Below are 72,089 nucleotides of genomic sequence, written 5' to 3' on the forward strand. Positions count from 1 at the left end.
GCATCATCTAGGTAAGTGTAAAGGGCGAGGATGTTTCAGTGTGGTTTGCCTGGACACTACAAGAGAGATTGTCTGCAACTTAAGAAAGAAGAGCAGAAGACAGCAGCAAAGCCTGCTCCATTAAGGGTGTTTGTTCTAACTCAGGCTGATGTAGAAGCTAGCCCCTCAGTTGTTACATGTCAGCTCTTGGTCAACAACTCTTATTTCTCTGTATTGTTTGACTCTGGGGCCACTCATTCATATGTGGCGGCCATAATTTTTGATAAATTGGGTAAACTATTTGATAGTTATGATAATGGCTTTGGAACTCTAATGCATAACAGAGAATTAGTTATCTCCAAAAGGCAGATTAGGCCTATGCCGATCAGAATTGAGGATAGAGAGTTGAGTGCTGATTTAGTGGAATTAAGTTTAGCAAATTTCGATATCTTACTCGGAATGGATTTCTTGTCTAAGTACTCTGCTAGTATTGACTGTAAGTGGAAGATGGTGATCTTCCAACCCGAGGGCGAGAAACCATTTGTATTTGTGGGATCAGTTTAGGGATCCTGAATTCCAGTGATCTCGGTATTGAAAGCTAGAGATTTGTAACAAGATGGATGTCTAGGGTTTTTCGCAGTGGTATTGGATACCACACAACCTTAATTGATTCGACCAGAGGACATCAGAGTGGTTCAAGAATATTTTGATGTATTTCCCGATGAACTTCCAAGTTTACCACCGTAACGAGAAATAGATATCGTTATTTATTTAGCACCTAGAGCAGAACCAGTCTCTAAAGCACTTTATAGAATGGCTCCAGTAGAGCTTAAAGAATTGAAGATTCAGCTTCAGGGGATGCTTGACCTAGGGTTTTCACAACCTAGTGTGTCACCCTACGGAGCTCCTGTGTTATTTGTTAAGAAGAAAGACAGATCCTTGCACATGTGCATTGACTAATGGGAATTAAATAAATTGACTATCAAGAATAAGTATCCTTTACCTAGGATCGACGACTTGTTCGATCAACTTCAAGGGAAGATGGTCTTTTCTAAGATTGATCTCTGATTGGGCTATCATTGATCAGTTGAGAATCCGAGAGGAGGACATTCTAAAGACTGCTTTCCGCACTAGGTATGGGCACTATGAATTTTTGGTTATGTCTTTTGGACCAACCAACGCTCCGACAGCTTTTATGGATTTGATGAATAGGGTATTCAAGAATTTTCTCATATTTATTTTTTTTTAGTTTGTTTGCGAAGGCTTAGTGCTTTTTTGACTTTTATGTGTTAGTTTGTTATGTTTTTAGTTTTATTTTGGATGTTATGTGTTTGACTTTTTTTATGGTGAATGGTATGTTTTGTTTTATCCTTTTATTTGACTTTTATTTTGTGAATTCCTTGCCACCCTTTTTGATGAATTAAAAGGGGGAGAAATTATATGATAATTTTGTTTGGCACAACATCAATTTTTTTTGGGGATATCTAATACTTTTTAAACTTAAGTATAAATTGAGGGAGAGTTTACAAAATCATGCAAGGTAAAACTAAAAGGTAAATTTTTCTTACCCTTGCACACATTAAGTGGGAGCTAACCTAATATATATTGCTTCAATTTTTCCTTTTTCTTTTGAAAATAATCAAATATTTGATATCATCAAAAAGGGAGAGATTATTAACTCACACTTTTAAGTCTCCTTGTTTCGATGATTAACAAATATTAATTATTATTTGTTACTAATGTTTTGTTGATTTTGTAGCACAATTATAGGTAAAAAAAATTTTTCTAAGGCAAAATTAACTCCAAGAGCAAAATAGTAATTTTACCAAAATTCTCAAAAGTTACCCGAAGTGGATTCCAAGACTCAAGGAAATCAAGACAAGACTTCATGAAGGTTTATTTACATTTTTTAGTCTTGTATAGTGATTTTTAAGTCCACACTTAAAAAAGTTTTTAAGTACACATTTTGGCCCCCTAACTTGTGCGACAAGTTTTCTCACTTAATGATTCAAAAAAAAAAAATTGATTCACTTTTTAAATCACATTTCATTTAACTAAGAGAATAAAATTAGAATTTCTAAAATTGGATAATCGAGTAAAGAGTTATGCACGTTTTAGAGCCAAAAAAATAAGATTTGCCATTGCCCTGTTTTCGGCCTTCCGTTTTCTAAAAGGTAGGCAATTTTTCCCAAAAATGGTAGGCCATTTACAAAATGACAGGCCGTTTAGAAAACAGTAAGCCATTTAGAAAACGACAGGTCATTTTTCTTATGATTCTTTTTGAAAATTGTGCTAACAGCTATAAACGACTATATTTCACTCCAACACTATATAAACTCGATTTTTACTCAAAAATACAAGTTGGTTGAGTATTTATATCATATATCTAACACATTCAAGTGAGTTTAATGAGCTCCTAAGTCTAAAATCTAACAAATACTTTTCACACACTTTGAGCCAAAATTTTTGTTTAATTCCTTAAAGTGTGCTTACTAATCACTCTAGGTTTTCTATTGTGTCATCATACTTTTAGAGTGAATTTTCTTGTAATTCCAAATACATTTCCATATTGGGATTGTGGTGATATTAGAACTGTTATTGTAAACAACCCGGTTAGAGTGAGATTGTCACTACAATAATCCGAGAAAGAGTTTGATAGTCGTTGGCGGTTCAAAACTATTATAAGAGGTTTGGAAATATCTTGGTGAAAATTTTTCGGTTGTAAGGATTAGTCAAGCCCGTTAACTTGGCTCGATATTGGAACTCAAAGCTAGGTCCATAGCTTTGAAGACCAAGGACGTAGGTGGCTTAGTTCTACCAAACCTTACAAAAATCGAGAGTTTATAATTTTTTACCCTTAAACTCTTTACTTTATAAGTTTGATTATTTGCTATACATTATTGCCTGCCATATTACTTGCATTTATTTGATTAAATATAGTTTTGTGTTAAAAGTTTTAATTTACAAAAATTAGTTTAGTTTTCTAATTCACCTTCTCTTGGAAACATATCTTAAGCTAACACCATGTTCTCAAAATGCAAGTATTGGAAAGATCCACTTGGTCAACTTTAACGAACAAATCAAGGAACACGAATAATACATTTAAGCAGAACTTAACCATCTTAGGATTAAGATCTATTGACCTAAGATCAACTAAGTGATATTGAATTAGAAAGATATAACAGTAAATTTATGATATCTTATCTAATATCAATATCGGTCAAGTCCGATGTATACTCCATACATCCGATACTAACATACTTTGCCAATATCCTGAAAACGACATACCACTTATCTAAGGTGTAAGTAAAATTTATCTTTAATTATCATGTCAGTATAAATTCATTGTACTGACAAATCAGAGGACTTAGTACTTTGAAGCATATAATCACAATCAGAGGACTTAGTACTTTGAAGCATATAATCACAATCACTTTTTACTGTGATGACATCACTGTAATTGTAAATAACTATATGTTCTAGATTTAATTGTACTGACAAATCAGAGGACTTAGTACTTTGAAGCATATAATCACAATCACTTTTTACTGTGATGACATCACTGTAATTGTAAATAACTATATGTTCTAGATTTAATAGAATTTATACATTAAACATATAATTATGAAAGTAATCATGTGAACCATGCAACATAAAATGATTTCTGATCTTTTATTAATTAGTAAATCAAATTATATTAAAATCAATTTTATTTAGGACATAAAATTTCAACAGTCCAAAGGTTAGCCTGACCTCGTAGTCACTTTTTAGCAATGCACACCGCTTAGTAAAATGGTCATAACTCTATCAATTTTTATCCAAATGACACGATTCAAGTGCAATTAAAGCTATTTTCAAGATGGATCTAATTAAGTGTGTATCACACCTCCACCACAATATTCCAAAGTTTCGAGTCTCAAAATTAACTCGCGAGTTCGTGCAAGATTTTTCAGCGACTTTCATGAGAATTTTTATTTTTATTTTTATTGTAAGTTAGTTGGAACTTCGTCTCTATAAAAGGAGAGCTCCAATAATTCATTATCCACACTTTCCATTCTCTCTACAAGGATAGGGTTTCTCTCTCTTCACACATTATCTCTTAAAAAACTGTGAAGTGAAGTTAGATTGTCATTTATTTTTCTTGAGTTTTCTTGTAAGGCACTTATTATTTGTGATAATAAAAGCTTGAGGTAGACGTAGCTTCATTAGCATCGCGATATAGGAATGAACTACTATAAATGGTAGTGTTCTCTCTTAAGTTATTATTTTTTTTTTTCATTTGTTGCTATCCCTTATCAGACGATACAGAGTTGACTATTTTTTTAGCGTCAACAATAACAATTATAGATATATATTATTTTTATTTTTAAAAGAAAAAAGTTATTTATCTGAATATTCCATAATATAAATGTAATGTGGTTTAATTTTTAAAGGTGTCAAATACCCTTAAAAAGAAATAAAAATAAAAAGTGTCAAATGTGGAGTTTCATTCTCAATGTGATACAAATATTAATCTAAGAAGTTTCTCTATTTACTGTTTATTATTAGCAAAAAAAAAACATTAATAAAAATAATAATAAGGAATAGTAAAGGGAAGATGAATTGTATTTATCACATCACATCATATCATATCAATATATATTTATAAAGGAAAGCACAAGGAGTGTCTATGTGTCCTCTTATAATTTTTTCTTTCTATTTTTCTTATTTTTTTATCACATTTCCTATTTTGTTTGAAAACATAATCATATGTACAAACTAAAAGTCCCACATTGTTTAAAGATTGTTTAGGTTTAATATATGTAGGTTATAAATAATATTCTTACTACATTACTTTCCTTGGTCTAAAAAGTATTTTTTTTATGGGTGATTGATGAACTTAATCTTGCCCAATAAGTTACAATTTTTTTTTAAAGTGAATGCAAAATACATTTTTGTATTTTTCAATCTTTTTTAAGTTTAAAATGATTATAAAAAAATTAATTTAATTATTTTTTATATTAAAAATTATTTTCTTATAATTTTTTATTTTAATTTTATTTAAATAATTAAAACTATATTAATTTATTAATATATAATATTTATTAGAATAATAAGACACTTTAAATATATTTTTTTATATACTTCCGTGATATGAGACTATTGTAAATGTTAAACTTTTAAGTTATATATATTTTTCATCAAATATGTGAGTGATAGATATTATTTATTTACACATATCCTTACATTTTTCAATTTTTGCAAAATATTTAAAATAAAAAAATTAGTTTTTAACAAATAAATCAATATCTACAAATATATCAAATAAATTAAATTTATTAAAATTCTTTTAAAAGTAAAAATTGATCAAAATATTGTAGGATGTTACCTCATTTTCTTTAGTGCTTTCTTTTATATTTATATATAGATATAGATATTGATTTATTTGTTAAACACTAATTTTTTTTATTTTAAATATTTTGCAAAAATTGAAAAATGTAAGGATATGTGTAAATAAATAATATCTATCACTCACATATTTGATGAAAAATATATATAACTTAAAAGTTTAACATTTACAATAGTCTCAAAAATATTTTATTTTCATCAATTTTTACTTTTAATTAAATTTTAATAAATTTAATTTATTTGATATATTTGTAGATATTGAGAATTGAGATATATAACTTCTTAGTAAGTTTTTTTTATTATTATTTATAAAAATCTCACATGGATTAAGAACTACATGATTAGTATACCTCTTATAATTTGTTCTTTCTATTTTTCTTATTTTTTTATCACATTTCCTATTTTGTTTGAAAACCTAATCATATGTACAAACTAAAAGTCCCACATTGTTTAAAGATTGTTTAGGTTTAATATATGTATGTTATAAATAATATTCTTACTACATTACTTTCCTTGGTCTAAAAAGTATTTTTTTTATGGGTGATTGATGAACTTAATCTTGCCCAATAAGTTACATTTTTTTTAAAGTGAATGCAAAATACATTTTTGTATTTTTCAATCTTTTTTAAGTTTAAAATGATTATAAAAAAATTAATTTAATTATTTTTTATATTAAAAATTATTTTCTTATAATTTTTTATTTTAATTTTATTTAAATAATTAAAACTATATTAATTTATTAATATATAATATTTATTAGAATAATAAGACACTTTAAATATATATTTTTTTATATACTTCCGTGATATGAGACTATTGTAAATGTTAAACTTTTAAGTTATATATATTTTTCATCAAATATGTGAGTGATAGATATTATTTATTTACACATATCCTTACATTTTTCAATTTTTGCAAAATATTTAAAATAAAAAAATTAGTTTTTAACAAATAAATCAATATCTACAAATATATCAAATAAATTAAATTTATTAAAATTCTTTTAAAAGTAAAAATTGATCAAAATATTGTAGGATGTTACCTCATTTTCTTTAGTGCTTTCTTTTATATTTATATATAGATATAGATATTGATTTATTTGTTAAACACTAATTTTTTTTATTTTAAATATTTTGCAAAAATTGAAAAATGTAAGGATATGTGTAAATAAATAAGCACAAGGAGTGTCTATGTGTCCTCTTATAATTTTTTCTTTCTATTTTTCTTATTTTTTTATCACATTTCCTATTTTGTTTGAAAACATAATCATATGTACAAACTAAAAGTCCCACATTGTTTAAAGATTGTTTAGGTTTAATATATGTAGGTTATAAATAATATTCTTACTACATTACTTTCCTTGGTCTAAAAAGTATTTTTTTTATGGGTGATTGATGAACTTAATCTTGCCCAATAAGTTACAATTTTTTTTTAAAGTGAATGCAAAATACATTTTTGTATTTTTCAATCTTTTTTAAGTTTAAAATGATTATAAAAAAATTAATTTAATTATTTTTTATATTAAAAATTATTTTCTTATAATTTTTTATTTTAATTTTATTTAAATAATTAAAACTATATTAATTTATTAATATATAATATTTATTAGAATAATAAGACACTTTAAATATATTTTTTTATATACTTCCGTGATATGAGACTATTGTAAATGTTAAACTTTTAAGTTATATATATTTTTCATCAAATATGTGAGTGATAGATATTATTTATTTACACATATCCTTATATTTTTCAATTTTTGCAAAATATTTAAAATAAAAAAAAAATTAGTTTTTAACAAATAAATCAATATCTATATCTATATATAAATATAAAAGAAAGCACTAAAGAAAATGAGGTAACATCCTACAATATTTTGATCAATTTTTACTTTTAAAAGAATTTTAATAAATTTAATTTATTTGATATATTTGTAGATATTGAGAATTGAGATATATGACTTCTTAGTAAGTTTTTTTTTTTTTTTTATTATTATTTATAAAAATCTCACACGGATTAAGAACTACATGATTAGTATACCTCTTATAATTTTTTCTTTCTATTTTTCTTATTTTTTTATCACATTTCCTATTTTGTTTGAAAACCTAATCATATGTACAAACTAAAAGTCCCACATTATTTAAAGATTGTTTAGGTTTAATATATGTAGGTTATAAATAATATTCTTACTACATTACTTTCCTTGGTCTAAAAAGTATTTTTTTTATGGGTGATTGATGAACTTAATCTTGCCCAATAAGTTACAATTTTTTTTAAAGTGAATGCAAAATACATTTTTGTATTTTTTCAATCTTTTTTAAGTTTAAAATGATTATAAAAAAATTAATTTAATTATTTTTTATATTAAAAATTAATTTCTTATAATTTTTTTATTTTAATTTTATTTAAATAATTAAAACTATATTAATTTATTAATATATAATATTTATTAGAATAATAAGACACTTTAAATATATATTTTTTATATACTTCCGTGATATGAGACTATTGTAAATGTTAAACTTTTAAGTTATATATATTTTTCATCAAATATGTGAGTGATAGATATTATTTATTTACACATATCCTTACATTTTTCAATTTTTACAAAATATTTAAAATAAAAAAAAATTAGTTTTTAACAAATAAATCAATATCTATATCTATATATAAATATAAAAGAAAGCACTAAAGAAAATGAGGTAACATCCTACAATATTTTGATCAATTTTTACTTTTAAAAGAATTTTAATAAATTTAATTTATTTGATATATTTGTAGGTATTGAGAATTGAGATATATGACTTCTTAGTAAGTTTTTTTTTTATTATTATTATTTATAAAAATCTCACATGGATTAAGAACTACATGATTAGTATACTTCTAAACTATAAATAAAGTATTTTTACACTAACTTTTGTTCGAAAAATATATGGGCAAAAAATATATAAATTATTCTAACAAAGTACTCTTATATAATTAATTTATATATTTATCTAATATATCTATATATTTATAAGCCAAAAAATATGAGACATCATCCTATTATTATTTTTTTTTTGAAATGCAGCATCCTATTATTCTATGATTCTTTTTTCTTTATCTTTTTTTCTTTTACATATTTTTTATTCGTTTCTGTTTTAAGTGACGTTTGATATACTTACAACAATAAAGTATAAATAATGATATAATAGAATCTAATTATGATTAATTAATGAATATATAATCAATTTTTTATAGTGATTAATAATAATATCTTATAATAATTAAATGAAGCAATAAGAAAATTATGGTGATAGAATAGGAATTAAAAAATTATTTTATTTAAATTTAAAAATAATTAAAAAATAACAAACAATCATAATTTATGATATTTTATTTATTTAGTAAAAATATTTATAATTATTTATTAGAATATAAATTTATAAAATCAAAAATACAAAAAAAAGAATCATAAATTATTTTTTTTATTTTTTTAGTAATTATAACGATTATATTTGTTACAACATTTTCACTTTTCTATATATTTTAAAATAGCAAATTATATTTTTAGTTTCAACACTATATTAGTTTGTTTATAATATACACGTTAAAATGTTATATTTTAAATTATATCACTTAATATAAATACAATATATATACATAAAAATTATAAAAGTTAGGCAATACCGCGCGAAGCGCGGCTTAGTTCCCTAGTGTTGCTATAAAAGAAAATCCATGTGAAATGTACCCTATTATTAATTTCAAATCCCATCCTACCTGTGCTTTAAATTCAAAACAATATAGTATTGTGAAATTAAAGGGTTATATGTCATTTCACAAAAAGCACATGCTCCTTGTGTTACTCAATAACATTCACGAAAACCCAAAATCTTACTATGCCATTCACACACTATTATTAATTTACATATATTTAAATGAATTCCAATGCAATACCCAATAACCATATTTAAATTTAATTAAAAATGACATCTAGCTTCTAAAGAAATAATATTACTTAGAAGTAAAGGACAAATTAACTACTATTACAGTCCACGGTAATGTTTGTGTTCCAAAATTTTGACTTTTTTCTTCTAACCTCTCACATGGGTATTACTTTGACTAAATTCTAATCTATTTTCTACAAAGGACCCACAATCATCATGAAAACTGTTATTTAAAAAACCAAAAGTGCAAAATCGTGTTCCCAAAATAAAATTAAAACATAACCAAAATCAGATTAAGATTTGGACGAAAATTCGTATTGAGATTTTTTTTGGTTAAGTTAATATATAATAAACAAATAAAATAAAATAATAGCACAAAGGAACATGTTTACGAAGACATGCATAGAGTGTCTGACGGAGAAATATGCGGCGCCGTTGTAGAGGATCAAACCCACAACCAACGCAACTCGCCTGCTGACTCAGCATGTACTCCCGCCTTCACACGCTTTTCGAATTTCCCGCCAAATAAACCACTTTTAACGGTCAAAAAGCGAGAGAGAGAGAAACCCGAGATAAAAAGCGCGGCGTTTCCCAAGAGCATGGCCAATTTTATTTTTATATAATTAAAAAGCTGGTAGGGACCCAGTAACCGACGTCTGAGCTGTCATCCACGTGTCACGTTTCTTTTGGTTCCCCACTCTCACTCCGTACTTGGCTCTTCCATTGTACGTAAAGACACTCTCTATTTAGTATTTACCTCTCCATTTTTTTTTTGTCTTTAATTAATTATCAAATTTATTTTTTTTTCTTTTTAAAATATAATACGTGGATACTGGATATACCTAAAAATTGGCTCCCACATCTCATCCGATCTGGCGGGAAGCAGCTGACCTTTCCCGCCAAACCATAAACGAGGCAATCAACCGCCACACCTGTCGTTTTTAACGGATGCCGCCTTTCCAACTTAGATACGTGGCTTGATCTCCTTGCTACACGTGGCTCGACGAAGGGGAATTTAAGTTTTAACGGATCGTTTAGGAGAGAGAAAGAGAAAGTTGGTATCAGAAAGACAGCGGCTAACCAGCGAACGTGTTTAGTCTGGAAGCTTTCACGTGGTTGTCAGACACAGTTTTCCCTGTGGGACCACGTGGCCTGCCTTTCATCGACAAATGCTTCTGCGTTTGACACGTGTTCATTTATCATAAATTCAAAATGATTTAACGTCGTTAGTTAACGGTAAATCAGAGACATAATGAGTCCGAAAACGTGCCTCCACGCCTAACGTTTAAAGCGATGCGTTTAATGCATTGCCCACTCCAGCTAATCACTTAAAGCCACGTCATTAAGTTATTTTTTTTTCTCCAAAAAGTCTTTTCCTTACGTTAACACGATGGTATCTAGCGTAAGCAAGATTCGAATCAAACTTTTCTCATATTAACGGTATCCGTACCATTGTGATTTTACTAATTTGCCATTAGATTGCTCGTACTAGCCAAGGGTACTTTTGGAAAATTAAGAAATAAACCGGCCAAAACAAAGACACGAGAAAAGGCGGAGATGAGCCGGTGGTTTGTCCCTTGCTGACGTCATAATTAAGGGTCGGCGAAAAGCCAACTTAAAATTTAAGTCATCCTGAGAAGGGAGTGGGACGTGTTGACAGAAAGCCACGTGGACAACCCTTCCTAATTCATCAAAGAATTTCCCCTGGCTTAGAAATTGAGTGGAACACAAGCAAAATACGGAGTCCACGTGGCATCCGAGGTGGACTACAAGTGGAACCAGGATGACGCGGCTGTTTTTTATTGGTCGACCGGCAGAGAGAGTTGGTCAGGGTGGGGGCAGCAATGGGCAGGGTTGTGCGGGCAGGGCAAGCATTAGTCGCGCATGTGAAGGCTTTGTTTTCAAAATAATAATTAAATAATAAATGATTCAAGTAATTAAATTATTTAATATTTCTTTTCTTAAGAATATATATATTTATGCAACATATATAAAGAGAAGTAAGAAAGAAGAGTTAAGACCAAGGCATGCTTTGCGCTTAGAAATTGAGTAAGAGAGAGAAAGAAGATAGAGAAAGTGACAGTAAACTCATCGTGGAGAAAGAGAGAGGTTGATGTGTTTGGTGAAGATTGTTAATGGCGAATCGGTCGATGAGGATCTGAATTGGAGCTAAGGGAATTTGAAGAATATAAGGCATTGGGCTCTGTTTTTAATACAGCTAAAATATATAAGGAAGAATCTTCTTCGATTGGCCTACTCACTTTTGTTTTTAAAAAGCTTTAAAAACCAGTCTTGTTCCAGTTGGCCTTGTTTTTAGCTTCGTTTACCTCCCAAGAGTTTTATAAAGGAAGATTATTGAAGCATCAAACAATAATAGCTATGGAGTGGCCTACTTTTTTGGATGAGTATGAAAAGCTCGTTTTCCGCATGAACACTCCCAGGTCAGTTTCTCATCCTCCAAATTTTTCTGGGTTTCAACTGAAGTTTTTCTTTTTTTAGTTTTGAGTTCCTTACCCCCAAAAATTTTCAGTCTTTTTCTCTTCTATTATCATTTGTTTTAAAAGAAAAGTCTTATCTATCGTAGGGACAAAGTTTTTCTTGAATTTTGGTATGTAATTCCTCTTGTTCAGATCTTTAAATCAAAATCCCTTGATTTATTTTTGGGCTTTTTGTTTAATTCAACTTCTATGTTTGAAAATTTTTTAATACCCAGAAATTGAATTCAACACTTTTTCGCCTTATTAGTCTTCTTATGCGAGTATTAATTAGTATTTTCTGACTTTTCTCTTGCCCTTGTTTTCTTATTCTTTTCTTATGTTCACACATGCTTATTGGGATTAAGACTTTTCAAGCGATTTCTCTGTTTCTGACTTGACCTTTATGCTTCTATGCTTGTTTTTCTTACAGGGTCGTGATCGACAATGCCGTTTGCTCCACTGCGACTCTAGTCAAGGTTAGCTTCTTCCACCAAAACCCCATTAACGTGCACCAGAAGTTGCTTATAATTTCAATTTTGAAGAAAAAAATTGACTAATCCTCTTTGTTTTCTTCTTGACTTGTTCTACAGGTTGATAGTGCTAGAAGACATGGAATTTTACTCGAAGCTGTTCAGGTTCTCACGGATCTGAACCTTTCCATTAAAAAAGCTTACATTTCTTCAGATGGAAGATGGTTCATGGATGGTGAGTAAAAGAAAAGTATTTACTATTTCTTTTTGCTTTCCTTTTTGGTAGAGAAACCCAAAAAGGACCAAAAAAGATCTATTTTTTAGAATGAAGATTTGTGTTTTCATGAATTGGTTTTGACCTGGGTTTTGCTTGATTTGTTGCAGTTTTCCATGTGACTGATCAAAATGGAGATAAATTAACAGATGAAAATGTCATTAGTTACATTGAAAAGGTAATTATTTTAACAAAATAAGCTGATATATTTTTCATGGCAAATTTGGGTAGCCTAGAAACTAATGATGTTGAAACTGTTTGAACATGTTTCAGTCTCTTGCTACCATTCACTACCAAAAATCCAACGAAATCAATGGATTAACGGCCTTAGAGCTAACTGGAACAGACAGAGTAGGATTGCTCTCTGAGGTTTTTGCTGTTCTAGCAGATCTTCAATGCAACGTGGTGGATGCCAAGGTGTGGACACACAACGGTAGAATTGCTTCCCTTATCTACGTAAAAGACACTGATTCGGGCTGCCAAATTGAGGACTCGCAGAGAATAGAAAGGATAGAAGCCTTGTTAAGGAATGTTCTTAAAGGAGACAACGATATTCTAAGCGCTAAAACCTTAGTTTCCATGCCTGTCACACACATGGAGAGAAGACTTCATCAGATGATGTTTGCAGACCGCGATTACGAAAGAAAGCCCATCTTGCATTTTCCAGAGGATTGCCCTGTGGTGACAGTACAAAACTGGACAGAAAGGGATTACTCGATTGTTAATATCCAGTGCAAAGATAGATTCAAGCTTTTGTTTGATGTAGTTTGTACATTAACAGATATGGATTATGTGGTTTTCCATGCTACTATCAACACATCCAGAGACAGAGGCTGCTTGGTGAGTAATAATAGTTTCTCATTTTAGCTTTCTGTTGATGTAGTTATTGTGTGTTTTTTTTTTTTTTTTTGAAAAAATGTAGCTATTGTGTTTAAACATTCAACTTAATTAGGTTCTTTTCAATTTTGTAATTAGGAATTTTACATAAGACATAAAGATGGGTCCCCAATAAACTCAGAGCCAGAAAGACAACGAGTGATACAATGTTTACAAGCAGCCATTCAAAGAAGAGCGTCAGAGGTATATTTCAATTTTAAGAAATCAATTCAGTTGAAAAGAATCCATTGACACAAAGTATTTGATATTTTTGTCAAATTTTAGATTAGGCATTCATTCTTAATCATTTGCTATATATATGCTTATTTCAGGGTGTGAGGCTAGAACTATGCACAGAGGATAGGCAGAGTCTATTGGCGGATGTGACAAGGACATTCAGAGAGAATGGCCTAAATGTTACAAGGGCTGAGATATCTACCTCTGGTGAAACAGCTCGTAATTTTTTCTATGTTACAGACGCAGTTGGAAACTCGGCGGATTCGAAAACCATCGAATCAGTCCGGGGAAAAATAGGGATGAGTAACTTGAAAGTGAAGGAATTGCCGTTGGTGTATCAAACCAACAAGGGGAAAAGTGAAGATGAGGCAGTTGGGGTTGGTGGGGCAGTGTTGTTATCACTTGGGAGCTTAGTGAGGAGGAATCTATACAATTTGGGATTGATCAGATCATATTCTTAAGCAACAAAGGAGTTACTGCTAGACACATTTACACATACATAGAAGATTTGTCCCACTTTTATGGCATATTATTATGATATAGATATTAATATATATTTATATATATTCTTTGCTTGAGGTTTGGGCTTTGTGTACATAGTAAAGTGAAAAAGTTCCAAAAGGGTGGAATTCGGTAATAGTAGAAGAAGTGGAAGATGTTATATGGTTGGTTGGGTTGGGTTGGGTTGAGTTTGGTTGGTAGAAATTGATAGGCACCATTTTAAATGCGTTTGTTTGAATTAGGCAGAGGGAAAAGAAAGAAGGAAAAGTGTTGGTGGGGGAGAGAATAGTGCTTGTTATATATGTATTTTCTTATTAATATGGTTTATTTGTTGTCATATGTAGAGAAAGATTAGGTATTATTAGGGTTTATACAGCAAATTTCACCACACGTTTGTACATATAATTAAACTTGTCAAAGTATTAGTTCTAATGGTTGACCTCATATTTTTTTATTATTATTATTTCCAAATCTATTTATTTTGTGTGTGAGTATGTCCGTGCATACTTTCTCTTATCCAACTCTTGTGGTAGTGTTTTATGGAAAAGAAGAATCTAATGACTGTTAGTGATCTCTTAAGCAATTTGGACGCTTTCTAGTTTTTTTTTTTTATATATATATTTTGAAAAGATAAGCCTACATTACATTAATTTTCAGAAAATAAATCAATATTTGTGAAAATGATGTTATAATGAATTTAAACAATTATATATAGAAATTATAATCTATAAGAAACTCAAAGTTCAATTAGTTACTCAACTTATATTTTAAATAATTTAAGTTTTTCCTGTATTTAGTGCGTTTTGGGTAAACAAATCTCTTACTATGGTATTTATTGCTTATTATCAAATTTCATTTGTTTCTATTCTAATGTAATAACTTTGCTTACAGCATTCTAACAAAGATTTTCTTCTTGACAAAAAAAAAAAAAAAAAAACAAAAGAAAAAGACTTTCTTAATTTATTATTTAATTATCAAATGCATACATAATGTACAACACAGACTTTAATTTTTTCTTTTTTTGAAATTTTGAAATCCAAATTAATTTGAAATACAAATATAGGGAGAATGGGCATCATTTTTACCTATATCCTGAGGGCATTTTTTTTTCCTTTGTACCTAGAGATATTACATCCTCATATGTATATATATTAAAAAAACGGTGTGCATTATAATTATAATTAGAGGTGAATATTCGATCCAATCCAATATTTTTTTACTCATCCGATTCAATCTATTCAGTAATTGAATTTGAAAAATCATCATCCAATCCAATTACTAATTGGATTGGATCGGTTTATTAATTGGATATCCAATTACACACCTAATTTCAATATTAACTTAAAAATATGAAAAAAAAAAAAAAAAAACGTAAAAACTATAAGTATCACCTTTTATTTAAATTTAATATTTCATAAATATATTATCGTTACAAGTGTAATTCTAAAATTTTTAAATAACTAAAACAACTATATTTTTAAATACTAAAATAGAACAAAATATCATGAAACAAACAACCAAGTTTTACAAATCAACACACAAAAAAAATCTAATAAATATATGTTATATTTTTCAATATTTTTTATTATATAAATAATTTTTTAACATATATAAATGTAATAGGATTAGATCGATTTTTAATTGGATTTTGAGATTGACATCCAATAACCGATCAAATTCAATTAGAATCCAACTTTTAGCATCCAATCCAATCCAATTGTAATTGGATATCCAACTTTTTGTAATTAGATTGAATTGGATGATGCCCACTCCTAATTATAATAGGAATTTTCATATTTTTGAGAAATTTTAAATAAGAAATTTTTACATGAAAAATACAAATTGATACTTTATTTACAAAAATACCTCCATAAAGCGTTGACAATAATTGTCTTTAATAAACTTTTATTTACCAAAATACTACTTAAACATATCCATTTATGTCAGTTCAAACCAGCTTCCAGTCATTACCCTTTTAAAGCTCACATTTAAAAGGGTCAAGATGCAAAATGACCCTAAATCTAACAATTAAGTTAATAAATGTCCCTTTTCTAACAAAATTAACAAAATGTCCATTTTGTTAAAAGTTTGATAATGAAATTACAATTATAACCTTGAATAATTAAGTGTTTGGTATAGTTATTTTGCACAATAGTATATTGTTTTTATGTGTAATAATATATTAAAAAAAACTGAAAGGTAGTATATATATATTTTGAAATAACTGAAAGGTAGTATATTAGTTTAAGATTGTAGTATATTATTTTCATGTGCTATGGTATATAATGAACGAAAGACGGAAATTAAAAAATATGAAGTATTAGTTTAAGTTTGAGGTATAGTTATATTTCACTAGGAAATATTGTCTTTATGTTCATTAGTATATGATGAAGGAAAGAAAAAGAAAAAAAAACATGCGGAATATTAAATTAAGTTTTTGATATATATATATAGATATATTTTTCCACTATAGTGATGGTATATTAATTTTTCACTATAGTATTTATGCTTATGATTGCAGAATATAGTTTTTATATGCTATTGTATATCGTGGAAAAAAAATCATTTAATAGTATATTAGTTTAAGTTTATGGTATTTTATATTGGTCTAAGGTATATCGTTTGTATGTGATATGTATATCGTGAAGGATAGAAAGGAAAAAAAAAACTATTAAATATTAATTTAAGTATGAGGTATAGTTATATTTGACTGAGGTATATTGATTTTATGTTCACTGGTATTTCATGAAGGAAAGAACAAGAAAAAAAAAACTTGTGGAATATTAAATTAAGTTTTTTGTATAATTCTTTTTTTCTCTATGCTGGTGGTATATTAATTTTTGACTATGGTATATCTGCTTATGATTGTGGTATAAGTTTTTGTATGCTACTGTATATTGTGGAAAGCAATTCATTTAATAGTATATTAGTTTAAGTTTGTGATATATGGATATTGGTTTAAGGTATATTGTTTAATAAAAAAAAATAATTATATGCTTAAATAACATATTAGACACCAACAACAATAACAAAATCTAAAAGAATAGAACATATAATACCTTTTATATAATGAAAAAATAGTTGACAAAAATTCAGTAGAGATGTTTTGATCTATTGTTTTTCATAATTTCTATTAAAAGAATAAAACATATAATACATTTTATATAATGAAGGGTATTTTAAGTATTAAAAAGTAAAAAAGGACATTTGCTTTATTATTTTGAAAAATGGACATTAACTATCTATAAAGTTAAAAAAAATAGGGTCATTTACTTGCATTTCTCCATTTAAAACCCACGAAACCCACCTCCCAACCATAACATTTACCATCTTCTTCTTTTAATTGTCTCCTTTATCAGTTTTTTTTATATATATATATATATATCTTTCATTTCGTATACATAATGGCTATTACTTGTGGCTCTACTTATCCATCTCCATTGCCAATTTTTTTTTTTTTTAAAATGGGTCATAAATCAGCTGCTAACAAGGCTAAAGGAAAACACCCAATCATCGACGATGATGACTCCAATTTTTCTCCCCCTGTGATTAAAGGTGGTCGTCGTCCAGTGAAGAAGAAGTCGAATGTGTCTTTGCCTGAAAAAAATTTCAACTTCAACGGCTAAAAAGGAAAGAAGAACTTTAAGACAACTGTGATAAAACTGTAGTGCAACAGTTATATTTGTTGTGAACCAACTAGCATAAAATTATAAAACAACTAATAATTCTACATATTTAATACAAATGTATATTACAACAATCGTGTTTTATCTGTTTAGGTCGCGTATTTGACAATTTTGAGTCCTGTTTTTATAATACTATGATATTTTAGTAGCAAAACTATTATTCAACTAATGGGCAACTTAATTGCAACTAAAAATATTAAGGGATAATTTCACAAATACACAAAAAAAAATAAAAAAAAATTACAAAAATACGGTTTCACGAAATTTTAAATATTTTTACGGTTTTTTGATTTTATTTACAGAAAATACGGTCTTTTTATGTTGTAATTTTGTTAATTTTTTGTTGATTTTTTGTTATATGCATATTAATTTTTTGTTATTATTTTGATGTTATTTTCATGTTACTTTTATGTAGTTTTCTTGTTGTTTTCATGTTATTTCTATGAAAAACCGTAAAAATGTAATAAAAACTCTTTAAACTTAAAAATGTAATTTTTTTTTACAAAAAATGGTGCTTTGTGTAATTATTCCAAACATTAAATGTGAATGTGTATCTATACGAAACTATTTGACAGTATTTTTTTTGTCACTGATCGATAATTACTTGTACCTTCATAATAATATGTGGAGAAACAACTGTTAGACCTTTGTAAACCAACTTTATATAAACTACTTTAGTATATTAATAAAACTAAATATGTTACAAATTTTTTTTAAAGAGTTTTATATTGTATTGGCGATATGAAATACTTGCAAATATGATAAAATCTAGGCGGAACCAGACGACAAAATAAGGAGGGGCCAAATAAAATGCATTTTCACCTAATTTTTTTAGTATGTAGTATTTTTATAAATCAATATAAGAAATAATTAGCTTTATACAACCTATATAAAGTAATGAGAAATAATAAAGGGCATCTTATAGTGCCAAGTACTATAAAAAGTGGCATATCGTTATTAGTGTAAAAATATATTGAGTCCTAAATATTTTGATTTAATAAATAATATAATAAATCGCTAACCACTTATAAAGTGCCATATTAATATGATATTGGATACCATAAGGATACACATATAAAGACACATATAAATATATATATCATACAAAAGTACTCTTTAAAAATAAATTATATTATAATCATTTTTTGTCACTTTTTACCATAAAATAGATAACTAATTTAAATGGGTTATTGGGTTTGGGCTTCTTTTTTAATTTTCAACTTCACAATTTATTATTAGGCTTAGTAATAAGAGAATTATCACATTCTTCTAATAATTAAAATCTAATCATCCTAATTTAATTTATATATTATGTACATTTTTTTCTTTTTCTAAAAAGTTAGGGGGGCCATGGCCACTCCATAGGTATATGTAGTTTCGCTACTGGTGATTGTATCGTTATCAATCTATAATTATTGATATGTCAAGTTTCAAAGAGTTAGGAAAATGTTTATGTAACTGTAATGCAACAGTTATGAAATATTTAAAACCATAACAGTATTTTCATGTACGTAACTGTATCTACATGTCTATTCTTGATTTAATATGAACAAATTCACTATTAGAATCTGGAAAAAAACGAAAATACATCGGGCTAAATATCTAAGTATAGTATTGATGTAATTTTTTAGATTATACTTGAGTTGGATTGTTTGAAAACTTCAGTTCAAAATTTTGAGATTTGCATTTCATTGATATGAAAATTGAAGTCAGGACATTAATTTTATGTGAATTAAACAAGATTTCTAGTTAAATTTTAGTTTTGTAGTAGTTTTTCTGCACTTTTTTTTTTTCATGAATTTGAAACAGCCCCTGTTTTGATTGATTCTGGTCATCTTCTCGGGTGAACTTGTCGGAATTAATGGTGGTTCTCTACCTAGTTAGGTTTTATTTCGGTTGGCTTGTTGGGTTGATCAATCGAAGCTTGCATAGGTGAGTTTTTTTTTTCTTCGGTTCGTGTGGCTAAAAGTTTAGAAAAAGATGTATTATTGTGATATTTAGTTTGTGGACTGTATACATGTTTAAAGGGCTGTCTATACGTATTTTAGTAATATAGTGTTTTTTTTTTTTTTTGTATATCTGAAAGCCCTTTAAATAATTTATGGTGTGAAAATAAAATTTACAATAATTAAGGAATATTTACATAAAAATATAAAGGGATAATTACACAAGGCACCATTTTTTGTAAATAAATTACATTTTTACGTTTAAAGAATTTTTTTTTTATATTTTTACGGTTTTCCATAGAAATAACATGAAAACAACCAGAAAAACTACATAAAAGTAACATGAAAATAACATTTAAATAACACCAAAATAATAATAAAAATAACATACATATAACAACAAATTAACAAGATAACAACATAAAAAGACCGTATTTTCTGTAAATAAAATTAAAAAAATCGTAAAAATGTTTAAAATTCTATAAAACTGTATTTTTGTAATTTTTTTGCTATTTTTGTGTATTTATGAAATTATCCCCAGAGTTATTTTTTTATATAAAAACCCCAAAATATTATATCTATATCCTCACAACAAGGTTACTTCTACATTTTTACCTTTTATATTATTTCAATTACACGAAATATTATATCTATATCCTCACAACAAGGTTACTTCTACATTTTTACCTTTTATATTATTTCAATTACACGGATACCTCTTATACATGTTATACTAACTTCACACATTATTTATTTTTCCTCCCTTTTTATCATTTTTTTATTAGCTTCATTTCAATTTTTATTGTACAACAAACAGAGTTATTTTTTTATGAAAAAAATACAAGAAACTTAATTGATCAACAATATTATATAATTATATACATATGGATGTAATACATCACTAATAAAATAATAAAATTATAATGAGCATATAATACGCAGGACAATCAAAGTTTATACATTAAGAATATGTTATAGATCATATTAAGTTATCTAAAATTAGGAAATAAGATTTATTACCCTTTTACTGATAACTAAAAATTAACTTTCAACTTTGTAAGATTTAATATACAGCTAAATTAAGTCTTTTCATGGATCAGTAGTTGTTGTAGTTTTCTAGTACACAGTAAATTTTCGTACATGCACATTTTTCATATTTTTATTATTATTATGATGAGAGATTAAAATACAAACAAAACAAAATCTAAAAAATAGTAGAGTTTCATTTCAGTTTTCATTGTAGCTTTCTATTTGAAAATTTTTCATATGAACAAAATCGTTTTTGATCCAAAAAAAAAAAAAAATTGTCCATCTTCCTCAATCGCCTTCCTCCATCATCTAACCACATAATTTTTTTCTTCTTTTTTCTATTCTGTAAATGGTCATTACTCGGTTTTCATCTTCTCCATCACCATTGCTGAAAAAACTTTCAAAAATAGGTGTTTAATTTCTTGCTAACAAATCTAAAGGTAAACGGCCTGTTGTTGAAGATGATGATTCATACTTTGCTCTGCCTACCAAAAAAAGTGATTGTCAGCCTGTTAAGAAAAAATTGAAGATTAATGTTGCTGAAAATATTTCTCTCCCTGAAGTTAAGAAAGGGAAGAACCAAGCTGATGAGAGTTCGAAGATTTCTTTCTAGTTTCTTTATCGTTTCGCCCTAACATTGCCATATCTTTTCTTATTATTAGTTTCTTTAAGAGACAATAATCTTATTTATATTTAAATATCTCTAAGGATGATAAGGGTTTTTTTTTTTTTTTTTTTTTTTTTTTTTTTACAAAAGTAGATTATTTTTCATTTTTTCAATGAATGATTAATTGTACCACTGAGTGTGTGTAGTTGACTGCAATGCTTTGCATAAGTTTCCTCATTTGGTTGTTCTTCGGAGTTCGATTTCCCATAGTAACACTTATCTTGGGCCTTAAAAATTATTTTATTTTAGTCATAAGAAACTTTTGAAGATTTAATAGTTAATCTAATAAGAAAAATTTAAGAACTTCACATTAATGTGTCAAATATGATATTGATAATGCTTTATTTTTCCGCTAATATTTTAGATATGACATACAAGCTTAAGAAAAACTGTTATGCAACTAATGAGTTGCTCCTTTCAAAGAAGGATGTGTTGCTAGTTGTTATTATTTTGTTGACCATGTTCACACAATGGATACCTAGTGAATAAGATTCTTTTAATTTTAGTTGTATGTAGAAGAATAAGCTTGGATATTCCTTTATCATCAACGGTGGTATCCTTCTGTTACTTTGTATTTTAGTTGTATTTTAATTTTGTAGTTGTATTTTACTTTGTATTTTACTTTGTATTATGTAGATATTTTATATAAACAAATTTTTATTTTAAATTTAAAATACTTGAAATATTGTAGATATTTTTAACTATATTTTTAACTTTGTTGGTTTAACTTTAAATTAAAATAAGAGACAATTCTGCTTAATCGGGCACATAACGATTCACTATAATAGATTTATTGTACATAAAAATACATACTATATATAATTACATCTAAAGAGTACACTAATATTGTAACCGCAATATATAGTTAAAAAAGATCTTCAAAAATTAAAATTTCAAACCTCATTTCAAAAAAAAAATATATATTATTTAATTAAGAAAATATTACACTTAATATAAACCTAATGTATTGCAGCCAAGATTAATGTATGCTAACTTGTGGTATAATTAAATCCTCTGACGTTAAAGATAAGATTTTGAGCTCATCACTCACCATTACGAATTTATATTTTCTAAAAAGAGCTATACATCATAATAAATTGTCTCAACATATTTTTTTTTTTTTTTCGAACAAAACATATTTATTAACTAAACACAATTACTTCTTTCACTTCTTTCAGCAAAAAAATAAATAAATAAATAAAAATAATACACGAATACTTCAATTCCCCACTAATTTATTTTCTTTCTCAATTATAATGGTGGATGTTGGATTTATATATTATATGCACAGACCAAATATTTACTGTAAGTTTAAATAATAATAAAGGAAAAAAAGAATAAATTAAGGTCCAATTAATTTCTGCCCAACAATTTTTTTTATTGTATAATATTACTATCCAAGCTGTATTGAAAATTCACCAAACTCTAGTGTTTGGTGGCTAGTAAGTAAGTGACAGTGGTCCAAGAATTAAAAGTAGGGCTTTGGTTGGTGGTGAACAACTAAGAGTGAGTTACTCGTGACTTTTGATAGAGAAGAAAATAAATTGAAATTCGAAGTTAGAACCAAAGCCAATATAATGTTATATATACATATATATATATACATATATTTATGTTGCTTGGTTGGCTGTAAGCCTGTAAGTAAGTACTCTTGTGAGTAACATGGCACCAAATGCGCCGGTTAACAGGGATGTGTGAGCTGGATTTTCTTTGTAACTTTGTGTGGATTTGCACCAAGAAATTAAAAAAAAAGTGTCAACGTGACAGCCACGTGCACTATTCTTGTACTTCATTTTTCCAAGCTTTGCCTCTGCTCTTTTCACATTTTCTTCCATTTATTCTTTATTATTATCATTTTCAAAAGAGCTCTTCTTTATATATTAAGTCTTTTGGAACATGATGAAAGATGTATTTAACTTTCTTGTTATATATTATATTTTTCATTTTCCTATCTATGGATGAATCTTTTGATCCTTTCGGGGCTCAAAAATATACATCTGTTTTTATTTTAAATAAAAATCTTTCACTTTTATACTAATTAAAAACTATATTACGTACGTACATATATTGTGTATATTAGTACAGCTAGCTGTGAGGGGCCAATATACAATATTATTAGGCTATTATAGTAGGTGTACGTACACGTAATATCATTTATAGAGGTTAGAAATAATATAAGTTATGCTGAAATTAAATGCATGTCAGCATAGACATCAACTATGGGTTCGAGGCTATCCCTTGATTGGTTTTTAGTTTTTACATATATAGTTTCATTAATGAAAATAATTCAACTGTAAAATAGAAGCATACGTACGGATGACTAGGAATATATATGAGCATGCATCATGCATGCATGCACACGGTTCCAACTTTCACTACACTACACACACTAGTTATATCAATTTATGCTAATATTCATCACCTATGTTCAATTAGGTATATTATTCTCTACAAAATGGCAATATTAATGTGTAAATATACATATTAAAAATAAAATAGTTTATTATTAAAAATAAAATGATTTATGAGAAATTCATGGGTCACTTTTTATTTATATATAATAAAATAAATTTCATTAAATCCAAAAAAAAATACGATTGAATTTTTGCTGTTGCACATCTACGATTAAGTTTTCTAAATATACTTATGGATTTTATTCTTATTTAGGTTTTCTAAATATACTTATGTTATTTAGTTGGATTTTATTCTAAATAAGAATTTACTACTATTTATATCTATTCTATATAAAGTGTGTCTATATAACCGAATTCTTGGTTTATGAGAAATTTATGGGTGACTTATTATTTATATTAAAAATAAAATGGTTTATTATTAAAAATAAAATGGTTTATGAGAAATTCATGAGTCACTTTTTATTTATATATAATAAAATAAAAATAAAATAAATCTCATTAAATCCAACAAAAAAAAAAAGAAACATCATTAAATAAGAACAAAAAAATGACTCAACATCAAATCTTCAATTACACTGTAATTACTCAAACATCACATCTGTCAATTATAAAAAAAATGACTTTTTAGGAGGGAAAAGATGGTTGTCTAATAGAGCTAAAACAATATGTTTCTAGTGTGATGAAAAATTAAAGCAACAATTTTGTTAATATCAAAAAGTTTAATTCAATTAATCTCATAATCTTAATTTTACTCTTTCTAGAATCAATATATGAACAATAATTTGAATTAATCTTATAATCTTAATTTTTTAATTCAATTAATAATTATTTGTCACGTAATTATTAAGTTTCTTCTCTTTAACTTTCCTTTTGTTGATGATGTTAATTTATTCATATTTTGATTTCTACAATTTTTGTATTCAGACCATTAAAGTAGTGTTCTACTAGGGGATCTAACGAGTTTTGTCCCTTCGCTAATGGCCTCTAAGAGTTCAAATTCCAATATTGTATAAATCTTCAACTTGTTCTATTTCTTATATTAACTGAAATTTTGCTATTTTTTTTTTTAATTTACAACTTTATTATTTATATCTTATTAGGGACATTCATAGAAATTAGGGTTTCTTCGAAATATACAATTAATGAGCATTACTTTTTGATCATAGTGTATTTTCTATGGTTGAAAACCTCAATAATCTCTATTATTTGATATCAAATAAAATAAAATTATCATGATGTATACATTATGGTTATTTAATGAGTAATTAGTGTGTTAAAATTGTCAACCTGATATATTTAGAAATGTTTATAATTGAATTGTTTCTTTGTCAAAATTAATATTAAGTATATTTATATGTTTATAGGTTTATCTATTTTCTTTTAGATCAATCATGCTCATATAGCAAAAAGATCATACTCATATAGACATATTATTTTCATTTTGTAATTTAGATCTTCTTAGTCATTATTTAGTTCACTTAAACCTTTTCCGATTATGGTAACTGAAGTTTTGTTTCTTTTAGGTACTTCATTACAAAGATTTGTATTACATGTATTATTTATTTTTTACTATGAGGAGGTGGATTTCTTTATTGGGAAACATATATATAGCGTGACAAATTATTGTTCATATATTGAATAATTATTTTTGAATAATGGGATTCATATATATAACTGTGTATATTGAATTCTTTATTCAAATAATTATTTTTTATTTTTACGTGATTATTTATTATTCATATATCTAGAACCCTATTTGATTAAAGTTAAGATAATAAGATTAATTAATTTGTGATTTCTTCGTATACACATAATAATTATCTCACCTAATAACTAATAATATTTTTTCTTTAATTTTTAATTGTATAACTTTCAAATAACATCGAAAAAAAATTAACATAAAATTTAGTATACGTGCCTTGCACGTAGCTTTTTGCTAGTATATTATATATATATATATATATATATATTGCTAAAGAATTTTTCTATTTGTTTTTTTTGGCTCGATCAGGTTATAATTGTTTGGCTCCACATTTATTCTATATAAAATATGGTTATATAACAGAATTTTTAGTTTATGAAAAATTATTGGGTGAATTTTTTTTAAATAAAAAAAATAACAAATTATTAGATGTTGCCATGTAAGAGTCAGCATCCTACATTTAGAATTAGTTAAACTTTAAATATTATTTTAAATTAAATTTGAATATTTTGATGATTTAAACAGATGAGCATTTTTATTAATTCCGAAAATAAATTTAGGATGGATAATATTTTTTTTAATTACTATTACAAAGTATAATAGTAATTTTTATTTTTATTTAAATCACTATTATGCTTTCAAATTTCAATGATTATCACTACATTGAATATTATTAATTTTAAAATTATGATATTAAAAAAAACTAAAAACTAAAATAAAATTAACATAGGTGACTTGGCACGTTACATCTATCTAGTATATATATATATAGAACACGTTTTTGATGGGTATTACTCATAGATGGTTACTAAACAATTTAAGTATAAATATTAATTTTAACAATATTAAACTATTAGATTTTAATTCAATAACGAATAATAAAATAGAAATTTAAAATTTTATGCTTAATTTAGCTACTTAATTAAAAAAAAATAAAAAAATATCACCTTTTACACTATATTAAAAATATATTATTTATATACAAAATATATAATTAAATCATATACTCAACTTTTTTTTTGTCAAAATTTTTTTTTCTTAATTTTTTTTTTTTTTCAATTGATGGAACAAACCGCAACTTATATAATATAAAAATGAGAGTTTTTTTAATTAGATTGAAAAACTAAACATAAAAACTCAAATTTTTATAATATTACCTATAAATGGGTAATACCTATTAAGAGTATACCTATATATATATTAATTGTATAAATTTTAATTTTAATTGATTAATAAATATGCTTGGATTCCTAGTCAAGTTGGTTATCATTGTAACTGTTATTGAATGGAATTTCCACCAAAGAATTAATATCCTATATGACATTATTTTGGCGAATATTTCTAGAAATTCACTATATTAAAATCATATTATTATAAGTTATTAGCCCAATATGTATAGAAGGTGACATATTTATATTCATATATATGGAACACTTTTTGATGGATATTACCCATGAATAATTACTAAACAAATTTAACTATAAATATTAATTTTAATAATATTAAACCATCGAATTTTGATCTATAATAACGAATAATGAAATCACAAATTTGAATTTCTATGCTTAATTTAACTACTTAATTAAAAAAAAAAATCAAAAAATATCTCTTTTTACACTATATCAAAAATATGTTCATACAAAAATATTTAACTCAAACTCAACTTTTTCGTTTCTTATTTTTCTTGCTAAAAAACTTTTTTTTTTAAATTCTTTTTACTGATGGAACAATCTCAACCCATATGATATAAAAATGAGAGATTTTTTTTAATTAGATAAAAAAATTAAGCATAAAAACTCAAAATTTTCTTATTTTACCCATTCATGGGTAATACCCATTAAAAGTGCACCCATATGCTTATATGTTTATATATATATTTATATATATATATATACGGAACATTTCTAAATAGATATTAGCTATTGATAGTTACTAACAAAATTTAATTATAAATAATAACGAGTTTTTATAAAAAAAAGTACTAGATTTTGGATAAAAATTTACAATTTTACTGTCATACAGATTTTTTTTTTTACAAAACTACTTTCTTTTTATAAAACAATCGTAAAACAACAAAATAAAACAATTAAAATAAGAGTTGAATAACTAAACAACCACCATGGAACAACATTGAAAACTTAACACAATACACAATATAAAATTTACATAGTATTTTTGAAAAAAACACAGTATTTTTGAAAAAACTTCCACCTCACAGTAAAAAAGTTAGAAATTTCAGTATGTGGTGTAAAAATATGTTTATATAAAATTATCTAAGTCAAACTCAATTTTTTTATCTTATTTTTTGCCAAATAACATAAAATTCTGTATTTTAATATTATCAGTTTATTATTTAATTAAACTTTTAATCAAATGCGCAATAATAAAACTGGTACTGAAACAGTTTTTCTGTAGCTACAGAAGACAACTCTGTAACTCCAGAATAAAACAAAAAAACAAACAATGCAAAAAAGGAAAAACACACACAATTTTTGTATGTGATTTCAACAATCCTTTCAGATTATTTCTAGTCCACGGGGCCACGCCCAGAGATAAGATTCATTAGATAGATCTCAAAAATACAAAATAATTGACTTATGCATAAATAGAATCCCTCTTATTGTACGTCGCAAGCTTGATGTATTCCACCTTCTAATCAAATCTTGCTGAAACTTCAAGTGCTCGAACTCCTTTCGATCTCCTTGAAGAGATCTTGCTTCCTCCCGAGACAAGACTTGAAAAGCAATCTCCCGAAAGTTTTGTAGAACTTTCTCCTAAAGGTAGCATTGTTATTTTTCTTCTTTTGAAGACTTGAATTCAAAATCAAGACAATACAAAATACATGTAAATAGAGTAAGAGACGAACACTCTCTAATCTACAAAACAAAGACTCTTTTTTCTAAAGATATGAGTGAAGTACAAAGATGTAAAAGAGGTACAAGATCTAGCTGCTATAAGGTGTATTTATTAGGGGTGTTCATTGGATCACATCAAATGGATTTGGACCAATCTGATCAAATCCAATTACTTACTGGATATTGGATTTTTTTCATCCGATCCAATCCAATTGAATTGAGTCATCCGATCCGATCCAATCCAATGGATGCTTTAACTGGTCTTTTATTGGATTGGATTGGATCCATCCAATGGATGAATCCAATCCATTTTAGCCACGATTAAGGCTAATTTCATCAGAAAGAAAAAAATATATGAAAAAACATAATTTAAAACTTAATATTCCAACATTTATAATAAAATAATATATAAAATATTAAATAAAATAATTAAATTTATAAAATTATAAATATTTAATATAATTGGATAGACATTGGATGATATTGGATTGGATCGGTTCGGTTATCCATTGGATCGGATGTCTCATCCAACATCCGATTCGATCCAATTATGATTGGATATCCGATTCTATTGGATCGGTTGGGATTGGATCAATCGGTTGGGATTGGATCGGATGACTTTCTGCACACTCCTAGTATTTATGATCAATATACACCTTATTGCCAGCTCACAAACGGTCTAAACAAGACCACAACTCGCTAGACAATTCCCTAAAATAGATCTTCAATCAGTCCACGAATTTTCATTTCTGTACCTATAGAATCGTGAACAGTAAGTGTGTTGGATATTATTTTACCAGGATCTTAGATCTACTCACAAGTATGTTTATTAACATCCTAAATATGAACTTTCTAAAACGATAAATTAAACACATATAAAGTTTAAGAAACCTTACATTGGGTGCAGCGGAACATAATGACTCCTTCCGTTCAGATATCTAGCCCTTGATTCCTTTCTGTAGCAGAGCATTATCAATATCTGAACCTGGATCTCTTTCTCTGAATCTTTGATGCTGAATCTCCTTTGCTGATGATCTTTCTTCACGATCTTCCTCACTATGATTGAGGTATCACTTGATGTGTGTGGGCACTACTCATACACTAAGGAAGGTTCGAAATATTGAGGAAGAAAAGAGAGAGAGAGTGGCGGCTAGAGAAGAGAGTGGAGGCTCAGGTTTTTCTGATTCAGAAAGTATGTAATTTTCCTGAAGCCTTCACTATCTATTTATAGCATTCCACTAGGGTTTGATTTGAATTATATGGCATTAAAATAATGAAAAAATCAATTTAAAAAAGCTACAAAGGTGGCCGGCCATACACTTAATGGATTGGGCCTTGGGCTTTGCAATTTTGCAATTTTAACACCTTTTGTATCTGATTTTCTCAAAAATGCCAATTTCCTAATTCAAACATTTAAATGCCAATTCTAACTATTTAATAACTATAAATAATTATTAAATAATATTGTCATTTATCATATTTATTAATTGAACCATACAAAGTATCATAATTAACAAATATGCCCCTATTAACTCTTTCTTTACAATTTCGCCCTTACTTAGTGAAAATTTCACAAATAGACATAGTCTAATTCGTGAATTATAATTGATTAATCAAAACCAATTACATGAGTCTTACAAGCAATATTATCTCAACTAGTGGGGGGACCATGGGTCTATATAACCGAGCTTCCAATAAGTAGATCAAGAATTTAGCACTAAAATTCACTAACTTATTAATTCTTCGTTGAATCCACGCATAGAACTCAGAATTGCACTCTCAGTTATATAGAATGCTCTATATGTTCCACCATATAGACACATCATTAGTTATCCATTGTTATAATCCTAATTTGATCAATGATCCTCTATATGAATGATCTACCTTTGTAAAGGGATTAAATTACCGTTACACCCTACAATGTATTTATTCCTTAAAACACTTGACCCCGTATAAATGATATTTCAGCTAATGTGAAATGAGTACTCCACCATTTATGTTCGTTTGGTCAAGCTCGAAGGAGATCATCCTTTGCTTACTATTCGCCAGATAGAAGCTATAGATTCCATGTTTATGCTAGCACTCCCACTCAATTGCACTACCGTGTTCCCAAAATGTACGTATCACCCTGACCTAAAAGTAGGCTTAACTAACAAATCAAAGAACACGAATAGCCTCTCGAGATTGAGCCTAATCATATCTGGATTAAGATCATTTGATCTAGGATCAACTAGGCGATATTGACTTGAATAGATATTACGGTAAGTTTAATAAATCTAAGTCAAAGTTCAATATCGGTCCCTTCCGATGCATACTCCATGCATCCAACACCGAGCTTTACTTTAACCAATGCTGCGGAAAGAACATAGTATTTCTCCAAATACAAGTAAACTCTTGTTGTAGATTATCATATCGGTAAAACCCCGTGTCGATAAATCTAGGAAACTTTATTCACATAGTCATGTTTACTTTCCAATGTGTTGACGGCACAATAAACAGGATCAAGTATGTGAAAAGGGTTTCAGATGAATTTATACATTATGTACATATAATCATGAAATAAATCATGTGAACCATGCAACATTAAATGTTATTTCTGATCTATATTAATAAACAAATCTGATTATATTGAAATGAGTTTTATTTAGGGCATAAAACCCAACAAACTCCCACTTGCACTAATATAAAACAAAAAGTGCGTTTCAAATAATCTCAACACCTTGATATACAAATCAAGTGTAGTAGTAGTAAACTCCTCGTAATAGGATCTGAAAGGTTGAATTAACCACAACCTTTTCTCCACCATTACTCTTCCTTAATCACAAAATCATTGATAATGTGAAATTCCTCTCTATATGTCTACTCTCTTGGGATGTTTGGATTCTATACCTTTGGCAACTACTTTTGGTTAATCAGGAAATTAACACTAGTAGTTTAAGGCAATTTGGAATGGTGCCAAAGATGTATAGAACTTTCCTTAGACTGAATAAGTACCTTTCCTGCAGCTTTAACATTCAGTCTCTCTCTGGTAGACCTAGAAACTTCAGATAGGTTTTTACACTTCTCCAAAATCACTATTCCACCCCCAGAGTAACCACCATCTTATCAGAAAGATTTACAAGCACATAGGCAAATTTCGAAATCTGATATGGTGTAGTCTAAGAGTTTTAAACACACCCTTATAGACTAACATATAGTTCCTCTTCTTTATCTTAGGATTTACTTGATTGTCTTCCAATGTTCTTCTCCTGGATTAATCTGATACCTACTCATTACTCCCACTCAACAGCGGAGTGTACGGTCTAAGGCATACAAAAGCATATCTAAGACCTCTCACTGTTGATGTAAGAAATTCTTTCATGGCTTTATCTTTTCTGGAATAGTCAAGACTTTTCCTTAGATAAATAAAATCTATACCTAAGAAGTTGTGAAGCTTCTATAGATTGCCATTAGAAAGAAAATGCTTCAGCATCTTACTAAAGTAAGTTGCTTGCATTAGAGTAAGTAATTACCAGGTATACCACAAGCCATAGATTTAGATAAACTCAAACATATAATACTAGGAACAGGAAGTTTTGTTAAGTCCATTGAATAGACTTATAAACGAAATTTCCTTTTATGTCCTTGTAATAGAAAACTTTAGGTTATTCCATGTGAATGGATTAAACCATAGTTCTATTAGCTTTTCTTCTTAGTTTCTTATCTTGACAATCCATTACTTGTTTAAACTCACAATGGATTTTAATCACTAGTGTCTCCCAAGTCATAAGAAGGTGAATTCCTAGAAACTCTCCCACTGCAACAAGGTACCGTGAATTATGTCGAAGAAAACTAAATGGTATTAACCTCTTTGGTTGTGACAAGACAACAGAGGCAGTGGGATCATCATATATTATATAAGATGATAGAACACTTTTGGAATCAAGAATTAAATATCTCCTTTATTTGCTACTTGTTTTTCAGACTTAGTCATTTTCTTAGAAAAGTAGTATTTGTTTGAACAAACACTTTCTTATCTATTGACAATGGGATGGTCCACCCCTAATCACTTAGAATAGCTAACAAACCATGGTTAACAGTTCTAGCTTTTCTTAAGATTTTGATTAGGTCATCCATGAATCTAGTAATGATTTACATTAAGTATACAACCATTACATCATTCTGAAATTGTATTACCATAGAAGGATTTAGGCAACGACTAGTAACTAATCATCAACATGCAACTCGAAATTTCTGGGGAGGTAAGTTTGGATATAATTCAAAAAGCAAATTAATGATCTTTGAACTGCATATCAACTAACTATTTCTCCACCCCTATCAGTTCGCAAGATCTTTAACCACATACCTTTATGGTTTTAACCATTGCTAGAAATTTATGAAATTTTTCAAACATTTCAAATTTCTTGCTATAAGGTATAATCTAGAGTTATCGTTTTAAGAATACAACGAAAAACTCATATCCACCCCTGAATGTACATCCATCTGCGAATGAGATGAACTACTTTCAGTGGATATAGGCATATTAACTCTTTGCAGAGATTGATCTTGTCAAATCCACTATGAACAAGATACAAATGCCATAGATTAAAAAAAATGTGGTAGTGTCTATGATGACATAGGTTTAGTTACATCAAAGAGTTCTTAGAATACTGCAAGTGGATCACAGTCACAGAATACCTAACTCATATTCCATACGGTTTTAATCCATTAATAGAAGATGGATATTAAACACTTGAGAAAGTGTACGTATTGTATACGGAATTAGAAATATAAGAAAATTTCTATTTGGAATCTAAAATTAAAGTCAAAGACTTAAATTTATACCAAATATTATGAGTAATTCTATCTTGGACCACCACTACTGATACAAACTCTAAGTCAGATTTGCCCGTACAAGTAGGAGATTTCTAAGATTGAGGGTTTTTATCAATTGGGAATAGAATTTCGGGATTATAATCATATGCGTCATTTAATTTCTTAAGAGAAAATATAATGACATGAAATGATTTATAGACCATTCATCCAATGATATATTATGGAGCTAATTCGAAATGAATAAGCTAAGAGGAATTAGGATAATTTCGTTTATAAATAAGAATCCAACGATGCTTCGATTAGCGAAAGACAAAGTAATCTTATTCATGTAATCTTCTTGTTTCATATTGTAAAAATACTAGTCTAAGGTGTCATCAATTGATGAACAGCTAGATGTCGCATATACAATATTTATCTTTCGAGATCTAACACTATTATGAATGTCTAATGGTGAAAATCCACTAGGGATTTATCTCATTAGATAAACAAGCCAAGTTAGACCAACAATGAAGATTCGAAATTAAACTACAACTTAATAACAGAAATTAACATGGTTCAATATAAATTCATACACAATTCAGAAATTATAAACATATAGCAAGTAGGAATGACAAGTGAAAATACTAAAACTTACAATCCTAAATAATTTCCAAGGTTTTCAACAAACTGATATCAGTGTCCCGTTTAGGCGAGAGTCAAAGCTACCATTCATTGAATAGAGTTGTCAGCTCGTCTAAAATGTTAAACATTCTAGCAACCTTTTATTCGATCAAGATTGGAATTCGGCGTTGTCCGTTTAGGCGAGAGTCAAGGCAATTCTATCTTATGAGCTTCCACCATTGTTTCATAATTTGCAAGTCAAGTATGGTCGCCACCATTAGGGTGATCCATACCATACAAAACACTTACAAACTACTTATCATGCGAGGTTAAACGGTGCGAAATTGCTAATGAACGTTCCTCCATTAGGGAGGATTACTCACTAAAACAAACGCGGTGTAAAACCCACAATGGAGATCGAATGTCTCTATAATAAAGCTCATTATTTGAAAAGAGTTGTATTTTCTATTATTCTCTTTATTTATTCTATTTATTTTAAATATATATTTATTTAATTAAAATTTCCAATTTAGAATGAAAAATTCTAAATATAAATTTTAATTTAATATTTATAAATTTTACTTAGATGGATATGAAAATAACATGAATTATTTCCATCTTAGTAATAATTTCCAATAAATATTTAGAAAAAAATATTTAAGTTGTTACAAAATTAATTTAAATTAATTTACAACTCAAATTTAATTTTCTATAAATATATATTGCATTTCAAAAAATTAAAGTATATAAGAATACAATTTTCGAAAAATGCATATTAAAATAAAAAATAAATCCTGGAAAAAATTATTCTAATTTAATGTTGGCCCAAAATTAATTAATAAAATTAATTTACAACAAAAAATATAATTTTCCTATTTAATTAAATATATAAGAAAAATTACAAATATTTAAGTATGATGATGAAAATCAACTTAAATATTAATTTTCTATTTAATTAAATACACTAGAAAAATACTTCAAGCAAAAATATCACCTATCTAGATTTTCCTTTGACTAATTAATTCTATTTCTAATAATATACTTTAATTCAATTTATTTTAAATTAATCAATAAATGAAAAAATCATTGATTTAAGTTGATCCAAGAATTAATTAAAATAATTAATTTACAACTTAATCTATTTTTCAAGATAAAATTCGAAATTCTAGCATTTAAGAAATGCAATTTCGAAAATTGATTAATAAAATAAAGAAAAAATATATTTTGAAAATTATTTAAATTTAGTTGAAAAAATAAATTTCAACTAAAAATAATTTTCTATTTAATTAAATGTCATGAAAAAGAAATATTTAAGTATGATGATAAAAATCAACTTAGATATTTAATTTTCAAATTAATTAAATGTATTAAATTCAAGAAATAAATAATTAAGTGTAGAGAAGGCTTAATTATTAATCTCTAGTTTAATACTAGGAAAAAATATACTTAAAATAAATTGTACCAAAATTAATTATTTAAATAATTAATTTCACAATGTATAATATTTTCCTATTTAATATTAGAAATAATAAGTAGTCTAGAAATAACTATCTAGAAAATATCTTATTTAACTAAGTATCTTTTCCACAAAATTTGAAAAAAAAAATATCTAATTTAAGTTGTACTAGAAAAAATCTAGAACTTAAATATTTTCAAATTTATATTTAATTAAATATCAAAAATTAAGTTGTAACCACTTAATTTGAAAATATTCCATTTTAAGTTAATATTCGAAAAGATATTAACTTAAAAAATATCTAAAGAATCTAATAACCAATGTCTAAAATTCCTCAACTTAATTTTGAAATTTTGAATTCAAAAGATATTCAGATTTAAGTTGGTTAGTTGAAGATAACTAAATATCAACTTAAATAGGAATATTTAATGAAAAATTTAAATTAAGTTCCAGAAAGAATCTAGATGGTTATAATTCTATATTTAATTAAATACAAGAAAATACATATAGTTTAGCTTAGAATATAAAATTCCTTAAACTATATTTTCTTAAATTAATTTCAAAATAAATGAAATTAATTATGTTGCTAATCAATTTTATTAGGTTAAACTAGTTTAATTAACCTAGTACAGTCATTCAAATCAGGCAAATGGGCCTTCACAATTGGGGTGGTTTGTGTGAGGGAGTCTTTGAGTTCGGTATGTCGTACCCACTTCTATGGCTCCCAACTCTCACACAAGGCCCAAAAGAGAGGAATTTAACCTTAATAAGAACAACTGTTATTAATTGAATAAGCCCAAAACTAAATGGGCCTAAATAAAATCTATCAATGACTATGACATTTTATTTAGCAACATTAACCTATATGCATCTATAATAAAATTAAACACATAGGCTCACACAGGCACACTTTGGATGGGTCCTATCATGTTGCTAGGTCATACACGAGATGAAAGAAGATTGTAAATATACATTACAAATTATTATCTTGATCGAGGAGCCATCAGATCATTAGATCTGGCAAAAAGTAACCATGGCTATTTGCAATCAAGTAATAATAGGTTTTAAAAACTTACACATAAGCTAAAACACATACTCCTGCAACAAGGTTAGCTGGATAGTTGGATGTAGGATTTATTTAATTTTAAATAAATATTTAATTTCGAAAATAATTAATTAAATAAATAAAATAAAATAAAAAATTTCGAAAATTTTTAAAAAATTTAAAAAAAAATTCGAAATTTAAAAAAAAATTTAAGATTAAACCTACAATTTTTGAAAAATTAGGTTTCAACCAACCTAAATATCATTTCAAAAATTTGCTAACTACTTTTAAATTTTAAATGTTATTTTATAAATAAAATTAAATAAAAAATTAGAAAAGATAAATAGATATCTTTTTCAAATTTTTAAATGTAATTTAAATAAATAAAATAACAAAATTTAAAAAATTAGCAAAATATCTTATATCTATTTAAAATTACATGATTATAAATATCTTATTTTAAATTTAAATATGGTCAAAATATCTAAAAAGATTTAATTAAAAAATCTTAAAAGATAAGATATTTTTTTTTTAAAATATCTTAAAAGATATTATAAATATCTTTAAAAGATAAGATATTTTTAAATATCTTAAAAGATATTATAAATATCTTAAAACATATTATAAATATCTTAAAATATCTGACCTTAAATTTAAAAAAAATATAATCAAATTTAAAAATAAGATAGATTTTTAAGCAAAAAGATAAATACTAATTCTATTCAAATTCAAATTACACTAATATCTTGAATTAAATTAAAAAAAATTTAAATTAATTCAAAATGATAATTAGAATTGAATTAAGAATAGTAATAGTATATATACAAAACCATACAAAAAATTGGAAGTTAATTCCATGAAAAAGTATGAAAAATTGAAGAAAATTGAAAAAATTCGAAACTGTACGGACAGTTCTGCGATCATGAGAAACTATCAAGACAAAATTTCGATTTTGTCAAATCTTCAAAAAATCATAACTAATTCAAATAAAATCCAAATTGAGTTCTGTAAAAGGCTAACTTGCTTAATTTTTTCCATACTATCCAATAAAAATAATGCCAGAACCGAAATAACAATTATTTTTCACGAAAATTTCACAATCATCAATCAATCATCAAATAACACTCAATACAACATGATACCATCCAAAGAACATACAAACAATCGTTTTAAAGTCCAAATTACATGTAAGTAAATCAATTACCATGGCTCTGAGGCCAGTTGTTGGATATTATTTTACCAGGATCTTAGATCTACTCACAAGTATGTTTATTAACATCCTAAATATGAACTTTCTAAAACGATAAATTAAACACATATAAAGTTTAAGAAACCTTACATTGGGTGCAGCGGAACATAATGACTCCTTCCGTTCAGATATCTAGCCCTTGATTCCTTTACGTAGCGAGCATTATCAATATACGAACACGGATCTCTTTCTCTGAATCTTTGATGCTGAATCTCCTTTGCTGATGATCTTTCTTCACGATCTTCCTCACTATGATTGAGGTATCACTTGATGTGTGTGGGCACTACTCATACACTAAGGAAGGTTCGAAATATTGAGGAAGAAAAGAGAGAGAGAGTGGCGGCTAGAGAAGAGAGTGGAGGCTCAGGTTTTTCTGATTCAGAAAGTATGTAATTTTCCTGAAGCCTTCACTATCTATTTATAGCATTCCACTAGGGTTTGATTTGAATTATATGGCATTAAAATAATGAAAAAATCAATTTAAAAAAGCTACAAAGGTGGCCGGCCATACACTTAATGGATTGGGCCTTGGGCTTTGCAATTTTGCAATTTTAACACCTTTTGTATCTGATTTTCTCAAAAATGCCAATTTCCTAATTCAAACATTTAAATGCCAATTCTAACTATTTAATAACTATAAATAATTATTAAATAATATTGTCATTTATCATATTTATTAATTGAACCATACAAAGTATCATAATTAACAAATATGCCCCTATTAACTCTTTCTTTACAATTTCGCCCTTACTTAGTGAAAATTTCACAAATAGACATAGTCTAATTCGTGAATTATAATTGATTAATCAAAACCAATTACATGAGTCTTACAAGCAATATTATCTCAACTAGTGGGGGGACCATGGGTCTATATAACCGAGCTTCCAATAAGTAGATCAAGAATTTAGCACTAAAATTCACTAACTTATTAATTCTTCGTTGAATCCACGCATAGAACTCAGAATTGCACTCTCAGTTATATAGAATGCTCTATATGTTCCACCATATAGACACATCATTAGTTATCCATTGTTATAATCCTAATTTGATCAATGATCCTCTATATGAATGATCTACATTGTAAAGGGATTAAATTACCGTTACACCCTACAATGTATTTATTCCTTAAAACACTTGACCCCGTATAAATGATATTTCAGCTAATGTGAAATGAGTACTCCACCATTTATGTTCGTTTGGTCAAGCTCGAAGGAGATCATCCTTTGCTTACTATTCGCCAGATAGAAGCTATAGATTCCATGTTTATGCTAGCACTCCCACTCAATTGCACTACCGTGTTCCCAAAATGTACGTATCACCCTGACCTAAAAGTAGGCTTAACTAACAAATCAAAGAACACGAATAGCCTCTCGAGATTGAGCCTAATCATATCTGGATTAAGATCATTTGATCTAGGATCAACTAGGCGATATTGACTTGAATAGATATTACGGTAAGTTTAATAAATCTAAGTCAAAGTTCAATATCGGTCCCTTCCGATGCATACTCCATGCATCCAACCTGAGCTTTACTTTAACCAATGCTCTGGAAAGAACATAGTATTTCTCCAAATACAAGTAAACTCTTGTTGTAGATTATCATATCAGTAAAACCACCGTGTGTCGATAAATCTAGGAAACTTTATTCACATAGTCATGTTTACTTTCCAATGTATTGACGGCACAATAAACAGGATCAAGTATGTGAAAAGGGTTTCAGATGAATTTATACATTATGTACATATAATCATGAAATAAATCATGTGAACCATGCAACATTAAATGTTATTTCTGATCTATATTAATAAACAAATCTGATTATATTGAAATGAGTTTTATTTAGGGCATAAAACCCAACAAAGTGTGACTTTCCTTTTATAAAAAAGGAAAGTCTTGCTTCAATTTTCTCCACAAGAAATCAGATCGAACATATTAAGAAATCACACAAGATTAGAATAATACAGCTGGTGAGTTAGAGAAAGGATGAGTCACCAAACTTACCTTTTATACTTTATTTTCCATAAATAGATAACCTAGACAACTTTCCTTCCATATATATATAGATATGTATAAAACAATTAATACAAAAATGTGAAAGTCAAACACACAAAATATGAAAACCAAATAAACAACTCAGATAAAATTAATTGATAAATTATAAAATATTTTTGTCACCTTAAGTATAGAAAATACCTCCTACATGAAAGCATACCATTACATAAAGTAAATAACTTTTTTAAACAGAAAAATTCACAAACCATAACCAAAAACAACTCCCCCTAAAACAAGGGTCCAGAGTTGTAACCAACAATCCAAAAAATAAATACTACTCCCCCTTTTTATCTATCAAGGAGCCAAAGATAACAAACAAAATAGACAAAGTCATAATAGTTCAACAAAAAACATAGATAAAAAGCAAAAGATAAAAAAAATGGACCACTTAAGCATCATCATTGGATTGGAAGAATTTCATGATGTTGTCCATCCTTCTGAGAAGTAGGGCTTCACTTGTGTAAAGCCCGCTTAGTTAATTTGGAAATTAGCAGTTAATTATGTTAATCAGGAAATTATTTATAGCCATTTAAATAATTTATTATGGAATTCAGATATGCATAATTATGTCATCAGCAGTTTTTATATTTCGCATTTCCGGTGTCCGGTATTTTGGAACGCGGCGTTTGGCTCAGTAGAAATCACAACTTAGTATGTTAGTATTTTGGGGACGGGTTTTAGACATTGGGAATGTCGGGAATGGCCGGGAATTTAGAATGTCCCAAAAATACCCCTTTAGTATGTTTTGCATGATTTTATGGTGGAGGGGCAAAATGGTCTTTTTGCCCCATTAGTATTTTGTCTTATATGACTTTTTGAAATGGAAATTATATGTTGATTTTATTCTTTCCTTGGCTGAAATTAAATGAATAATATGTTAATAAATCCCTTTTTCCCTCATTTCAAACACTTAGTCAATTTAAAGGAAATTTCAAAAACTCACACACACACAACTCTCTCTCTCTTTCGGCCAAACCTTGAGCAGCAAGGAGGGGATTTTTCTCCTTGGATTTTGGCTAGTTGTTCATCATCTCTTAGGGTTCATCTCAAGCTAGGTTGGTTCATGCCTCTTTCCCTCTTTAAATTCTTGAAGAAAATGTGTGAAAATGTGATTTGCATGTTGGATTTTTATGTTGTTGTTGCTGCTGTAATCTAGTGATTATTTTGTGTTTAAGCATGTTAGTTTAGGGTTGTTTTGATGCTTGATTACTAGGGTGAGCATGCTAGAAGTTTATATGTGAAAATATGTGATTTTGAGAGAAAATGCCATGTTTTGTTCTTTGTGAAGATTCTTTGGGTGTTTCTGTATGTTTTCAGAGGTGATTATATGCTTAGTTAAGTAGAATTAACTAGGCTAGGGTGCATGATAGTGGATTTAACCAAGTTTGAGTTCTTGAACTCAAAGCTTGGTCTTTAATGGCAAAATTTGTATGTGTGGTTTCTGGGTAGGTTTGTTGCCTTGGATTTGTTCTTTAGGGTATATAGAACAGGTCTGGAAAGTTTGGGATCAATTGGGTTCGAATTGGTCAAGATATGGGAATTTTTGGTTGCTGCCTGCGAGGAACCGGAATTCCGGTTGAGCATCCGGAATTCCGGATGAGGGTTCAGATTTTCCCGAACCGGAATTCGGTTGGGCAACGGACTTCGGATGGGGGATTTTTCGAACCCTAGTTTTCCTCGTTTTTGGGTTTTTAGGGGTATTGCCATGCTTTTTATCGATAGGGAAACTTTTAGTTTCGAGTTTTAGTCCCCGGGAAGTGATTTAGCGTGTCACTTATAGCGTTGTGGTTTTTATGGTTTAGGAGCCGATGAATCCGCCGTTCACTTCGGTTCCCGGTCGGGTTGACGAAGCACACCCGAAATCGGAATCCGAGGTAAGATTAGTATAACGGTATGCATATGTAGATTACATGTTTAGCGTGCATGTAGGAAGCTGTTAGATTACATTAGATATGTATTTAGGCTTCGAACCATCCAACCTGTCACGTCGGTACGAGTGGAGTATGACCAACGGCGGAGTATGACGGTTTGACCGATCAGTGACACTTGGTTGGTGGTTCCGTGCTATTGACGTATCCCGTCGGTACGAAATTTGGAGTATGACCAGCCGGAGTATGACGGTTCGGCCGATCGGGAGGATATAGTAACACGTCGGTACAGTGGAGTATGACCGGCGGAGTATGACCGGTTCGGCCGATCGGGTTGTTACGTGTCAATAGTACCGAATCCCCGAACGTTCAAAACTCGGTACCATGTTGGACATGGCGGTAGTGCTCGGTACCATGTTGGACATGGCGGTAAGCGGGACTCGGTATCGTGTTGGACACGGCGATCGGTTTTATGTATGATATTATTATGCTTTTCTTCTTGCGAGTCTGTCGACTCACGGTTTATGTGCATGTGTAGGTAAAGGCAAGGCGATTCTTTGATGGACCGTGAGCGAGCTTATGAGATTGTACATGTCGGGGCGGTTAGGCTGGAGCGTACGATCCTCGGGACGACACGGCGAGATTTTGTAATTGTCGTTAGACGACATTATTTTGATGTAAAAGTTGAACAGTAAAAACGTTTGTAAATATTTTTATAAATCGGGATCCCGAGACTTTTTGTAAAATGGTTTATAAGTTCAATGAAAAAAGCAAAATTTTAATTAATCACGTTTTTCCATAAACCTCGTTGATTAGCAATGAGCTGCACAGTAAGTTTAAAAAATCACGTAATACGCCTAAGATAGTTAGGGTGTTACAATTTGGTATCAGAGCCGCCAGGTTGTCTTCCGAAGATCGTCACGACATGTACAATCATCATCAGCAGTTAGCTCGGTTCACGGTTCAGTAAGCCTTTATTGCTTTAGTAGTTTATTTTATTCAGTTATGAAAAAGAAAAGCCTGTTAGGAAGCATGTTAGTAGCCTGATAGTAGAATAGGCGCATGTTTCATTTCTAATTTCCAAATTAAGCGGCATTAGTAAGCTCGCCTTGAATACGACCTGATATGCCAACTCTTGGTTTCGCAGGCGGTTCTAATTAGATGGACGCCAGGCGGACTACCAGGAGTCGAGGCAACTCTGTGGGGTCGAATCAGGGAGAGGGAGCTCGGTTTCCCCCACCTGCTAGGGGCCGAGGTAGAGGTCCCCGAGGCAGGGCTCGTGGCCGGGGTGATGAGAACCCGCCACGGGCTGCCGAGCTCCCCCGGCCGATCGGGGAGCCCCGGCGGGAGATGCGGTTTGCGGAGATGCAAGCCGGATCGAAGAGCAAGACCTCGAGATTCGGAGGTTGAGACGGCGGGGTGCTCTGCGGTTCCAGTGCCAGTAGTTCCAGTGGCACCTGCCCCTGCTGCCCAGGCCGAGATAGTGGTGGCGGCCCATAGATTGGAACCGTTGTATGAGCGGTTCCGGAAGCAAGCACCTCCGGTATTCCTGGGAGGTCCAGATGTGTCGAAAGCCGAGCAGTGGCTTACGGTGATCACCAGAATCTTGAACTTCATGGGTGTCACGCAACGACGAGTGGTGTGCGCCACATTTCGGTTCCGGGAGGATGCCAGTATGGTGGGACATGGTGTCTCGGATTCACGATGTCACCACCATGACACAGGAAAGGTTCCGGGAACTCTTCAACGCAAAGTACTACAATGAGGCGGTTAGAAGCGCCAAGAGGAAAGAGTTTGTTCACCGACCCCGGCGGGAGAACATGAGTGTCACTTTGAGTATACTACTCGGTTGTGGGGTTGGCGAGGTTAGCCTCGGGAATTGTCTTAGGCAGGCTTCGGCGGGGAAGGAGAAGTATACGGACGGGTTGAATCCCAAGATCGGGCATGACACGATGATTACCACGGACGACGGCACCACCTGCGCTCGGATGGTGGAGAAGGCCCGCGGGCGAGGGCGCGGTGGGGTGTATGTCGGATTCGGCCCGGTACTCGGTTGGTGGCGGAGCTCCTACCCCTCTGCATCGAGGCTTCGGCGGGGGGAGTAGTGGTTCGGCCATTGATCGAGAGGAAGAGGGCACCCACTGCTTCGGCGGCTCGAGCCAAAACAAGAGGTTCGGGGGAACCGAACGAGAGGGAGTCGTCTGGTGGTAATGAGACCGATTCTCCTACCCCGAGTGCCCTATCTGCAAGAGGCACCATCGGGGTGAGTGCAAGGGGCAGGGATGCTTTCAGTGTGGCATGCCCGGGCACTTCAAGAGGAATGTCCCCGGCTCGGCCGGAGGCACCGAGAGCTCCGGCGATACCCACTCCGGCCCGGGGTATTCGCGATCACGCGGGCCGATGCGGATGCCGGCCCATCGGTTGTTACGGGTCGGATTCTTATTAACGACTCGTTTTATTCGATCTTTGTTTGATTCGGGGCTACACGTTCTTATGTGGCGGCCGAGTACGTAGTAAGTTGGGTAGACCACTTTGATAGATATGAGTCGGGGTTTGGAACCTGTTACCAGCGGAGAATTGGTTATCTCCAATAGGTGGATTAGGTCTATGCCGATCGGGATAGATGGTAGAGAGTTAAGCGGCGATCGATAGAGATGAGCTTAGTCGAATTTGATATTATTTTAGGAATGGATTTCCTATCTAAATATTCGGCGAGCATTGATTGTAAGAGGAAGATGGTGGTCTTCCAACCAGAAAGTGAAGAACCGTTCGTATTTGTGGGTTCGGTTCAGGGATCTCGGATCCCGGTGATCTCGGCTTTGTCAGCGAGAGAATTATTGCACGGTGGGTGCTTAGGGTTTCTGGCCGTGGTGGTGGACACCACTCGGCCAGACACCATTCGGCCAGAGGACATCAGTGTGGTTCGGGAATTTTTGGACGTGTTTCCCGAAGAACTTCCAGGGTTACCACCTCAACGGGAGATTGACTTTGTGATTGACTTGGCACCAGGGGTGGATCCGGTTTCTAAAGCCCCGTATAGGATGGCTCCAGCTGAACTTAAGGAATTGAAGATTCAGCTCCAGGGGTTGCTGGACATAGGGTTCATGCGGCCCAGTGTGTCACCTTGGGGAGCCCCGGTTTTGTTCGTCAAGAAGAAGGATGGATCTATGAGGATGTGCATCGACTACAGAGAGTTGAACAAGCTGACGGTGAAGAATAAATATCCATTACCTAGGATCGATGACTTGTTCGATCAGCTTCAGGGAAAGACGGTCTTTTCTAAGATTGATCTCCGTTCGGGTTATCATCAGTTGAGGATCCGAGAGGAGGACATTCCAAAGACGGCTTTCCGCACTAGGTATGGACACTACGAGTTCCTGGTTATGTCATTCGGACTAACCAATGCTCCTGCAGCATTCATGGACCTGATGAATAGAGTATTCAAGGATTTCCTCGATATCTGTGTGATTGTGTTTATCGACGACATCCTCGTGTACTCTCAGTCAGAAGAGGAGCATGAGTTACATCTTCAGATGGTACTGCAACGACTTCGAGAACATAGACTCTACGCCAAGTTCAAGAAATGTGAGTTCTGGTTGTCTCAGGTGTCCTTCCTAGGGCACATAGTGAGTAAAGATGGGATCAAGGTGGATCCCGGAAAGATTGAATCCGTCAGGGATTGGCCGAGACCGAAGACAGTGACAGAAATCAGAAGCTTCTTGGGATTAGCTGGGTACTATCGTAGGTTCGTGGAGGGGTTCTCCAAAATTTCTGTGCCCCTAACCGAGCTTACAAAGAAGAATCAGCGATTTATCTGGACAGATAAATGCGAAGCTAGTTTTCAGGAGCTGAAACAGAGATTGATTACTGCTCCGGTGCTAGCTTTGCCTTCGGACAAGGAGAAGTTCGTGGTCTATTGTGACGCATCCAAACAGGGTTTGGGGTGCGTATTGATGCAAGCCGATCGGGTTATCGCTTACGCCTCCCGTCAGTTAAAGGATTATGAACAGCGATACCCGACTCATGATTTAGAATTGGCCGCAGTGGTATTTGCACTGAAGATTTGGCGGCATTACTTGTATGGTGAGAAGTGCGAGATCTACACCGACCATAAAAGTCTCAAGTATTTCTTTACTCAGAAAGATTTGAACATGAGACAAAGGCGATGGTTGGAACTAGTGAAGGACTATGATTGTGAGATTCTTTACCATCCCGGGAAAGCCAATGTAGTGGCCGATGCCCTGAGTAGAAAGGGTCCCGGGCAAGTAGCTAGCATGGTGCAGATCTCACCTCAGCTAGCAGAGGATATGGTCAGGTCAAGCATTGAGTTTGTGGTAGGTCAGCTACACAACTTAACGCTGCAATCTGATCTGTTAGAAAGAATAAAAGTTGCTCAGACGACAGATCCGGAGTTAGTGAAGATCCGAGATGAGGTATTGGCTGGTCAAGCCAAAGACTTTTCAGTGTCAGATAGTGGGATGCTGTTGTATAAAGCCAGGGTTTGTGTCCCAAACAGTGTGGACTTGAGAAACGAGATCTTTGAGGAGGCTCATTCTACTCCATATTCTCTGCATCCCGGCACCACCAAGATGTACCAAGACTTGAAACCGTACTTCTGGTGGAGCGGTATGAAGAAGAATTTGGTAGAGTTCGTTTCGAGATGCCTCACGTGTCAGCAGATCAAGGCTGAACATCAGAGACCAGCAGGGTTGTTGCAGCCTTTAACCCTACCAGAGTGGAAATGGGAGGATATTACGATGGATTTTGTGGTCGGGTTACCTAGGACCACGGGTATGTATGATTCCATCTGGGTAGTGGTGGACCGATTTACGAAATCTGCTCATTTTCTGCCGATTAGAACAACGTTTACAGTGGATCAGTTGGCAGAGTTATATGTCAGAGAGATAGTGAGACTTCACGGGGTACCGAAGTCTATAGTTTCGGACAGGGATCCGAAATTCACCTCCAAATTTTGGCAGAGTTTGCATCGGGCAATGGGTACGAAGCTAAAATTCAGTACAGCATTTCATCCTCAGACAGATGGTCAGTCCGAAAGGACAATTCAGATATTGGAGGATATGCTGAGAGCCTGTGTTATGGACTTTGAGGGTTCATGGAATAAATATCTACCGTTGATAGAGTTCTCTTACAACAACAGTTACCAGAGTACGATAGGGATGGCACCACATGAACTTGTTGTACGGTAGGAAGTGCGGATCCCCTATCCTTTGGGATGAGACGGGGAGAGGAAATACCTAGGTCGGAGTCGGTTCGGCGGACCAATGAGGCAATAGAAAAGATAAAAGCTAGAATGCTTGCCTCCCGGAGCGGACGGAAGAGTTACGCGGTCCGAAACGTAGAGATGTTGAGTTAGAGTAGGGGACCATGTGTTTTTGCGAGTATCTCCGATGAAGGGGATTAAACGTTTCGGGAAAAGAGGCAAGTTATGCCCTAGATTTACAGGACCTTTCGAGATTCTCGAGAAGATAGGTCAAGTGGCATATCGGTTAGCATTGCCTCCAGCTTTATCAGCAGTGCACAACGTATTTCATGTCTCAATGTTGAGAAAATACGTTTCAGACCCCTCTCATATACTCAGTTATGAGGGCCTTCAGCTTCAGTCAGATATGTCTTACGAGGAACAGCCAGTGCAGATCCTGGATAGAAAGGATAAAGTCCTTCGGAATAAGACCATAGCGTTGGTCAAGGTTCTCTGGAGAAACAGTAAGGTGGAAGAAGCCACCTGGGAGCTTGAGTCAGATATGCGAGCTCAATATCCAGAGTTATTCAGGTAAGATTTCGGGGACGAAATCCTTTTAAGGGGGGGATAGTTGTAAAGCCCGCTTAGTTAATTTGGAAATTAGCAGTTAATTATGTTAATCAGGAAATTATTTATAGCCATTTAAATAATTTATTATGGAATTCAGATATGCATAATTATGTCATCAGCAGTTTTTATATTTCGCATTTCGGTGTCCGGTATTTTGGAACGCGGCGTTTGGCTCAGTAGAAATCACAACTTAGTATGTTAGTATTTTGGGGACGGGTTTTAGACATTGGGAATGTCGGGAATGGCCGGGAATTTAGAATGTCCCAAAAATACCCCTTTAGTATGTTTTGCATGATTTTATGGTGGAGGGGCAAAATGGTCTTTTTGCCCCATTAGTATTTTGTCTTATATGACTTTTTGAAATGGAAATTATATGTTGATTTTATTCTTTCCTTGGCTGAAATTAAATGAATAATATGTTAATAAATCCCTTTTTCCCTCATTTCAAACACTTAGTCAATTTAAAGGAAATTTCAAAAACTCACACACACACAACTCTCTCTCTCTTTCGGCCAAACCTTGAGCAGCAAGGAGGGGATTTTTCTCCTTGGATTTTGGCTAGTTGTTCATCATCTCTTAGGGTTCATCTCAAGCTAGGTTGGTTCATGCCTCTTTCCCTCTTTAAATTCTTGAAGAAAATGTGTGAAAATGTGATTTGCATGTTGGATTTTTATGTTGTTATTCTTCTTTGTAATCTAGTGATTATTTTGTGATTAAGCATGTTAGTTTAGGGTTGTTTTGATGCTTGATTACTAGGGTGAGCATGCTATAAGTTTATATGTGAAAATATGTGATTTTGAGAGAAAATGCCATGTTTTGTTCTTTGTGAAGTTCTTTGGGTGTTTCTGTATGTTTTCAGAGGTGATTATATGCTTAGCTAAGTAGAATTAACTAGGCTAGGGTGCATGATAGTGGATTTAACCAAGTTTGAGTTCTTGAACTCAAAGCTTGGTCTTTAATGGCAAAATTTGTGTATGTGGTTTCTGGGTAGGTTTGATGCCTTGGAAATGTTTATTAGGGTCTATTTAGCAGGTCTGGAAAGTTTGGGATCAATTGGGTTCGAATTGGTCAAGATATGGGAATTTTTGGTTCTTTGCGAGGAACCGGAATTCGGTTGAGCATCCGGAATTCGGATGAGGGTTCGAATTTTCCCGAGCCGGAATTCGGTTGGGCAACCGGACTTCGGATGGGGGATTTTCGAACCCTAGTTTTCCTCGTTTTTGGGTTTTTAGGGGTATTGCCATGCTTTTTATCGATAGGGAAACTTTTAGTTTCGAGTTTTAGTCCGGGAAGTGATTTAGCGTGTCAACTTATAGCGTTGTGGTTTTTATGGTTTAGGAGCCGATGTCAATCGTAGTTCGGCTTCGGTTCCGGTTAGGTTGGCCAAGCACACGAAATCGGAATCCGGGTAAGATTAGTATAACGGTATGCATATGTAGATTACATGTTTAGCGTGCATGTAGGAAGCTTGTTAGATTACATTAGATATGTATTTAGGCTTCGAACCATCCAACCTGTCACGTCGGTACGGTGGAGTATGACCGACGGCGGAGTATGACCGGTTTGGCCGTCAGTGACACTTGGTTGGTGGTTCCGTGCTATTGACGTATCCCGTCGGTACAGTGGAGTATGACCAGCGGCGGAGTATGGCCGGTTCGGCCGATCGGGAGGATATAGTAACACGTCGGTACGCAATTTGGAGTATGACCGGCGGCGGAGTATGGCCGGTTCGGCCGATCGGGTTGTTACGTGTCAATAGTACCGTCCCACGAACGTTCAAAACTCGGTACCATGTTGGACATGGCGGTAGTGCTCGGTACCATGTTGGACATGGCGATGGCGGGACTCGGTATCGTGTTGGACACGGCGATCGATTTTATGTATGATATTATTATGCTTTTCTTACTGAGTCTGTCGACTCACAGTTTATGTGCATGTGTAGGTAAAGGCAAGGCAGTTGCTGATGGACCGTGAGCGAGCTTATGAGATTGTACATGTCGGGGCGGTTAGGCCTGGAGCGTACGATCCTCGGGACAGCACGGCTGAGATTTTGTAATTGTCGTTAGACGACATTATTTTGATGTAAAAGTTGAACAGTAAAAACGTTTGTAAATATTTTTATAAATCGGGATCCCGAGACTTTTTGTAAAATGGTTTATAAGTTCAATGAAAAAAGCAAAATTTTAATTAATCACGTTTTTCCATAAACCTCGTTGATTAGCAATGAGCTGCACAGTAAGTTTAAAAAATCACGTAATACGCCTAAGATAGTTAGGGTGTTACAACTTGTCTCTATTCTTCCCAAATGTAAGTTGAATTCAACCATTTCTGTAGGAGCAGAAGTAGAGGCAGATGCAACATCAGGTTCATCATTAACACAAGGGGAAGCAGACCGAACCTTTTTCTAAGTAAATTTTCCTTAAGGAGGTTTCTCTGGGACTTTAAAAGTGGGACCAACAGCAGGCATTTCAATAGATTCATTCTCAAGAATCAACTCCTTTTGGTAAGACAAAATCTTATAAACCAAGTGAGGAAAAATAAGATTAAGCCTAGGTTTCTTGCCATTTTGAAGAGAGATAATTTGCTCCAAAATCATGTCAGCCAAATTAATTTTTGCACCAGTAGAAACTTTATTCAAAAAGAAAGTAAGTTCATTTGAAACATTTACCATATTGGAGTAAGATAACCAGTTGGATAGGGCAAACCTCATAAGAGCAGCAAGATGATAGGTAAGTTGAGACATGTGCATTGTGTTAGAGAGTTCCACATTATTGTCATTAGTGAGAAACCCAAACACCTTTTGACAATCAAATTGCACTTCAGTTGGCTCAATCCCCATAGGCAAATTAAGAGCTTCAGCCACATCCTTCACAGTAAAGGAATACCAGTGTCCGTTGACAAAAATTTTGCCGAACATAAATGTGTCATCATCGAGACTCTCATCAGATATATTAGCATAAAACTCCTTGACAAATTGATCCACATAGCCATCAAACCTAATCAATGTATCCATCTATTGTCTTTCTTTCAATAAATTATATACCCCAAATGACTTATGAGCAATGACATTGAAATTTTTCTCCACAGGGAATTTCTATTCTCATAAAATTTCATATCTTTAGCATGATCATTGTAACAAAAATAATAAGAATGCGGCTTTAAGTTTTCAAGAGTAATACCATAGGGCCTTTTTTTTTGGGGAAGAATGGGGCTTGGATAAACCATGAGTCTTTTTCTTTTGTCATTCTTTGGAACTGCAGTAGGAACAACAACTGGTTCTGCACTAACAAGATCATCTTCAGGCACTTCACTTTCAAATCTAGAATCATCAGTAGAGGGTTGCTCTTTTTGAACAAATTCTTCACTAGAATTAGACTCATCCTCTGATTCTTGTTCAACATCCTCAATCTCTTCTTCTGGTTCAGAATTTGATGAGGAAATAAAAGGTGGATGCTCTTTGAGACTTTTTTCCTATGAAGATGAAGACACCACTTTCTTCTCTTTGGAGACTTATTTGGGCTGAACTACCTTTGGTTTCTTTGGTGTGGATACCTTGGACCTTGTACGAGAGCTCACCATTGCCAAAGGAATAATAGCTCTCTTGGCATTGTGAACAACATTGGAAGAAGATGACCTCGACAAGGTGTGATCAGATGAATGGGATTCATCATGATCACCAAGCCTTGGAGTTGGGGTTGCAATCGGAGAAGCAATGATCAAAGGAGAGCTGAGATTGTAGGTTAATTTTTGAGCTTGGGATTTTAACTTCCTGACAGTTTTTGATGGAGCAGACGACGACCCAGAATCTCAGCAGAGGACAAAGCACGAACAAGCCTCTTAGATGGTTGAGCATTCTTGGTCTTGTCCATTTTTCCTTTGAAACCCTAAACAAAATGTATTCTCGAACTGAAAAAGATTAAACTTTTAGAAAGAAAAGAAAGAGATAGAATGTTAGTGATGATCGTTGGAATAGTGTGGTGAAGAGAATGGGTAGTTAGACATATATAGCACTAGGAAATAAATACCCAAAATCAAAAAAAAAAAAAAAAAAAAGAAGAAGAAAAAGGAAAACTTTTATACCTTCTGACCTTGAGCACCACATGTGAATAAAAAAGGAAACACAAAGATTTTTTCAAAAAATTTGGTCAATGGTTACCAAAAATGAAAAAGGAAAAAACCAACTTAATCCCATAAAATCTGGAAAAATAAAACACAATACACTAACTCACAATCTATGCCTTATTCAAAAATGCCACCAAAAAGGAAACAAATAAAAAAATTATTTTTTTTTAAAAAAAAAAGGGTTTCCTAAAATCACACAACCAAATAATAAAAGGAAACACAATAAAATGCAATAAAAATAAGTCCATAAATAAAAAAAATAAAAGAAAAAAACTGCTCAAAAACTGGAAAAAAAAAATGCTTCCCTTTTTCTTGAATTTTTTTTTTTCAAAATAAGCCCCTTTTTTGTATATTTTTTTTGAAAAAAAAAACAGAAAAAGGCAATAACACAAAAAAAAAAAACACATAAGGCATCAATCAACACATTAGAGCAAAAATAGTATATAAGAAAATAGTGAAACATAACAAAAAAAAAATGACAAGAATTTTTACGAAATCTCAATTGACAATGTCGATCACTCTTTTTTTTATTATTAAATGAAAACAGTAAATAAAATAGCCTTGATGTTTTTGCCAACAAAAAATGCATTATGGCTACTTGTCTTTGTCCTTGATGAAAAAAATTAAACTCATAAGAATAGTCAGAAATTATTTTACCAAGCTAATAAACTAGTAGAATGAGGTCATACAAGTTACGTAGGAACAGTGTTTACTCAGTCGCCAAGAATATTGTGAGAAAATCAAACAATATGTAACAGCTTTATAAGACTATTTTCTAATATATAAAAATTTTACCAAAAATTGTGCCAAGCATAAGTGTGTGAAACTATAAGCATAGATCATTGCCCAATTTGTCAAAAAGACTTTTTTTTAATAGTATGTAACCAATGAAGACGATGTCACACTATCTCAATGGTAGCCTTTTTTAATGGTAGCGTATCCTCTACATAATTTCTAATTACATAGTACCAACTTACTCAGAGACGGCTTTGACACATTGAGATAGGTAGCTCTATTCTTCCAATGGAGCTTGAACACACAGTTTTTTTTTTTTAATTTTTATTTTACTTGTTGAAAATGGTAGCTTACATAACACTATTTGAAGAAATCAAATATTCTTAGGAGGAGTGAACAGTTTTCTTGAACGAAACCTGTATGAAACCATGACACTAAAAGTATTAGTAATAAAAATAATGCTTGTAATTCTCTTAAGGTTGAGATTTTCTTCTTGAAAAAAGACGAAGATAAGACATTAATTATGAACATTAAGTCAAAGTAAAAATCAAGGACCATGAAGCACACAATCATTAAACAGTGCAAATCCCTAAGAATTTACGTAGAGAGATCAATCGAATCGAGTCAAGAGCTTTAATAAAAATATCTGCTATTTGTTTGCTAGTTTTAATATATTCTAAGACAAGTATTTTATTTTCCACAAGCAATCTAATAAAGTGATGACGAATGTATATGTGCTTTGTGCGAGAGTGTTGAACAAGATTTTTTGAAATATTTATAGCACTAGTATTATCACAGAAGATAGTTAAAGTTTTCCAATCAAACCTACAATCTGCCATCATTTGTTTCATCCATAATAATTGGGTACAACAACTACCCGTTGCAATATACTCAGCCTCTACAGTGGATAGAGAGATTGAGTTTTGCTTCTTGCTGTGCCATGAAACAAGATTGTTTCCAAGATAGAAACATCAACCACTAGTGCTTTTCCTATCATCTGCATTACCTACCCAATCAACATCACTAAAACAAACTAAATTAGAATTAGTGTCTTTAGAAAACTAAATCCCAAAATTAACAGTGCTATTTACATAGCGAATGATTCTTTTTACAGTAGAAAGATGAGATTCCATAGAATTTTCCTAATACCATGCACAAACACCAATACTATAACAAATATCAGGACAACTAGCAGTGAGATAGAGCAAACTACTGATCATATTTTGGTACAAAGTTTGATCTACCTTTACTCCTTGTTCATCTTTAGATAGTTTCAATGTTGTGGTCATATGAGTATTGCTATGTTTGGCATTTTCAAGACCAAACTGTTTTACCAAGTTCTTTGCATACTTATTTTGAGAGACAAAAGTACCCTCATCAGATTGTTTCACTTGGAGACCTAGAAAATAGGTGAGTTCACCTACCATGCTCATTTCAAACTCTCTGATCTGTTGAGAAAGCTTAGCTCTTTGTTGTTCTTGCTCAACATGTCGATTCTCAATGTTCCTCGAATGCTCTATGAACCAACTTGGAAATTGTTCATGTTATTTTTTGAGAAAATCTTGCAGTTGTTCTTGCAGACCAACCACTGTTTGGCTAAGCTATTCCACCTGAGGATCGACCTCCTCGAGGTCTTATAGTTCCACGCGTGGTTCCCCAAGTGGAATTTGTTCATTAGGTTAGTACTAGTGGCAAGTTGGTGGCCTTAGGGGACGAGTTGTGGAGCTTGTTCCGAGGCCTCCACCTGACATCTGAGATGCAGGTGTTGTCCAATCACCGATCCCTGTAACTGACGGGCCCCTAGTTTGTTGGCTAGTTGTAGTACTTCTTTCCACACTAGTTGATTATGTTGCAACCATCTTGTACGTGACTTTTTGAGTTGTGGCTATCAATGAAAGCACCAAAATATTGACGCAGAAATCTGGCCAACTTGCTCATATGTATAGACGAGATGAAAGTTAGAAGTAACTAAGTAAAAAAGAGAGCACACACAAGAATTTATAGTAGTTCACTCACTGTGTCGCGATAGTATTAGAGCTACATATACTTTGAGTTTTAATTCTCACGAGAATGATTATAAGAAAATAGCTAAGTCTGAAATCTCTAATTTCTAGAGAGAGATGCTCTGACCTTATGGGTACTTTTCTAAATGTGAAAAATGAGCTAGAGGAGCTCTTTTCTAGAGAATGAGGTCCTATTGAAATAATAAATATTAAAAAAATGTGAAAAATATATATTTAAGCTACCTTTTACCGTTGATGATGGTCTACGGTGAAATTGACTCCAGCGGTTGGTCGTCAATTTCTGGAGCTTAAATTGCATCCATGGGGCCTTTTTTCATATGAGTTGTAGTTAAAATATGTAACTCTCTTGATGTAAAAATGTGGACTTTATATCTTCAGAATTGCGATAGGGGTGTGAGACATAAGTTTATAGAACATTTAAATAGCATTGAAACGCAAGTTGAACCGTGTCAATTGAATAATTATTGAGTTATGGCTATTTTACGGAAGACTGCTCTAATACCTACGCCCAGGTTGACATATGCCTAAGTGATATTTTAACATCAGTTAGTCAATTTCTTTTTTTATGGTGAAGACGTTCACCCGTTTTCAAAGATGTTGTTATTTTGCGAAATCAGGAGGCTCAAAACTACCCGATTTGCGACTAAGTCACTTTGCCGAAAAAGTGAAATTATGAAGTTATGAAATTGATTTACCTGAGTTCATAGCTCTTATTTACTATGAGAAAGTAGACAAACGCTTGAGATGAAATCAAAATTGAATAAGCAGAACCCAACGCACTAGGTCGTACGTTAACCTAGGCACTATGTGCCCTTTTTGGAGCTTCTAAGATGTTATTTTGATGCTTCCAAGGTCTTCAAAATCAAGGAAGAGATCTCCTACCCCATTTTGACCATGTGGGAGAGAATGCTCGGAGTAGAATTTGCATTCAAGTGATGCAAACCAACGCACCAGGTTAATTTTCAACTTGGGCACTGGGCGCAGTTCTTGGCCCTCAAGGATTCTCATTTTCTCTTTGAGTTTACTTGAATCTTTGTTATTTACTTTTTTTTTTTTTTGAAGAAAAAATGGTGAGAACAAATTATTAGAATAATGATTGGAAATAGTGTTGGGTTTTGTGCCCTAAATAAAACCCATTTTAATATACTCAGATTTACTTATTAATAAAGATCAGAAATAACATTTTATGTTGCATGGTTCACATGATTTATTTCATGATTATATATATAATGTATGAATTCTTTTTAAGTCCAGAACATATAAATTTGTTAATGATTATAGTGTTGTCAGCACAGTGGAATATAATCTTAATTATATGTTCGAAAGTTTATTTCCTGATTTGTCAGTAGACTGGATTTAGACTGGCATGATATAATCAGCGATAGGTATTCTTACACCTTGGATAAGTGTTATGTCCTCTCCAGGGTTGGCAAAGTTTACCAGTATCGGATGTATGGAGTATACATCGGAAGGGACCGATATTGAACTTTGATTAGATTTGTTAAAATTTACCGTAATATTTATTTAATTCAATATCACCCGTTGATCCTAGATCACATGATCTTAATCCTGATATGGTTAGGTTCGATCTCAAGAGTATTATACATGTTCTTTGATTTGTTAGTTAAGCCTACTTTTGGGTCAGGGTGATACGTACATTTTGGGAACATGATAGTATAATTGAGTGGGAGCGCTAACTTAAATATGGAGTCTATAACTTCTATAGGAATTTAGAAGTGAAACGATGATATCCTTCGAGCTTGGCTAAACAGAGATAAATGGTGGAGATCTCATTTTACTTCGCTGAAATATCATTATACGGAGCTAAGTGTTTTAAGGATAAAATACATTGAAGGTGTAACGGTAACTTAGTGTCTATTCAATGTAGATCATCTATTAGAGGGTCATTGGTCAAATTAGGGTTATAATAATGGATAACTAATGGTGTATCTATATCGTGGAACATATAGAGCGTTCTATATGAATGAGAGTGCAATTCCAAGTTCTAAGTGTGGATTCAATAAGAAATTAATAAGTTAGGGAATTTACTTGGTAAATTCAATTCGACTTATTGGAAGCTCAGTTATATAGACTCATGGTCCCCATACTAGTTGAGACCATACTGCTTGTAAGACTCAGTTAATTGATTTTAATTAATCAATTATAATTCTAAAGTTAGACTATGTCTACTTTATGAATTTTCACTAAGCAAGGGCAAAATTGTAAAGAAAAGAGATTCTAAGTTTTATTTATTAATTAAGGGACTTTATATGTCCAATTAATAAATATATTAAATGGCAATATTATTTAATAATTAATTTTTAGTTATTAAATAATTAGAATTGACATTTAAATTGTTAAATTGGAAAATTGGCATTTTTGAAAAAATGAGAATGAAAAATAACAAAATGGGAAAGTTGCAAAGTGAGGCCCAATTTCCTTATATGGCCAGCCACTATGCAAGCCTTTTACCATTTATTTTTCAATTATTTTAATGCCATACAATTCTAACCTAAACCTAGTTGGCATTCTATAAATAGAAAGTGTTGGCTTCAGGAAATTATGACTTTGCATATTGTTCCTTTCAGAAAAAGCTATGCGCCACCCTTTCTTCTCTTTTTCTCTCTTCAATTTCGAAATAGCCTTGAGTGATAGAGTAGTGCCCACACACATCAAGTGGTATCTCAATCATAGTGTGTAAGACTATGGAGAATCAACATCAAAGAAGGAGAGAAAGAGATCCAGATTCAGATCTTGATTATGCTCTGCTACAGAAAGGAATCAAGGGCTAGAGATCTGAATGGAAGGAGTCATTATATTCCGCTGCACCCAATGTAAGGTTTCCTAAACTTTATATGTGTTTATTTCATTGTTTTAGAATTCATATTAGGATGTTAATTAAACATACATGGTAGTAAATCTAGATCCTGGTAAAATATTTCCAACAACTAGCCCAAGTTGACACATTGTCAACCTGGGTGTTGGGCCCAACACCAGGTGTTAACCTGGGTGTTTGGTCTAGTTTATGGCCACCAAGTGGCTGTGTTTGATTCCTAGAGACACTTGTATCTTAGTCTTTGAAAAAATGGAGAATATGCTCGGAAGACTTTTTTAAAAAACTCCTTAGAAATGGCCTAGGTTGACAAAATGTCAACTTGGGCGCTGGGCCCAGTACCGAGTGTCAACCTGGGCACTGGCTCCCCATTCTAGCCTCTAGATTGATCTAATTCTCCATCGAAAGCACATGTTTCCTCGTTTTGGATGAAGGTGAAGAAAATTCTGTGGATAGTTATTGAGTTTGATGATTAAAAGTGCCCTAGATGTCAGCCTGGGGGCTGGGTGTCTGGGGCACCTGGTGCTCCGGGTGCTCAAAAGTGAAAGTGCTCTAAATCTGATTCTGATGCCTCAAATATGTTTGTGACATTTATAATTCATTTCCCAGTACAAAGTTTGACCTATTGTGCTAAGACGATCCTAGAAACTGAAACCTTAGTTAAAATATCAACCTGGGCACTTGGTGAAACTCTAGGCACCTGAGTTGACTTCCAAGATGCTATTTTATGTATTTTTAGCTCTCGGGCCTCAAACTTGGATTCTTCATGTCTTCATGGTATAGGATACTGAAAGATAGTGAGTTGGAAACAACTTGGCGGAATTTAAACACTCATTTTGGAGTTCCCAATGTCAACCTGGGCGCAGGGCTAGGGACCCTTCCCAGGTCAACTGCTATGACTCGTGACTACTCAAATCTGGGATGTTTTCTTTCTTGCCACGTGTCAAACATTGATGTCCACATCACCAAGATCAATTTCCAGGTAAACAGGGTATTGATGAAAAAAAATTACACGAAGTACCTAAAATCACACATTTTTCTTTTCACATTTTTTCAAAAAAAAAAATAAAATAAAATTGTGTATTATTTTAGTTTCATTTTTGTAGAAAACAATATCGTTTTCACACTGCAACAACATAGTATAATGTAACAGCAATGTGAAAATAACGTTTTTTCTAAAATAATATAAAAACAATCATTTTTATTTTTTTAAGTAAAAAGTTTAAATTTGTAAAAATGCTGAAAAAACTGTAAATCTGTATTTCTTATAAACTTTTGGTCATTTTTAGATATTTATGAAAGTATCCCATGAATAAATCCCTTTTAAACAGCTTTGGGCCCACCAAGGCCTTATTGGGTTCTTATTGGGCTTATGCCTATAACTAGTTGAGAGGTTCAAGTATGGTTTTATACAACCAGGCCTATGATAAAAAAGTCAGAAAAGGAAATACGTTTCATTTCCGAAGAAGCTCAAATTCTTATATCCTTTTTCATTAAAACAAAACAAAATCATGAAAATATACAAATCCACTGTATTTAATTTTGTCACAAGTATAAATAAATGTGATTTCAAAGGAGAAAAAAATGGAAGAGTATTTCTTTTAAAAATATATATATATAAAAAAGAGTATACATAAATGCCATTTTTGCATATGAGTGAGAAAATATGGTACTTTTAAAAATGATTTAAAAAATTAGGAAGCAATTTGCACAAGTTACTTTTGTACTACTGAGATGCTTTTCAAAAATGTAATCCATTCAATAGTTTCAAAAATACCAGAATTTTCCATGCATGTTTTCAAAACTTCCATCCCATATTTCTGATTCATCAGACATTAGTATATGTGCTATTTTAAACTTTCCATTTTCTACACATGTCAACTTTTAAGAAACAAAATAAAAAGTTTCAGGTATTTTTTCTGAACTCACTTTCTCAACACCAATTGGCAACTTAAAATTAAGATCTGACCCGTGTAAAAGTCTCTTTGAACTGGCCCATAACTTCTGCTTCTGAAGATATGAAGCAAACAACTCAAATATACGTATTATTAAGATTTAAGAGACTTTATTGTTATTATTAAATATTAAAACCATTTATACTTGCACAGAAAGTGAGAAAAAGGATATACATATTTAATTGGGAAAAATGTATTTTATGACTAAAAATGTTGTAAAGCTTAGCCGGTGAAACACCAATTGAGCACACATGTTATTTGGGTAATGTCATATGACAAAAATAAATTGATTTCATGGTCCAAATAGGTTGCAGATATAGTTGGTCTTTGACCAAACAAGACAACAAAAGTGGTCAGCACTAATAAGAATCTTGTCTGCCAAACACCCCTCTACTTACTTACTCCTTTTCTTCTTCTTATTTTCTAAATTTTCATTGTGCAATTCATATACTAACACTATTGAACAACTCATGCATGTTTGAAAAAGTGTAAGGATGTGTGTGTGATTTGAATTCCCAAAAGGGTACCAATTGTTTTTCTTAGTAAAATAACTTTAATTTTTTAAATGAAAAAAAGAAAAACACATAAAAGATTCTTCTCAGCCAATCTTATTGCTGAAATCTCTGCATGATTCTGCAAAATTCATAGGTTTGACTTTAGGCTGGAACATGTTTTTATGCCTTTAAAAAAGCACTATGTCATAGCTCTTAATTTGTTGTGATGGTGATTGGATTGGTCAAGAAGCCCCACAAGCTTAAATTGCTAAAGCTGATTATATTTGTGTTTTTATTATGTTCCAAACCATAGATTTATCATTATTTTTATGTAAGATTTGTGATCGTTTATGGAGCAGTTTAATCTATATAATCAAACAAAATCAAAGAACATTTTCTTTTTCTTTTAATTTGTTTGTTTGTTTATAATTTTTTTTTATGGAACTAATTAATGATAATAAATGAAAACTCGATAGACCCTCGTTGAAACAATTGGAAGCCATGTGATTTTTGACCAAAGAAGAATCAATTTTCAATCTACATAATCCATTAGACTAATATATTCAAATTCCTGTAATTTCAAAATTGACATTACAAACAAGTAAGAGGTTGTTTGACTTCGTAACTTAAAAATTGTTTTCTGTTTTTTAAAATTGAAAATAGTTTTTAAAAACTAATAGGGGCGTTTGGCAAAAATTTTTTAAAATAATTTTTTAAAATTATGTTTTAAAAAACTAGAAAACAAAAAACATCAAAATGTTATTTTTAATTTTTTAAAAACAATTTTTTTTGTCTAACATATTATATTTATATTTTTGCTCGCATACTCGGATCCTAGACCCGGAACTAAACCCGAACCCGAATCTGGATGAGTTCATGTCATGGTATGGTGTTAAGATATTAATTTTTTAGTAAAAAAAATCTAAAAATAATTTTAAAAAATTTATGTCAAGCACCATTAAATTTTTAAAATAACAAAAAACTGTTTTCTATTCTCACTTTTACCAGCACAATTTTAAAAACTAAAAAGTAAAAACCACAGCCAAACAGGCTCTAAATATCTCAGTCTTTCCAATCATTTGGTTTAACACTATGTATGATGAATGGAAAGAATAGTAAGTTTGTTTTATGTTGTTTGACATTAGAAGGATAGAAAAATAGTTATTTATTAAAATTATTATATTATTTTTTTAAAATAGATTTTTTTTTGTGAAGGGTATTTAAGATATTTAATATATTTTATTTTGTTATTTTCTCTTTTCTTCCATTTTTTTTTTTTTTTTTGAAAGAAAAGAGTACCCATTGCAGAAAAGCATCAGAGTTCAATATACAAATTACAGATGAAATTTTGATCTTTCCAACAAGCTTCCTAATCTAAGCCTAATGCATACTTTGCAAGGCGATGAGCATCTTCATTAGCCCATCTTGTGATGTGCCTAAAAGTAGCATTAGGGAGAAAAGACATCAAGCTTTCTATGTTCTTAGCAAACCTGTTCAAGAGAATATTATGAGTAGCATCATTACAAATATAATCCACAAGTATTTTACAATTAGAGACAATGTAATCTGGTTTTATGCTGTGTTTTTAGCACCATGACAGAGAGCATGAGCTTCCATTAACAAAGTTGGTTTTATTCCTTCCCAAGGTGTCAACACGGTCAATAGCAAGTCCCCATTATTATTATATAGCGCCATACCCAAACCTGTCTTGTTTGTTGTTACATTCTGGGCAGCATCCACAGAGAGCTTTAATTGAAATGTTGAAGATGAATTCCCATTGCTAGAGGTTGCACACAAAAGGATGGACCCCGAAGAGATTTGGTGACTGTTGTTTTGTTGATATTGGTCAAGGAAGTCTACAGTTGCGTGAATTAAATTAGCTGGTGTCGAAACCCGCTTATGGTAGAGAAATTCATTCCTGCAATGCCATATCTTCCAAAGCAAACAAAGAAAAAACTGGAACTCACTTGTCGTGAGTTTAGTAACAGCTAAGTGAAGAATATCCTTGCATGTTAGTGTTATATGGTTGGATATGAAAGTAAAAAAAATGTGTTAATTTTCATACCTTCTGGACAGTTGCACATCTGAAAAGAGCATGCTCTAGGGTCTTGCTTTGATTGGGACAACAACAGTAGTCGGATGTGGGAAGGGTCTGCTTCTTGTGCAAATTTAGGCTTGTTGGTAGTATGTCATAATAGGCTCTCCAAATAAAGTGGTTGATTTTTGGGAGAATTGATTGTGTCCACAAAGATTTCCACCAGTTTTGATTAATCATGGTGTTTGAGGGTGTGGGATCATCTTTGTAATTTAAGCTGTGAGCTTTGTGGTAACTAGAATTGACTGTGTAATGTCCATGTGATGTGTAGGGCCAATAAAAGGTATCAGGATAGGGGATAGGTATAAGGGGTATAGATTTAATGGCTTGGCTAATGTCGGTGGGGAAAATGGTTTCAATGCACGTGGCATCCCAATGGTGAGACGAGGTTATAAGATCTGATACTTTTGAACTCCTGTCTGACAGGTATTTGAGATAATTTATTTTACCATAACCTGGGATCCAAGCATCATTATAAATCGAAGTAGTGGTACCATCACCTATCGATTTCCTGAGCCCCGACATTGGAAGTTCCTTACCCCAAGAGATACTGATCCAAACTAGCGAAAGCCGGCGTCCTTTGCTAGCATCAAGAAAGGTGGTGTGAGAAAAATAACGGGCCTTAAGTATGGTTGCAACAAGGGAAGAAGGTGCCTGAAGTAAGCGCCAAGCTTGTTTGGCCAACATTGCTTGGTTAAAGGCCTTCATTGAGCGAAAACCAAGGCCTCCATGGAATTTAGAGAGACTGATAGAAGACCACTTTTTCCAATGGATTTTCCGACTATGTTCAGTTCCTCCCCACCAAAAGCAGGCCATCATGGATTCAAACTTAGAAAGAAAAAAGGCTGGCAACTTGAAGCAGGCCATAGCATATGAAGGAATTGCCTGAACCACAGACTTCAAGAGAACTTCCTTCCCCCCTTTTGAGAAATGTTTTGAATTTACAAAGATTGGATTTTATACATTCGGAGGGAGAACGTATCTTTCTATCTTTCCTCGTCCTCCTTTCCTTCCTACCAAACATATGATTTATTTTCTCCTTCTATCCCTCTCCTTCCATCCAAAAATTCTTCTGGCCAAACATAGTGTAAAAAATGGGGATTGTTTCTATAATAGATATTTTAGGCCCAAATTTTAAATTTTTAGTTTGGCAAGAAAAATTAAACAAAAAAAGGAAATTTAAAGTTATTATTTTCAAAAATATGGACTGAACAGTCTGCATCTTCTTGCTCAAATTAACACCAGCAATAACAACACTGCAATTCCGCTTCATCTCTGACAGTGTTATCTTACTATCCTAAAAAAAAAATCACAACTCAGTAAGCTTCCATTATTGCAAACAACTTTGAGCAGAAAATCTTAAAAATACCTGGACAGAATCAAACTCCTGGTTAATCTGGTGAGGTTTTTGGATCTTCTCATGCAAATATCGGAGAGCTTCAGAGCAGTACTTAATCTTATTCAGTGTCAGTGGCAGCTTCGGCGGAGGATCGTGGGAGAAGTTAAGCGAAGGCAGGGATTTTATTGCGACGGCGACGGAGGAGGCCATGGCGGAGGTCGATGATCTTCGATGAGTGCGGGTGCATGTGAAAGCAACGTTCCCCAGAATGAAGGAAAGAAGTGGGAATAGGGAATGCGTGTTTGGATTGGATAGTGGCGTGTTTGTTTAGGGTGTGTGTTTGGTAGCGTGTAAAGAAAGCAATTGGTGAAGTGAAATAATGGTCCCCTTTATATAAGTTTTTTTTTTTTTAATTTGAACTCATATCAACTACTGGTGCATTTAAGGTCATTTGTTATTTGTTGTCAAGAAAAGTTGTTTATACGTTGTTTTTATGGATTAAAATAGTTGTTTAGAAATACTAATACTCATCACAAATATAACAATTTCAGGATATATATGGAACCTGTGTAAGTATTGATATAGAGCAATGATCATTGGGATGACAACAAGCACCATATTAATTACGAATCAAGTGGAGAATTAATATCAAGAGATTGCACTTATGCTGAATTAGTGCAAATAATATTGCAGGAACTAGACTACAACCTTGAAACAACTCAAATACAACTGAAATACCAACTAAAGGAAGGTTGCCAACCACTCCAAATCAAGGATGACAAAAGTTTGCTATTTTACATAAATTTATTAACAAAGAAAATTGATTTCACACGATATCCATTGTGTGTGAACACATTCAACTACACGGAAACAACAAAATAACAATCATTTTTGGTAGCTGCCCAAGCAATGGTGTGTAACAATATGACAGTGGCTGGAAAGTGAACATCACTCAGGACACTCAACTGTGCAGCAACCTGACAACAACAACAACTAAACAACTTTTATCTGCTCCAAGGAGGGGATCCGTTTCAAATGATGTTATTTTTGTTGATATTGGCACTTTGAAAACAGATTCAACCGTAAAACAACAAGAAAACAACAAAAAATAAACTCCCGAAGAAGCTGAATATTGAAGAATCTATAATTATTTGTTCATCAATTGATGTTATTTTTGTTGAAAATAACAAAAACAAACTATATAATATCTAGAAAAGAATAATTAAGTTGTTTTCATGTCATTGTGAATCTTCTTTTGTGTTGTTTTTGCAATATCTTATTTCAAATTAAAATAAAATCAAGTTATTTTCGTGTTGCTGTAAAGTTTGTTACGAATTATTTATACACTACACTAGTTGTTCCATAATTCAAAAATATATATTTTTACATGTTACAATAAAAATTTATCTTATCTCTTACATATAGACATCGAAAATAATAAGAGAACACACATTATATATTAATTTTGAATCAAGTGGGACAATGATAGAAAGAGATTGTAAATATGAAGAAAAATGTAATATCCTGATAAGCCTAATGGTAAATAATTAGGGTTTATATTTATATTATGGGTTAATCATGTAATAAGTGGGATTATGATCCTACTAATTTATTTCAGCATAAAATTTAAATTTTGCTATAAGTGAGTAAATAAGTGTAATTTATAAATTATGGAGATTTATATATAGCATGTGTGAATGTAATATGAGCTATATGTGGGATAAAAATATTTTCAGGTACAGCGACCTTGAAGATCTGATAAGTGGATAAATAAGCATAATGTGTTAATTATAGAGATTTATTTAAAATACGTGGATATAATATGAGTTATTTGTGAAATAAAAATATTTTTAAGTTCGGCAACTCTGGAGACCCAATTGGAAGCCAAAAATGTCACAACGATTTTAGTTAGAAATATTGACGGGATTATTGGGATAAGTTGCTTTTAGAAATACTAAGGTATTATGGGGTACTCGAAGTTGGCCAAATACCTTAAAAATATAGATTTCTTAGTGGTTAAAAAATGATAAGATAACTATCAATGATAAAGTTTTTATCAATATTATATTATTATTTTATTTTTATTAATATTATTATTATTATAATATATTAACTGATAAGTTTTATCAGTTTACGTATATATATTATATATATAGGGCAAGACTATGGTAGGACTTAGCATAAGTTCCCTACCGGTAGGGAAGTTTTTTTTACCATTGATTTTAGATCATGTGGTCATTATGATATAAGGTGTATACTTTTATAATAGGACTGCTTGTATACAATTAAAATTTTATATATTATAATAATATTTAATAATATATTTATTTAAAAAAATAATATAATATTAATAATTAAAAAATTTATTAATTTTTAATTTGAATTATTATTTTCTTCAAAGTTAATTTGAATTATTTTTATATAGGTATTTATTTTCAAAAAATAATTTTACTTATGAAATTTGCTATTAATTTTTTTATACTATTAGTTAACTATAACAAAATTAATTACTTAAATACTTTTGCTACTTATTTATTTACATACATAGTTTTACTATAATTATATGTTAAGTTACTTTGCTTGAATATTTTATAAAATTATGTATTAATATTTTTATTTAAAATATTTTTTTTATTTTTTTATCAAGAAAGATGTTTTCTATTAATTAAACCGAGACAATTACATCCACAAATGATTTCCTTTTAAAAGACAAACTTACAACACTTTTACATTTTTAAGAATAATTTTATCTATGTTAGACAACTTCTTTTCCTGACAAAATTAAGTCTACTTTCGAGACTCTCTTTAATGTCATTATTTATACAACTCGGATTTATAAATTTTTTTTTTTTTTTTCATTTATACACAAATTTCAATTTAGTGTAAATGCCATTAAACTTGTTAATACATTCTTATGAACATAATATAATTTTTTTATGACACTTTTTAGTATACTAGCAAAAAGCTACGGCGAGGCACGTATACTAAATTTTATGCTAATTTTTTTCTATGTTATTTGAAAGTTATACAATTAAAAATTAAAGAAAAAATATTATTAGTTATTAGGTGAGATTATTATTATGTGTATAGGAAAAAATCACAAATTAATTAATCTTATAATCTTAACTTTAATCAAATAGGGTTCTAGATATATGAACAATAAATAATCACGTAAAAATTAAAAATAATTATTTGAATAAAATTCAATATACACAATTATATATATAAATCCCATTAATCAAAAATAATTATTCAATATATGAACAATAATTTGTCACGCTATATGTTTCCCAATAAAGAAATCCACCTCCTCATAGTCAAAAATAAATAATACATGTAATACAAATCTTTGTAATAGAGTACCTAAAAGAAACAAAACTTCAGTTACTATAATCGGAAAAGGTTTAAGTGAATTGAATAATGACTAAGAAGATCTAAATTACAAAATGAAAATAACATGTCTATATGAGTATGATTTTTTTGCTATATGAGCATGATTGATCTAAGAGAAAATAGATAAACCTATAAACATATAAATATACTTAATATTAATTTTGACAAAGAAATAATTCAATTATAAACAATTCTAAATATCAGCTTGACAATTTCAGCACACTAATTACTCATTAAATAACCATAATGTATACATCATGATAATTTTATTTTATTTGATATCAAATGATAGAGATTATTGAGGTTTTCAGCCATGGAAAACACACTATGATCAAAAAGTAATGCTCATAAATTGTATATTTCAAAGAAATCCTAATTTCCATGAATGTCCCTAATAAGATATAAACAATAAAGTTGTAAATTAAAAAAAAAAAAGTAGCAAAATTTCAGTTAATATAAGAAATAGAACAAATTGAAGATTTATACAATACTGGAATTTGAACTCTTAGAGGCCATTAGCGAAGGGGCGAAACTCGTTAGATCCCCTAGTAGAACACTACCTTAATGGTCTGAATACAAAAATTGTAGAAATCAAAATATGAATAAATTAGCATCATCAACAAAAGGAAAATTAAAGGGAAAAGACTTAATAATTACGTGACAAATAATTATTAATTGAATTAAAAAGTTAAGATTATAAGAGTAATTTAAATTATTGTTCATATATTGATTCTAGAAAGAGTGAGAAAAAGAAATATCATTTCTTTGTGCCCAAACTCTTTCGGATTTTACAAACTTTTTGATATTAATAAAATTATTGCTTTAATTTTTCATCACACTGGAAACATATTGTTTTAGCTCTATTAGACAACCATATTTTTCCTCTTAAAAAGTCATTTTTTTATAATTGAAAGATGTGATGTTTGAGTAATTACATGTATCGTGTAATTGAAGATTTAATGTTGAGTAATTTACATGCGTGTAATTGAAGATTTGATGCTAAGTCATTTTTTTGTTTTTATTTAATGATGTTTGTTTTTTTTTAGATTTAATGGGATTTATTTTATTATAAATTTCTCATAAACTATTTAATTTTTAATAATAAATTATTTTATTTTTTATATAAATAAAAAGTCACCCATAAATTTCTCATAAACTAAGAATTCGGTTATATATGCACACTTTATATAGAATAGATATTCATTTTTAAAATTATATATATTTTTTTTGAATTTTTTTTCGATAGCAAAAAAAAAAAAAAAAAAAAGTCTATCGACTTGAAGCCCAAAAAAAAAAAAAACCAAAAATAAATCATTCCCAACAAAATTTGCTTTTACATGGTGATGTGATACACTGTGCAATATTGGATTGTGTGAATATGTTTTATTTTTTAAGAAAAATAAGGACAATTTTTTTGTTTGACTGAGAAAACATAATAAAGAAATATATAAAAAAAAATTGTGTTGTTATCATTCTTTATTTTTTTGGACTGTGTTTGTTGTATGATTTTGGCTCATAGTTTTTATCTTACTTTTTTAAACTTTTTTACTATACTGTTAAAAAAAATATTTAAAGGATTTTTAGGTGATTCTATAATTTATTATTATTATTTTTTTTTTTTGTGATAGAATTGTGTAATCCTATTTAATTTTTGTTGATTTTGTGGAAATTACATAAATTATGGTAGTTTTTTTATTTAAATTTTATATGGTAGTTTTTAATTTTTATATTTTTATGGGATTTTTCCTATATATGTTTAGTTTTTTTTTCTCATCTTGAAATCAGTTTCTCAATTTTTTGAGTGCATGATATTAACTATTTTTTTTTTGTTGGTAATATAAGTGCATTTTATTTATGTTATTTTTCAGCTAAATTTTAATTTGATTATTTTAAGGATCGATTCTTGATTTATTTATTTTAGAAATCAGCTATTGATTTAGTTAGTTCAAGGAACGAGTTTTTTTTTTTTTTTTTAGTAATTTTAGGAACCGATTTTTTATTTAGTTATTTTATGTAACTAGTTTTATGTTATTAGGTTTTTTTTAGTTGCTTTACTCAATCCGTTTTTTTGTCTTAGATTTTTAATTAATTGATAAACGTAATCGGTTTCTTTGTGTCATATTCCAATGTCTAACTCTAGCATCTAACTCCGTTGACAATTTTTCCGACACGTATGAAAATTTCGGTGACTTTTTCGGGAACGGTGATAAATTATAGTAATTTTTCTGGCGATGATGGTTGCTCCGTGACTATTTTTGCGACGATGGCTGCTCCAGCGATTTTTCTGGTGATGATAGCTATTCCGATAACTTTTCTGACGATATTTATTCTTAAAATTCTTGTTAATTTTATTTAAAATATTTTTTTGGGGTATTCATTCTTAAAATATTTTAATTATAACATGAAATTTTTGCATGTAACTATAAATTATGTCTTATTGCAAATAAATAAAAAAAATACTCGTGCACTTTTACATGAATGAACAATACTGTAACATAAGTATGAATAAAGTATTAAAATTTTGATTTAAAAAATGTATTGAAATTTTCATAAAAAAAAAAAAAAAAATTGAACAGTGTGGACATAATAAAATATATAAATTTTATTTTTGGCATTGTAAATTACTCAAAAAAATTTAAAATGTTATAAGAAGTCTTAAATAATTATAATATACACAATTATAAAAAAAAATAGATTAAAAGACTCTTTTAAATGTTGAAGTAGTCTACTGAAAGACTTATTTATAAAGAAGTATATGTATTAAAAACTTATTCATTATTATTTATTATTTTATTATTTATAAGAGAAAAGTTTTGAATAAATAGTGTTGAATATAATATACAGTATATAATAGTTAAAACAATTTGAGAAAAAAAATTAAAATAATATAAAAATATTTAACAAAATGATCTAATATGCTAACATCCATAGGATTAATATATATCCTAACGTATGATCCATCATGATTGGTTGAAAAACCTTCCTCATCGGTAGGGTAAAAAGGCCACGCCCCACTATAGTCAGGGCCGGCCCTGACTTTTAGTGGGCCATAGAAAAAAAAAATTATTTTGGGCCCTTATTTAGAAAAAAATATGGTATTTTTCAAAATCAGTAAAAAAAAAATAGTATAATTTTAAAAGGTAAATATTTTTTTTTGGGCCCTTAGGATAGGTGGGCCCTAGGCACAGGCCTAGCCCGCCTATGCCTAGGGCCGGGCCTGACTATAGTATTACCCTATATATATTAAGTAACATATAACACAGTAAAGAAAGAACGGACGAAACCCTCGTTCTCCTTCCTTCGTCAAAAATTTCTCCTCCTATATCTATTTTCTTCGATTTTCAACCCAAAACCTAGCGATCTAAGCTCTGGCAGTAGCGGGATAACAAATCCTTGAAAAGGGAAAGCTTAAGATATGGTTTAATTACATTTTAAGCTAAAAACGATTGGTTTTATATAGGAATTTTGTGAATTAGAATAGTTATGAAAATTCTGACTTTGTAGAATTGTTCTTTGGTACCTATGGGACTAGTATCGATGTTTACTTGTTGAATTTGAGGTGATTGTGAGTTAAAAATTGAGTTTTGAACTTTTTAAAGCTTAGTCCGAACGTGAATGACGTTTTTTATTTAAGGGCTCGATTTTAATTTCTGTTAAGCAAGGATGATAATATTTATGTATATATGCGCCCTGTGAAGTTTGGAGTGATTTGGATAAGTTTTGGTAGTATTTCGGTGAGTGCGAAAATTGTAATTTTTGAGTTTTATAGTTTTTAGAAATTCTTAAGAGATCAGAAATCGTATTTTTGTCATAACTTTTGATTCGAGTGTCCGTTTTGGACGTTCTATATATCGTTTCAAAGCTTGCGACGAGCTCTACCATATGTTGTATGTTTAGAGCTAAAATATAAGTTCTATCTTAGTGTATTTATACCGTAAGATTTGGTAGAAAACCCTAGATTGTCTTATGTGAATATAAGGCAGTGTTTTGGGATAAAGACGTATTGGTTTATCATTGTTGTGACATAGGGCTGAGATAATTGAGGATAGTTCTCCATTTGGGTGGGCCGAAATGTATGAACTTGGATTAAAGGTAAGAAAAGTATATTGTATTACATAGTACGTTGTGTGTAATACAACTACTATTGCAATGAATTGAGTAATATTGAGATATAGTTAATATTGTTATATAATGAAAAGATTGATTGGTTGAGTATCGATAATGTGATGATATTATGCATGTGATATATGGGCTCACCTGATTAGGTGATGCAATTTTCCTGGCGACGTACTGGGCATAAGTACGAGCATTAGTGATATATGATAAGTATCGAGCGTAGGTACAGGCTCACCTGATTAGGTGATGTGATACTCCTGGCGACGTACCGGGCGTAGGTACGGGCGTCAGTGACATATGAGTACTGAGCGTAGGTACAGGCTCACCTGATGAGGTGATGTGATACTCCTGGCGACGTGTAGATACGACATTAATGATATGAAAATTGCCAGATTATGGCATAGAATGAAACCGTTATAGGGTTTCCTCCTGGTGACGTGTAGATACGGGCGTCAGTGACATATGATAAGTACTAGGCATAGGTACGGGCTCGTCTAATTAGACGATGCGATATATTGGTGTCAGGTTGTGGCACGGGCTCACCTGATTAGGTGATGCAATTATATGATATATGGGTGCATGTTCTTGGCACAGGCTCACCTGATTAGGTGATGCAGTTATGCGATATACGGATGCCAGGCTAAGGCACGGGCTTGCTTGATTAGGCAATACAATACATGATTATCAGATTAAAGCATCGGCTTGCCTGATTAGGCAACGTGATGTTATGAAGGTGGTTACTTTATGAGGTAACATATATAAATAATTTATATGATTAAATTAATATTGTTGACCGAGGTTTTCGGCAACTAATAAAATACGAATATAATAGTGAGCTATAAGAAAGCGAGATGAAGACTTTTTACGTGGTTGGGGCGTTAATGAGCCTTAGTCCACGAGCCACTGATATTTATGGATGTCTTTAATACAGATCTTACACTTGGGAGAATATTTCTCTCTTTAATACAAAGAATGTTCTTGGTGAGTTTTTTCTCTGTTTGCTCTTAAGCAGCCAAGATTCTCCGACCCCATTAAATGAGCTTTGAGGGGGTATTTATAGTGTTTTAGAGGGGCAATCCCTAGAATTGTACTTACACATGTGTCTGTAAGTATCCATAAAGTTGGGCATTTCCGATGAATATACCATGGGTGATGCATGGTCAAATCCCTAGGTGCTGTAGGGTTTTTATGGAGAATGTTCTTTTTGTCTTATGATTGACGTGACTCTTCGCAGAGTAGCCGTCGCTAGACTTAAATGATCATTACTGCAGTGACATTCTTTTGGGGGATGTGCCGTCAGACTTTATTGCGTGTACAGTCCCAACACGCTTCCTCCCATGCAGCATTAAATGCGACTTGATGTCTCGGGAGAGACCTGACACATCCCGGAGTGCCTTTGAGCTATGCTCGCTTCCGGGAGTACCTTGTACTCCGGGTGCATCTTCCGGGACCCATTTGAATAACGCTTCCTGGTGTCATACAAGGACTTAGCAGTTCTCTCTCAAGTAATTTGATCCACGTGTCCCTTCCTGACTGGTCCACGTATATTGGGCGATTTTAGGAGCAACATTTACCCCCTAAGCCTTGTTTACTTAGTAAAAATAAACCAAGGCTTGTCCAAGTATCTCCAGTTGACTCCTCG

The 72,089-nt window shown here is 31.1% G+C and overlaps 2 protein-coding genes across 2 annotated transcripts; both read left to right on the forward strand.

Moving 5' to 3' along the window:
* The first annotated feature begins 11,285 nt into the window (after positions 1–11,285).
* Positions 11,286–14,585, forward strand: LOC115716127 (ACT domain-containing protein ACR8). Its single transcript, XM_030644856.2, has 7 exons — positions 11,286–11,734; positions 12,201–12,246; positions 12,361–12,475; positions 12,625–12,692; positions 12,788–13,354; positions 13,490–13,594; positions 13,723–14,585. The coding sequence occupies exons 1-7, from the start codon at positions 11,673–11,675 to the stop codon at positions 14,086–14,088; spliced, it is 1,329 nt and encodes a 442-aa protein (XP_030500716.1). The 5' UTR covers positions 11,286–11,672; the 3' UTR covers positions 14,089–14,585.
* Positions 14,586–46,919: 32,334 nt separating this feature from the next.
* LOC133038582 (uncharacterized) lies at positions 46,920–49,532 on the forward strand. The gene is made up of 2 exons (XM_061116732.1): positions 46,920–47,302; positions 49,284–49,532. The coding sequence occupies exons 1-2, from the start codon at positions 46,920–46,922 to the stop codon at positions 49,285–49,287; spliced, it is 387 nt and encodes a 128-aa protein (XP_060972715.1). The 3' UTR covers positions 49,288–49,532.
* Positions 49,533–72,089: the final 22,557 nt, after the last annotated feature.

The sequence above is a fragment of the Cannabis sativa genome, chromosome 5 (genome assembly GCF_029168945.1).
Source record: "Cannabis sativa cultivar Pink pepper isolate KNU-18-1 chromosome 5, ASM2916894v1, whole genome shotgun sequence".
NCBI lineage: Eukaryota > Viridiplantae > Streptophyta > Magnoliopsida > Rosales > Cannabaceae > Cannabis > Cannabis sativa.

Excerpts from the sequence above, each read along its gene's own strand:
- LOC133038582 (XM_061116732.1), top strand. The coding sequence starts at position 46,920 with ATGAAGGGGATTAAACGTTTCGGGAAAAGAGGCAAGTTATGCCCTAGA.
- LOC115716127 (XM_030644856.2), top strand. The coding sequence starts at position 11,673 with ATGGAGTGGCCTACTTTTTTGGATGAGTATGAAAAGCTCGTTTTCCGC. Across the intron at positions 11,735-12,200 it reads TTCCGCATGAACACTCCCAG|GGTCGTGATCGACAATGCCG; the intron begins GTCAGTTTCTCA and ends TTTTTCTTACAG. Across the intron at positions 12,693-12,787 it reads TCATTAGTTACATTGAAAAG|TCTCTTGCTACCATTCACTA; the intron begins GTAATTATTTTA and ends AACATGTTTCAG.